Source organism: Neltuma alba, unplaced genomic scaffold, assembly GCF_004799145.2.
Source record: "Neltuma alba isolate B1F8T4 unplaced genomic scaffold, ASM479914v2 tig00012663_pilon, whole genome shotgun sequence".
NCBI lineage: Eukaryota > Viridiplantae > Streptophyta > Magnoliopsida > Fabales > Fabaceae > Neltuma > Neltuma alba.
Genome location: NW_021637096.1, coordinates 19,915 through 92,003, shown reverse-complemented (window position 1 = coordinate 92,003; position 72,089 = coordinate 19,915). Strand labels below are relative to the sequence as shown.

The window sequence follows — 72,089 nt, the reverse complement described above, 5'->3', positions numbered from 1 at the left end:
AATTTTTTAAAGAAAAAGTTGACTTTTAAATTGTGTGTGAAATTTTTTTTCCGTCAATTAATTAATCATCAATAACGGAGTTTCAACCTCGCAGACATTATACCATTTTTAGTAGTTCGCGGCCACATTACACCGCTTGATACTTAACTCTTTAATGTAGGCAAAAAATTAAAAAATCTTATGCAGTTTCTTTTGGGGAACCTCTGCCTTTTTAACGAAACCCCAAGTGAGCATTGATTTTGCTTTAATGACGACAGAAATCAGGTTTCAGAGAGGTCCTAGAATATTCTACTCACTTCCTTGTAATATGAGTAACCTTCATTGCTTTTTTGACGAGCGAGAGCGGGATTCGTTAGACAAGTGGCATTATTATTGATCCTCGAAACTAAGTAAATCTATTGTTAAAAGAGGACATCTGGGGTGATCAGAAATGAGCAGAAGGGAATGAGTGCTATATTATATAACTGCCTTGTCGCCATCTTTGTTGATGCTCCATGGCTGAAGGCCTGACAATCAACTGAAAGTGTAGTGATCGGATTTTCCAAAGTAATCAGAAAAATGTCTTTGTTCGGACAATAATTTCTTTTATTCATATCTCACCATATATTCCATAATTATCCGCTTGCGTGATGATCATAATATGTAGTATTTTCGTAGCCACACGCCTGACAAATTTACATGTTATTAGGCTTTGATCAAATGAATACGACGCTAGATAATAAGCATAAGCCTAACTTCTTCTTTTTCAATTAATGGGGCCAAATCAAGTTATGTCACAAGCCTTTAATAGGCCTCATCGCATCTATTTTCACCCCAAATGATTCGTGCTGGACAGAAACCTAGCTACGAATTATATTTTATATGATTATGATGGTTACTTATTTATCATGATCGTGATTTTAAAACTGGCAATATTCTGTTCACGGCCGCTGTATGGTTGTGATGCTTATCTTTATCTTTTACTTCTATATGTATAATAATTTTTCCGTACAAGATATTTATTTATGATCTTGGTGCTCATCACCTTCATCTATACAAAACTACCTCATATGGATTACGAATATCTAAAGCTTGAATTGATGCTTTTATTAATCATATAGCTTCTTTCCTTGATATATATTGACCCAGTTCCGCCTGCACGGCTCCATCTTCTTCGATTGGTCGAATTCTATGTAGGCTCATGCACACATTACATATACACTGCCAAACACACACATATAAATCTGTTAGTGTCCCATAGATCATAGCTAGAGTAGGATCCTTATATAACTAACAAGATATAATTAATAATTTGATAAAAGAAGGGTAGTCCCAAAGACTCTGGGGAGACACGTTCAAGATTCTAATACTAGAGGATAGGCGAGAATCCTGGCACTAAGAAGGAGCACTTTCAAACTGAAATGGGTCAAGATCCACGACCCGGGATGTGGCTATATAAAGAAGTACGAGTGTGGTGTAAAACTGTAAAAGAGAGTCAAAAGAATAAAATAGCACATATAGAGTGAGACGTTAAGGTAAAAATGCCAGTGCACATTCCCATACCCAACCAAGAGAAACGCGGAGTGGATGAAAGGCTAGTGAGGGAGATATTGAGGGAAGCGGACGTGAACAATGACAACAATCTGAGCTGGTCGGAGTTGCAGAAAGCACTCAAGAAACTGGGGGCGACGTTGCCTCCATACAGGGCCTGGCGTTGTCTCCAAAACGCCGACGACAACAACGATGGACGTATCAGCCCCTCCGAAATGGACAACCTTGTTCGTTATATCATGAATTGGTACAACGGTTAACGCTGATCCATTTCTCCTGTCTCCCTCGGTGTATGTGTTAGTGGGCCTATATATGGTCCGCCAGGGTCAGTATCATATCCAGTTATGTGTACGTAACAGCTTCAGCTGTCTCCCTGTACATATATGTGGCTGCTGCAGCTAGAGCTAGCTGAAGCCATGCCTAGCTAGCTACATATGAAATAAACATAAATCCTGTGTGTGTTTGTTGTATCGTGTGTATGTAAGTCTGCTATATATACAAATAGTTAATATATTAGTATGATAATGTTTTCACTATCACAGAGGTGTTCTCAAACCGTTCTGAATTCATGCATCGTCCTTTCAAGTTTCACAAAACGGTTTGTCTTGCAAAAATTTCAAGATGTACGTTTCTCAAACCAGAGAGAGAGAGAGAGAGAGAGAGAGTAAATTTACTGATAGGACATAATGAGACATGTACATGCATATGGAACATTTAAGGTCGTCTTTCATGATAGAGCATCATTTCAAAGTCAAATCTCTCTCCACCAGCTTTCACTGAAGCAAGACTGCATCAAAATAATGAAAAAGTAAACTTGAAGACATAAACAGTATTACCTCTAATTCTAAGTATAAAAGCCAGATAAAAATTTAATTTGATCTCTCGATCTATTTTTATTCTCATATTTATTTATTTTCCTTCAAAGTAGTTCTTATGTTAATTGTACATGTTAGAGGATTTTTATTCTAATACATATAATTAATAAGAAGATGTTATGCAAGATATTATAAATAACTAATACAATTAATTTTTTAGTATTCGTAAATTAATTATGTAACTTCTATATTAAAGATCGGACATTGGTAAGAAGCAAGAGTAATAAATGTTAGTATACTAACGTTTTGACTATTCGATGATCTTACTCCGGTCTCACATCAGAAAATATTGGGTCGTCTGGGATGGGGCGGATCATAGTATATGAGAATCATTAATCAGTAATATGACTAATATACAACTAAGATTATTTTATTTTTATTTACTGTTTATTTTTGTTTCATGTGTTCTTTAAACCTACAAAATGATCCGATACAAAGGTCAGGATCATAAACTAAATCCACGACGAACCAACTTATGAACTTGTTTTACGCAGCCGTAGAGGTTCTTTTATGCATTGGAAGTTAGAAGAATAAAATGTCTATACACTAACCAACAAAAAATATTGAAGCTTCTCACGGACGCAGTCGTCGCAGCATCCGTTCTACTAATTCAATAATTAGAAGAGATAACTTAATGTAAGAAATAAATTAAAAATATATTAAAATTCCTTTTCTTTTTGAGAGAGAGAGAGAGAGAGAGAGAGACTCCATATTTTTTACGAAGATCCAAAGTGAGTAATGGGGCCTGTAAGCATATATTGCTATAAAGTTCTTCGTCTTTTGATGATATATTTATCTTTTTGACCAACCTAACTTGTAAGCACTCCATTTTGTCCGGTTCCACAGAAATAATAATAAATCTAATAAATAAGAGATATTAATGATAATAAAATAAATATCCGTATTGATTCTTTCCTGGAGACCAAGTAAAAATCTGCCCAAAAAAGAAAAAAAATCAAATAAGAACATTTTTTCACAATAAATGGTAATAAAGCAAAAGATAAAATTAAATGCTAATTGGTCTCTAATTTAGAAAATATGACGCGAACACATTAAAGAGGGAAATAAAAAAATTAGAAAATAAAAATAAAAGTCCCTCATTTAAGTTGATTGGCTCCCCAATTTAGAAACATATTTTGGAGTCATAATAGTAGAAACAATAAAAAATCACAATTTCAGGATGATTGTTGCTTAAATAAGAAGTTACATTATGAGTCATAATGGAGGAAAATTAAACAATAAAAATTAGAGAAAAATTAGAAAAACCCTAAGAAGAGCCTATAAATAAGAGAGTAAGGGTTGGAGAAATGGGATGGAAGAGAATTCTGAAGCAAAAGAGAGGCAAGAGAAAAAGCTTTGTTCTTCATTCTTTTCGTGCGACAAGTCTAAAAGGCACATGCTTCCCCTTATTCTTATTTTCTTCTAATGACACGTGATTTATCTTGTTTTAATTGTTTGATTTTCCCTTTAAGTTTCAAATGTACCTACTGCCTCACTATGCATATTATTTCCACACACACATACTTTTTGCCATCTCTTTTTTGTTTTATTGTGAATGTAGAGGCTCTCAATTTATGGGCAATGTATGTTGATTGTTCCTTGCTTTCACTCATGTTTCTTAAATTTTGATGTAAACATTGTTTTACTAATTGAACTAAGAAAAATATGTTCATCAAAATTAATAAATAAAAATATTTTCTAGAGCCGTGTGAGGCTTTTAGAATCTCTGCAGGTATCTAGATTCATTAGTAAACGTGTGAGACTATGGGAGTCTCCATAGGAATACCAATATGGTTATAAAAATTTCCCTTTTGAAATTAAAAAAGAAAATAATTTTGGCCCCATGTTTATGAATAAATAATATCATAGAAAGTTAATTTTTAAATATGTATATATAATCTAAAAATGTTTTTAGAGCCGTGTGAGGTTTTTAGAACATCCGCAGGTTCGAACGATTATTCTCCCATGTGTGGTTATGGGAATCTCCGCAAGAAGAGTAATCCCAAATTTCTTTCAAAAAAATATTTTCTAAACAAAATCAAAAAAATTGTTTTCATATATTAAAAAATATCAATCCATAAAAAAACCATTTTTTAATTGAATAAATATTTTCTAAAAATATCAACCAAGTAACATGCATTTTTACCCCTGAACTACATGGGTTTTGATCCCTTTAAAGAGTACGCAGGTCCTAGGTTCTTATCCTAGGTCCAGTCCAACTTTATAAATATTTTTTATTTTTGTAAATAAATTTTTTTCGTTGTTTCTATTTTTTGGATAATTAATATATAATTAAAAAGGTCATATTAATTTTAAATAATTGATCTAGGGTAACCGTTCTTTTGAACGGATGTTGTGGGGTGTTTAACACCTTCCTTACACATAATTGACTCCCAAACCCTATAAAAAACCGTACAGAAGATGCCTGAATGGAAGGGACCTAGGGAGTACATTACAAAAGGATATAATAAGAGTATCAGGAATATTGATTATTGAGGAGAACAGGTGATAGTACGTGTTGTAGTCTTCTATTGTATTTTGTATATGTTCCTCCAAGAGTCCGTGCCTTATAGGTTTTTTTTTTTTTTTTTTTTTTTAAGGAGGAAATCATAACGTTCTAATTCGGACAAAAGTTCATTTATCCATATCTTGCCATATATTCTATAACTATATCACCGAATATTTTTAGTTTTATTCTATAATCGTGTAGATCAAGATAGGTAGTTGAATTGAACGATACTGTCATCTGTTATAATTTTTTTAGTATATGTATTAATGTATATATTTCATCCAGGGTGGGATCAATATTTTTATTTGTCCTTAAGGCTTCACCTTTGATCTTGACAAATTTTATACAAATTAAAATAGATTAGTTGGGGAAATTTTTTTTTTTTTTAGTTGGGGAAAGGGTTTGAACCTTGAACATCACAGCTTATCCTTTTTTGTTTTTTTTAACTGGTCTCAAGTTGAGCGGACGGGTTCTTCCTATTGACTCTGACTAATTTTTCATTAATTTGTAGTGTACTGGGACATGAGAGCTGACTATATTGTCTTCACTGCTTCTGTAATGCCTATCTTTCCTTTTCTATAAAATATTTGTTTCCATGCCAGATATTTATTGATGATCTTCTGTTCTTCCGCTATTTTTTCCCCTAATAAATTCCCCTTTTTCATTTTTTAGAATAACGTGTCCACCATTACCCATCATTTATTAGATAATGATTACAAAGAATGTACAAATCGTGAATTGTTGTCTTAATTATTTCAGGGATAAATTAAGCATAGCTTACCTCTTTCTTTTGACCCGATTATGCCGAGAAGAAGAGAGAAGATCCTGCCCGGCTCCACCTCCTTCGATTCCTTGAATTGGATCTATCCGGCGCGGATGTAAAATGACCAGTATCTTTTGCTCGTATATTAGTAGTTTATACCTACCTTCAATCTTTAATATAATCACTGAATAATTAATTTTAAAAAATTTAAAAAAATTAACTAAGTTAGTTATTCGTAATAACCATGCATCATGTTTAATTATTTGTATTAGAGTTACCGATTGGTAAAAACCTCTTACAATTAATCTACAATCAACATGAATACTTTAAAAAAATTATAATTTTCAAAAATAAAGTAGATTAAAATCTTGTATTTAAAATTAAGTTCTGTACTGATCCAGCATTTATATTAAAATCAGAGATAAGATTACCACAAATCACCAATTGGAAGACAAATAATCTTCATAATTAACTGGCACACGAATTGATGAACTTGACATTAATTTTACTTCTAATCCGAAAGCGAGCTCATTTCTTCGCCTAGACCCCAAGGCTGCATAACCAGGTTTGTAACTAAAGCTGGCTATATAGAGAGAGAGATTGGATCTGAATTGAGAATCAGAATAGTCGGTACTCCATATAATACAGTATACTATATGAATATGATGATTCAGGCAAAATATTTTCCCCAGAAATAGCAAGAGCGGGATCCCTCATTAACAAGACATAGCATTATAAAAAGATAATCCCAAAGACTGTCGTCGTTGGATGCCTAATAGCGAGCTAAGATGCTAGTATTATGGGATAGGCGAGAATCCTGGCATTATTAATTTAGCACTCTCAGTAGAAAGAAGAACAAGAAGAAGAAGAACAAGAAGAAGAAGAGCCGCCCGTCACATAGATTTCAGGGTATAAAAGGATGAGAAGCAAGGAAAAGGCAAGAAATTGAGAAGAAAGAAGATAGGCAGGGAGCAAAGGCAAAGAAGATAGTACCGTTGAAGATTGATGCATAATACACTTATTATGGTTTCATCAAATGTTTTAAACGCCGGACCGGATATCAAGCTGGAGAGACTAGTGGTCCACGATTCTTATGGTTGGACCAATAATGTAATAATTAAATAAAAATAATATTATCTATATGATAATATAAATATTGAAATAAACATAAAAATATTACATGACTTAAGAATGAATATAGCCAAACTGACATGTGACAATATTAGTCCCAACTCTCAGCTCTTAAAACAATGAAATTATTAAAATAAATTTTAATACCATAACTGAACACGTATATATACACGTGTTATTAAGTGGGACATCAAAGCTTAACTAAATACTAGCAAGCTCTAATAGAAGGTTAACAAAGTAAATTAATTTGCAGCTGTCAATACCCTTTAAATATATTACTAATATAGTATAAAATATTTATTTTCTTACATTTTAGCATAAAATAGTTAATTTTTTTTCAAAATCATTTTACTGCAACCTATGCGTGTCAAATGGGTTTTTTACCCTCACAAGCAAGGAGTTGGTTTCTTTCCAAGTTCCACTTCCCAAGAGTGCATCGGGTGCTACTCAAAAATCCAAACAAGAGGTGGCCTCTGCAGAACGATGGTTTCGACAACTCTTCTTGAAGGCCTAGTCTTTCTTCTACTTTTCTTTATGTCGGCAAGCATTTGTTTACAGAGTTAGGTTTTAACTTTTATGAGATTTTTTTTCTCATTCTCTTTGATAATGTTGGTTTTGATCCTATTATTAGATTTTTTTTTTCCTTTTGATAAGTTCTTTGTCTTCTTCTTTTCTCTTCTCCGGAGTTCTTCTCTTCTGCACATCAGATACAAATCTTGAGTGGGCATGATGAGTTAGATATTATGGGTGAATATTTTTTTCAAATAACAATGTAAGACAGTTGGGCCGTTTGGTTTTTACAAAACTATCCTGGCTCACGGGTTAATGCCATCTTCCGGTCTAAACAGTGGCTGGAAGCAGCTACAAATGATTCAAATGATAAAATGAGTGAACCAGTTGAATCGAACCATAGTGGTTACTGGTCGACAGTCGAACCGGTCCGGTTTGAGTTTTAAATCATTGGACTTTTGTCACATATATGTTTCCTGTGAGCATCTCAGCTTTGTTTTTCAATGTAGTTGGCACTATGTGTGTGTGTGTGTGATAGTACTCCCTCCATCCCTTTCTATAAATAACAGCTACCATCGCCTTCTTGTCTTTAAATATAAACAATATTTGCAAGTTCTCTTAAATTTTTGTAGTAAATTCTCTATTTTGCCCTCATTAATTATTTATTTTAATGCTCAATATATTTATTATCTTATTTTCCAAATCATGATCTCTTCATCACATATTCTCTCTCTTTCATAATTCTCTTTATTATAATAATTTTCTTATTATCTTTCTTATACTCTCTCTCCCCATAAATAAAGGCATTTTAAAGGAAAAAACTTCTAATTTTTACACATTTATTACCTTTAAACAATTTTAACTAATATTTTGATCTACGTGGTAAGTTTCAATATTACTTATAAAAAGGGATGAAGGGAGTAACTCACTAACTTGGCTATCAGAAAGGAGAAAAATCAACACAAAATATATATGATACTACGTATATAGAGAGAGATGGTGCTAAAATTTCTAGAGGTGAAAAAGGTGAATTTTTCTAAGAGGAAAAAAATTGAAATCTGCTAAATCTTTCTTTCTTTCAATATCAAATTGTTTTTTTACTCCAAATTTATCGCAATAGACTAGACATGATGACTGTCGTAGCTACCGGCCACATATCCTAGCTTACGCAAAGAAAAATATCACAGCAACAAGTTTCACCACGTTTAGCCATTGCCAAAGATTGAGAGTTTGAGACCTTATAGTGAAACAGCTGGTTCATAAATTTCTCCTCCCAGACAAACAGAATAGAGATTAAATTAAGATGAATATATATAGATTGAATGAGTGATTTGATTTAGTGTAAATTAAAGGCACGAACATTCCTTTGGCATATATTGCTAGGTGGTTTTACATATTAGCAGATGAAACTTATGCCTCATATATTTATATCATACGTACTGTGGTGAGATTCCATAAATAATAATTGAGCTAAAGATTCCAAATATTGGCGAGGCAAAAGGCCTGTTTGTTTTTGTTTTTTGTTTTCTTATTCTCAAAAAAATTTTATAAAATTGTTTTTAAGATCAAGTTTTGGAAAAAAAACAAAAAACTTTGTTTGGAAAATAATTTTTAAAAAATCACATTTGAAAAAAATATAAAAAATTATAATTTAACATGTGGTAGTTATCACCGGTAGTAATAAGTAGTAGGTAGTAGAGAAGAATGAGAAAAATATTTCTCTAATTTTTCTAAACAAAAAAAATATGTAAAAGTTGTTTTGGTTTTTCAGTTTTTAAAAACATATTATTGTTTTTTTGTTTTTTAAAACAATCAACTAAAAACATATTACCAAACAAAGTTTTTTGTTTTTCTGTTTTTTTTTTAAAAAAATTGTTCTCAAAACCAGAAACCAAACAAACCTAAAGTGTCTAACATCAGTGACACTTACGTAACAACAATATCGAATGAATGCGCCGTAGTTGGACAGTGCCAACTTCAAAAACTTAGAGAGTACTATATTAAACGAATGGCGTGTAATAAATAAGAATATAATATTTTTCTTTTTGTTGATCAAAAGATAAGAATATAATTTAACAGCTTGTCATTGAAGCCGAGGAAATAAATTTACAGGTTATCAAATCCATGTTATTTAAGCACACAGTTTTGACACAGTCACTTTGTAGTCACTAGCTCCTGTCTTTATTATAAAGCCCTTTCCCATAATCTTTAATATAAGAACTTTTTATCCAACAAATATTAATTTTTTATCTTTAATATTCCTTGCCTTTTTATTCCTTAACTAACAACCGTCGTATCGTAGGGAGAGCAACTTGGCCATCAAAGAGGCAAAAATTAACGTAACCAACACAAATCAATACATACACACATATTTCATAGAGAAGACTTGAAAATTTGCACACCGTATGGTGTGTAAATTAATAATAAAACAAGATATATATATATATATATGCACAAGAAAATGAACAAAATAATACTACTTTACAGCTGATTTTCAATTTTTTTAGCAAGTCCTAATTGTATTGCAGTAAATATTGAACAAATGATTAGTGGATGAACTATTTTCTGTTTTGAGTGCCATATTTCTTATTCATTTTTTTTTAGCTTACGACAAATCAGGCAAACTTGACCCTTCCGTTTTCGATGGAATATTGTTCTTATCTTTAGCTTCTTTTCTTTTCAATTATATGAAACATTCGTTCAGATTTTTATGGTCTTTTTTGAGCCACTTTTTGTTTATCACATCTGCACCAGATACAATGTCTTGAAGATTACGCAGCATATTTTATCCTAATTCCTCACCACCAATGCTCTTTTCACGTCCCCAGGGCTAATTCTATTCTTTATTTTTGGGCAAATATAGTCATTTTCACTAATGAGGGCTGATTATATTATCTGGTTGTTAGAACTCAGAAAAGAAGACACATGATTTATGAAACGGAGTTAGCGTACTAAAAAGTACATTTACTTAGTTGAGCTATAAGTATATGAATGAAGAAACTTATAATTTATCACACTATTTTAATTTATAATTTAACTAATGTGAAAAATATATTCAACTATAAATCTCGAACGCATTAGCTGAGCATTAAGTTTTTTAAAAGGGTGACTTGTGAATTCTGGAGGAATATTTATAAATCATTACAGCACACATTGACCAATTATAAGTAACATATTGTCATGAATTTTTAGAGATTTTTTTTAAAGAAAAAGTTGACTTTTAAATTGTGTGTGAAATTTTTTTTTTCAGTCAATTAATTAATCATCAAAATAACGGAGGTTTAACCTCGCAGTTCGCAGATATCATACCATTTTTAATATTTCGCGGCCACATTACACCGCTTGATACTTAACTCTTTAATGTGGGCAAAAAAGTAAAAAAATCTTATGCAGTTTCTTTTAGAGAATCTCTGCCTTTTTAACGAAACCCCAAGTGAGCATTGATTTTGCTTTAATGACGACAGAAATTAAGTTTCAGAGAGGTACTATAATATTCTACTTACTTCCTTGTAATGTAATCTTCATTGCTTTTTTTGACAAGCGACAGCAAGATTCGTTAGACAAGTGGCATTATTATTGATCCTCGAAACTAAGTAAATCTATTGTCGCCATCTTTGTTGATGCTCCATGGCTGAAGGCCTGAGAATCAACTGAAAGTGTAGTGATCGGATTTTCCAAAGTAATCATAAAAATGTCTTTGTTCGGACAATAATTTCTTTTATTCATAACTCACCATATATTCCATAATTATCCGCTTGCGTGATGATCATAATATGTAGTATTTTCGTGGCCACACACTGACGGATTTACATGTTACGGAAACCTAGCTGCGAATTATATTATATATGATTATGATGGCTACTTATTTATCATGATCATGATTGTAAAACTGGCAATATTCTCTTCACGGCCGCTGGATGTGTGTGATGCTTATTTTTATCTTTTACTTCTATGCATATAATAAATTTTTTCCGTACCAGATATTTATTTATGATCTTTTGGTCCTTATCACCTTCATGTGTACAGAACTATCTGGTATGGATTACGAGTATCTAAAGCGTCAATTGATGCTTTTATTAATCATATAGCTTCTTTCCATGACATGTATTGACCCAATTCCGCCTGCACAGCTCCATCTTCTTCGATTGGTTGAATTCTATGTATAAATCTATTAGTGTCCCATAGATCATAGCTAGAGTAGGATCCTTATATAATTAACAAGATATAATTAATACTCCTTTGGTCATTAATATAGAACCTAATTGTTAAGTTAATTTTGGTCCTACATATAACTACAAAAAAATTGACTTTCAGCGACGACAAAAGTCGCCGCTGAAAATTTGCCGTAGCAGCCGTGGCTGAAAACTTTCAATGGCGACTAAAAGGTCGCCGCTAAAAGATACTTTCAGCAGCGACTTTTAGAAGTTTCGGCGGCGACAAATGTCGCCGCCGAAAGTGTTTTCTGCGGCGACTTTTTTGTCACCGCTGAAAGTAATGCCTAAGAAGAATTGACTTTACCAATGTCACGTCATCACCGTCGACCTCCACGTCATCGCCATCGACGGCCACGTCATTACCGCCGACCGCCACATCATCACTAGCCACCTCCACGTCATTGCCACATCACTCCTCCTCGCCACGTCATCGTCTAAATATTTTCACCTTAAATGTGTCTTCTTCCAGGTTCGAACTCGTGACTGCCTCCTTTCGTGTCCAACCTTCTTGCTGCTGAGCCAATTGAATTTGTTTATTAATATTGTAAAATATATATATATATATTATTATATTATACTTTCAGCGGCGATAAAAAAAGTCGCCGCTGAAAGTCCACTTTCGGCAGCGACAAAAAGTCGCCGCTGAAGGTCCACTTTCGGCGGCGACACTTTTGTCACCGCTGAAAGTCTTGGTTTCAATGGCGAACTTTCAGCAGCGACTAAAAAAGTCGCCGCTAAAAGTCCACTTTCAGCGGCGACATTTTCGTCACCGCTGAAAGTCGTCGCCTAAAGTCTGTTTTTTTGTAGTATAAGTCTCATATACGTATATGAGACTTACTTCTCATATATATTAATTTTTCCTAAATTACTCCTATAGATACTCCTTCAACCATAATCAAATAAGTGAGGGAGGAAGGATATTAAGAAAGATGATTATGGTGTTTTAGGAACAACATGTCATGTTTTTTATATTTAACTAACTTACCTAACTTTCTTAATCTAATCAAATTAATTAAATAGATCTTATATTAAGGACCGAAGGAATAATTTGATAAAAGAAGGGTGGTCCCAAAGACTGTGGGGAGACACGTTCAAGATTCTAATACTAGAGGACAGGCGAGAATCCTGGCATTAAGAATGGGCACTTTCAGACTGAAATGGGTCAAGATCCACGACCCGGGATGTGGCTATATAAAGAAGTACCAGTGTGGCGTAAAACTTAAAAGAGAGTCAAAAGAATATAAAAGCATATATAGGCAGCAAATATAGAGTGAGAAGTTGAGGTAAAAATGCCAGTGTGGATTCCCCAACAATTCTACCCCAAACTCGGGGTGGATGAAAGGCTAGTGAGGGAGATATTGAGAGAAGTCGACGTGAACAATGACAACAATCTGAGCTGGTCGGAGCTGCAGAAAGCATTCAATAAACTGGGGTCGAAGTTCCCTCCATACAGGGCCTGGCGTGGTCTGCAAAACGCCGACGCCAACAACGATGGACTTGTCAGCCCCTCCGAAGTGGACAACCTTGTTCGTTATATCATGAATTGGTACAATGCTTAACGCTGATCCATTTCTCGTATCTCCCTCGGTGTATATGTGTTCGTGGGCCTATGTATGGTCCACCACCACCAGGGTCAGTATCATATCCAGTTATGTGTACGTAACTCTATATATATATATAGCCGCTGCAGCTAGCTAGCTGAAGCCATGCCTAGCTAGCTGCGTAGGAAATAAGCATAAATCCTATGTGTTTGTGTCTCGTGTGTACGCAAGTCTGCTATACATATAAATAGTTAATATATTAGTATGATAATGTTGTCACTATCACAGAGGTGTTCTCGATCCGTTCTAAATTCATGCATCGTCCTTTCAATTTTCACAAAACGGTTTGTCTAGCAAAAATTTCAAGACGTACGTTTCTCAATCCACAGAGAGAAAGAGTAAATAAACTGACACGATGAATGAGACGCGTATATACATATGGAACATTTAAGGTCATCGTTCATGATAGAGCATCATCTCCGAGTCAAATCTCTCTCCACCAGCTTTCATTGAAGCAAGACTGCATCAAAATAATGAAAGGCAAACTGGGAGGCATAAATAGTACTACTTCTAATTCTAAATATAAGAGCCAGATAAAAATTCAATTTGATCTTTCAATCCATTTTGGTTTTCATTTATTTATTTTCTTCCAAAATAGTTCTTGTGTTAATTGTACATGTTAAAGGATTTTTATTGTAGTTTGCATAATTAATAAAAGGATGTTATGAAAGATATTAAAAATAACTAATCCAACTGATTTTTTTATCTTCCACAAATTAATTATATGACTTTTATATTAAAGATGGGAGATTGATAAGAAGCAGGAGTAATAAAAGTTAGTATATACTAACATTGGACTATTTGATGATCTTACTCCAGTCTCACATGAGAAAATATTGGGTCGACTGGGATGGAGTGGATCATAATATAATAAGAATCAGTAATCAGTAATATGACGAATGATACAACTAAAATTATTTGACTTTTACTTCACCGTTTATTTTTGTTTTACGTGTTCTTTAAACCTGACAAAATGATTCGATACAAAGTTCAGGATCATAAACTAAATCCATGATGAACCAACTTATGAACTTGTTTTACGCAGCTGTGGATGTTCTTTTATGCATTGGAAGTTAATTAGAAGAATAAAATGTCTATACACTAACCAACAAAAAATATTGAAGCTTCTCACGGACGCAGTCGCAGCATCCGTTCTAATAATTTAAAAATTAGAAGAGATAACGTAATGTAAGAAATAAATTAAAAATATATAAAAAATCCTTTTCCTTTTTTTTGCCCCGGGGGGGGGGCGAGACTCTAAATTTTTTAGGAAGATCCAAAATGAGTAATGGGGCCTGTAAGTATATAGTGCTATAAAGTTCTTCGTCTTTTGATGAGATATTTATCTTTTTGACCAACCTAACTCGAATCGCGTTCTCAAAAAAATAAGCATGCAGGAAGAAATTAAAACCGATTTTCTTAATAGATGACGACAAAAAGTAAGTTCAAAGGGGTTCATAGAAAAGAAGAATAACTGCTATTAATTATTCCACCTTTCTTCCTTGCCAATCTTATATTGCTTTAGACGACACTCGTCTATTTCTGGTTTCATGTTACAAAATAATAATAGTAAATTGTTCCAAGACATGCGCCACCTCTCCTATATTATTATGAAGTGTTTCCGATATTTTCATGAATAGGGCGTGACATTATTAAATTTATGAAAGAAATCCAAATCTTCCACTTGCAATTTACAAGATCACTAATTAAAATTTTAAGGCGAAAATAGAAAATCATTAGATATTTTCACATAACATCTTATGTATTTTGGACTTAAAAAACCTTACAGAAGATGCCTGAATGGAAGGAACCTAGGGAGTACATTACAAAAGGATATAATAAGCGTATCAGGAAGATTGATTATTGAGGAGAACAGGTGAGAGTTCGTGTTGTATAGCCTTCTCTATTGTATTTTGTTTATGTCCCTCCAAGAGTCCGTGTCTGATATGTTTTTTCCCTTTAAAGGAGGAAATCATAATGTTCTGTTCGGACAAAAGTTCATTTATCCATATCTTGCCATATATTCTATAACTAGATCACCGAATATTTTTAGTTTTATTCTATAATCGTGTAGATCAAGATAGGTAGTTGAACGATACTGTCATCTGTTATAATTTTTTTTAATATGTATATATTTCATCCAGGGTGGGATCAATATTTTTATTTGTCCTTAAGGCTGCACCTTTGAGCTTGACAAAGTTTATACAAATTAAAATAGATTAGCTGAGGATTTTTTTTTTTTTAGTTACATCATAAGGGTTTGAGCCTTGAACATCACATCTTATCCTTTTTTTTTTTTTTAATAGGCCTCAAGTTGAGTGGACGGGTTCTTCCTATTGAGTCTGCCTAATTTTTCATTAATTTGTAGCGTACTGAAACTGGAGAGATGTTATATTGCTTTCATTGCTTCTGTAATGCCTATCTTTCCTTTTTTAATGAAATATTTTTTCCATGCCAGATATTTATTCATCATGATCTTCCGTTCTTACCCTATTTTTTTGGGGAATAAGTTCTCCTTTTTTATTTTTTTAGAATAGCGTGTCCACCATTCCCCATCATTTATTAGGTAATGATTACATAGAATATATAAAGCGTGAATTGATGTCTTAATTACTTTCAGGATAAATGAAGTATGGCTTCCCTCTTTCTTATGACCCGATTATGCCCAGAAAAAGAAAAAAGATCCCGCCCGGCTCCACCTGCTTTGACTCCCCCAGTTCGGATCTATCTAGTGCGAATGAAAAATGGCAATTATCTTTTGCTTGTGTATTAGTAATTTATAACTACCTTCAATCTTCAATACTACCTTCGGTCCTAATTATAAGAGCTAGTTGACTAATTTGAGAAGATTAAGAAAAGAAGTTAAATTAGTTATTTGTAATAAATATGTATTGTCTTTCCTAAATATCCTTGCTAATCAAGTGTACTGGCTAAAACTACCATTGTTAGAATGATTACCTTAAAAAAATGCATAAATATGAGAGACAAAATAGATTTAGGTCTTATATTTAGGACCAAAACAAAAGTCAAACAAGGTCTTATATTAAGAACTGGAGGTAGTACTAATTTAAAATAATTAATTAAATTAGTTGTTTGTAATAAACATATATTTTATTTAATTATTTGTATTGGAGTTATCCATTAGTAAGAACTCCTTACAATCAATCCTCAATTCACAATCGATATGAATACTTTAAAAGAAAATTATAATTTTAAGAAATAAAATAGATTAAAATTTTATATTTAAGATTAAGTCTTAAACCAATCTAGCATTTATATTAAAATCAGAGATAATATTATCACAAATCACATAGGAGAAGGCAAATAATCTTCATAATTAACTGGCACACGCATTGATGAAACTTGACATTAACTTTACTTCTAATCCGAAAGGGAGCTCATTTCTTCGCCTAGACTCTCGAAAAGGAAGGCTGCGTAACCAGGTTTGTAACTAAAGTTGGCTATATAGAGATAGATTTGATATGAATTGAGAATCAGAATAGTCGGTACTCCAGATAATACAGTATATATATGAATATGATGATTCAGGCAAAAAAATTTCCCCAGAGATAGCAAGGGTGGGATCCCTCATTAACAAGACATAGCATTATAAAAGGATAATCCCAAAGACTGTGGTGGGATGCCTAATAGCGAGCTAACATGCTAGGATAATAGGATAGGCAAGAATCCTGGCATTATTAATTTGGCACTCGCAGTAGGAAGAAGAAGAAGAAGAAGAAGAACCGCCCGTCACATAGATTTCAGGGTATAAGAGGATGAGAAGCAAGGAAAATGCAAGAAATTGAGAACAAAGAAGATAGGCAGAGAGTGAAGGCAAAGCAGTGACAATAATGCCACTGTATATACCCGTGCCCGTAGCCCCACTGGTGGTAGCCCGATCAGTAATGACGGAGAAGCAAGTGAGGGAGATCTTAGCAAAAGCTGACAGAAACGGCGACGGTTGTCTCACCAAGGATGAGCTCAAGAAAGCTTTGAAAGAAATCGGCTCACGCTGGCCTTGTTTCAGAGCTTACCTTCTTCTCCGAATCGCCGACTCTGATCGTGACGGTCAAATCTCCGGCAAAGCCGAAACGGACAAGCTCGTCGCTTGTATCCTCAGCTGGTACACCCAGAAATATCTAGTCTTTTCTTGCGTTTGTTCGTAACTATATGTGTGTGTATTGTCAAGTTCTACGGCAGCTTGCAGCTAATGCTTACGGAGGAATCCACGTCAATCCTGCGTTGTGTCATGTGTAACTGTATCATATTGTCTTTTCCTCCTCTCTGGTTAACCTTTTCCGTAATTTTATGTGTCGCCGTCTAGTGCTCTTCATGTACGTACAACATAACTGTCTTTTTTCCCTTTTTCATCAACTTCCTCTGAACTGAACTCTTCTAACCATTCCTCTTCTCAAGCAAAGAATTAAAAAAAAAAAAAAGATTTACATAAATCTTCTTCCTTTTCAAAATGAAGTATTCAACTTAAAGTCTAAATTACCTTTCAGCACTTTAGTTTGAACAATACTAGGCGGCTAGGCGCTATCGTGTTGCGATGGAGTGAGTGCACAGGACCATCTTTGTCCAAGAGAGAACCTGAGACTCGAAAATATTATCAGTAAAAGATCCGCGACCCGCTACCGCTAGCCAGGCCCGAGCTAGGGCTCTATATATTTGTGGGTGGTTGTGTAAGCCAGCTACAGCGATCAGGGAGGGGAAAGCAGAGATTGATATATAGGAGGGAAATAAAGGAAGGAGGGGTGCGATAAACCATAGATATATATTGGATTAAATATGGGGGTGTTTGCTGTACCGAAAGGGGTAGTGACTGAAGTGCGGGTGAGGGAGATATTGAGAGAAGCAGATGTGAACAAGGACAAAAATCTGAGCAAGTCTGAGATTAAGAAAGCCCTCAAGAAACTGGGCTCAAAGTCGCCGCCGTTCAGAGCTTGGCGTTGTCTGCAGGAGGCCGACGGCAACCACGACGGAAAAATGATCCCCTCCGAATTGGACGCCCTAGTTCGTTATCTCATGGATTGGTACAACGCTCACGGTACTCACTAATTATAATCCCGGTCGCTCATATACATTCGGAGGCTCGCTCCTAGCTAGCCCAAGCTCCCGGATCAGCCGAAGATAGTGATCACTATACATATATAGATACATGAATCTTAACTTTGTGTATTGCGTCATATATATGTAACTCTGTACACTGCGTACTACTGTCAAACCGGCCGGCGTTTCCTAATAAATAATAATATCATCTGTTGAGTGATCTTTCTCAGATGGTTCATGCGCTGCTGGACGTACGTAATGTGCAGTAGTACTGTCGAGGTTTGATATATAATACACTTATGGTTTCGTCATGCGTATTTTTCCTGCGCGCGTCTCAGCTCCGTTTTTCAATGTAGTTGGCACCATGTATGTGTGTGATAGTAACTCACTAACTTGGCTATCAAAAAGGAGAAAAATCAACACAAAATATATATGGCATTCCTCCAATTCTAAATATAAGACTCTTTTTATAGTGTAAATATATTACATCACAAAAAAGTCTTACATTTAGGTTTGGAGAAGTACTATGTATGTAGAGAGAGATGGTGCTAAAATTTATAGTGATGGAAAAGGGTAAATTTTTCTAACAGGAAAAACTTGAAATCCACCTGAATCTTTCTTTCTTTCAATATCAACTTTACTGTTTTTTTACGCCAAATTTATCACAATAAACTAAACATGATTACTGTCGTAGCTGCCCGCCGTACATATCCTAGCTTACGTAAAGAAAAATATCACAGCAACAAGTTTCACCACGTTTAGCCATTGCCAAAGATTAATTGAGAGTTTGAGACCTTACAGTGAAATAGCTGGTTCATATATTCCTCCTCCCAAACAAACAGAACAGAGATTAAATTAAGATGAATATTTATGGATTGAATGAGTGATTTGACTTAGTGTAAATTAAAGGTACGAACATTCCTTTGGCATATATGGCTAGGTGGTTTTACATACGTAGCAGATGAAACTTATTCCTCATATATTTATATAATACATACTGTGGTGAGATTCCATAAATAATAATTGAGCTAAAGATTCCAAATATTGGCGAGGCAAAGTGTCTGACACCAGTGACACTTACGTAAAAACAATATCGAATGAATGCGCCGAAGTTGGACACTGCCTACTTCAAAAACTTAAGAGAGTACTCTATTAAACGAATGGTTTGTAATAGATAAGAATATAATGTTTTTCTTTTTGTTGAGCAAAAGATAAGAATATAATTTAACAGCTTGTCATGGAAGCCGAGGAAATAAATTTACAGGTTATCAAATCCGTGTTATTTGAGTACAGTCACTAGCTCCTGTCTTTCTTATAAAGCCCTTTCCCATAATCTTTAATATAAAAATTTTTTATCCTAAAAATATTAACTTTTTATCTTTAATATTCCTTGCCTTTTTATTCCTTAGCTAATAACCGTCGTAATGAGAGCAACTTGGCCATCAAAGAGGCAAAAATTAACGTAACCAACACAAATCAATACATACATACGTGTTTCGTAGAGAAGACTTGAAAATTTTGGTGTGTTTTCTGGTGCAGGGTTTTTTAGTTAATAAATAAGAAGCGATATGTATGAGAAAAACGTATATGGTGTGTAAATTAAGAAAGCCATCAAGGAATCGGGTTCCAAGTTGCCGCCTTACAGAGCTTGGCGTTGCCTGCTAGAAGCCGACGGCAACCGCGACGGAAAAATCAGCCCCTCCGAAATGGGCGACCTCGTTCGTTATCTCATGGATTGGTACTATCGTCGTCATGGCACTCACTAATAATCCTTCTCGCTCGCTCATAACATGTCTAAATTCGGAGGTTCTGGCCCCTGTTCGTTTCACTTTTAGGATCAGCAGGTATATATGTATATATGTATAAAGCTGAGCTTGTGTATTGCGTCATGTGTAGCTCTACACACCAAGTACTTTGTCCGGCCGGCGTTTCTGAATAAATAATAGTATCATCTGAACTGTTGTGTTTCGGCTAGCGTAATGTGAAGTAATGTGTCGAAATTTAATATACACTACCTCTGGTCCTTAATATGACAATTATGGTTTCGTCATGCATGTTTCCTGTGTCTCAACTCTGATCTTTCGAGTTGCTGGAGTTGCCAACATATGTATATATAATAGCAAAACTATCAAAAAGGAGAAAATCATACACACACACACACACACGATGTTATATAGAGATGGCGATAAATTTTATAGAGATGAAAAGGTGAATTTTTCTCACAGAAAAAACTTGAAATCCACCGAAATCTTTCTTTCTTTGAACATTAAGTAACCGTAGTAGTTTTTTTACACCAAATTTATCACGGTAAACTAACCGCTAATTTCCTAGCGGCCACAGGCCCCAGCTCGTCACATAAAGAAAAATATCACAGCAGCAAATTTCAGCACTGCTTCTACTTATTTCCAAAGACTGAGACTTAAATATTTATTAAAAAGATCGAATGAAATAGCTGGTTCGACATACTTGGCCTCCCTAATTAATTAGATGAATATAAATTTGAATGAATGATTTGATTTCCTGTAAAGATATGAACATTAATTCATTCGGCATGTATAGATAGATAGGTGGTTTTAAATAGCAGCAGAAACTTAATTCCTTATATATTTATATAATACTGCTGTGGTGGGATTAAATAAATAATAATTGAGCTAAAGATCCCAAATATTGGCGAGGCATCAAGCGTGTGACATCAGTGACACTTACAAGATAACAATATCATATCGAATGAATCGGCTAAAGCTGAACACAACCTAGCTATGTACTTCAAACTCAGAGAGTACTATTAAACCAATGGTGTGCACTGTGCAATAGTAGTATATCGGTAAGAATATAATCTAACAGCTTGTCATGGAAGCCAAGGAAAACAATTTACTACGGGTATCAAATCCTTGTTATTTAAGAATATAGTTTCGTCCAAGGCACTTTTTGTCCCCAAAAAAATACTAATTTTTTTACCTTTAAATATTCCTTTCCTTTTTATTCATTAGCTAACAACCCTCTTCTCATCGTAATGAGAGCAACTTAGTCATCAAAGGGGCAAAGATTGACGTAACCAGCACAAACCAATACATACATATTTCATAGAGAAGACTTGAAAATTTTGGTGTATTTTCTTATGTGATTTTCTAATTAATAAATAAGATATATAAATGTAGTATACGAGAAAAAATGAATATGCCGTTAAAATAAGTTATGAACAAGAAAATTCATATTAATATTTTACAGCTGACTTTCAATTGTTTTGAGTCCGTTTTTCAATTGTACCGGATTAGTGGAGGAACTATTTTCTGTTTTGCGGGGCATATATTTAGTGTATATATATAACAAATTAGGAAAACATGACACTTCGGTTTTCCCTGGGATATATCCTTATCTTTAATTTCCTTTTTTCAATTATGAAACATTCGTTCAAATTTTTATTGTCTTTTTGTTTTTACATGCAATGTCGTGAAGATTACGGAGCATATTTAAGCGTCATTTTCTTGTTTAATTTTGTCATATTTAAGCATCATGTTCTTTATCTTTGAGCAAATAAATATTAGTCATTTATATCAAGGAGGGATAATTCTATTATGTTGATTAGTTAGAACATATAGAAGAGAACACACATACGATTTAGAATTAAGAGGATAAGGAATCTTCAAAATTCATATCCATATATATAAGAGTCGAGCTGGTGTTAAAAAAAAAAATACATGTACCTATAAAACTTGAACGTACATATCAGTTGAGTTATAAATAAGAAGAAACTTATAGTTTATCGCACTGTGTTAATTTTGTAATTTAATTAGGTAAAAAATACATTCACCTATAAATCTAGGATACACTAGTTGAGCTTTAAATTTTCAAAGTGAGACTTATAAATTTGAGAGGAATATTTATAAATCATCACACATTAACTCATGAGTATCATGTTATACCAGTTGAGTTCTACATTTCAAGAGAATGTATAAATCTTAAAAGTTAACTTGTAAAAGTAATTGGTTAAAATGATATTTTGTATTTTTGCCAACGATATTTTGATATTTTGAAATAATTCAATCCTTTGACTTTATTTACAATTTTTTTGAGCTTATTGATGCTATTTTTTTATAAGGTATTTATTTATAAATTCTGGGATCTTCCCCCCGGGCTTTTCAGTTAAGTAATCGTCAAAATAACGGACGTTTAATAGAAGAAATGTTGCGCTATTTTTAATACTTCACAGGCCACATTATACCCCCTGGTATTTGACTAATCTGGGGAATACAAGAATAACTCCTGCAGTTTTTTTAAGAGAAACTCTGGAATTTTTAAGCGAAACCCCGAGTGAGTGTTAATTTTGCTATCATGCCCGAAATTAACCTCAATGGGTTTAATACTCCTGTGGTGAGAGAAGATATTTTTTGGTATTATTTATAGAATATTGAAAGAAATTTTTTGTATGGATGTATAATTCTACCTTTCATTTAGTATTGTCTTGATTTTATTTACATGAGATATAATGTATGCTGAATAGGATTAAAGTTTAAAAGTTATTAAATCTTAAACGAAAATTAATGAAATTTAATGTTTTTATTGGTCTATATGAAACATATTAAAAGCTACTTATAAATAGGATAAGAGAAGTATTATACTTCCTAATTAATCTTTGTTGCTCTCTTGACAAGTGAGCGAGATCCGTCAGACAAATGGCATACTGGCATTGATCCTCGAAACTAATTTGTTGTTAAAGTGGGGCATTGGTGCAGATCGGGATAAGTCATTAGATTATTCCCATACGCACGTGTATGTGTCTGTGTATAGATGTCTGCACATGCATGCATGGTATATGCAAAAAAAGGGAGGACGATCAACTGGACGTGTCATTATATATTATATATTCAGCCAAAACACTGTAGCGGGATGCGCGCACACTCACACGCGTTACCCAACACAACAACGAAGCATATATCCGTTTTGGAAACGGTTGCGTAGGGTAAGATCAGCGGCCCACTCCCGCTAAGCCAGGGCCGAGCTAAACATGATTACTGTTGTAGCTAGCGGCCACATGTCCTAGCTTGCGCAAAGAAAAATATCACACAAGAAGTTTCACCACGTTTAGCTACTGCCAAAGATTGAGAATTTGAGATCTTATATGACTTCTAGTTCTAATTATAAGACATTATTTATAGTCTACAAATACAGTTTTATAATTAGAACTAGAAATAGTAATAGTTGATTAAAATGATTTAGTGAAATATATGGTTCATATATTTCTCCTCCCAAACAAACAGAATAGAGATTAAATTAAGATGAATACTTATAGATTGAATAAGTGATTTGATTTAGTGCAAATTAAAGGCACGAACATTCCTTTGGCATATATAGCAAGGTGGTTTTACATATGTATAGCAGATGAGATTATTCCTCATATATTTATATAATACATACTGTGGTGAGATTCCATAAATAATAATTGAGCTAAAGATTCCAAACATTGGCGAGGCAAAGTGTCTGACATCAGTGACCCTTACGTAACAACAATATCGAATGAATGCGCCGAAGTTGGACGCTGCCTACTTCAAAAACTTAGAGAGTACTATATTAAACGAATGGTGTGTAATAGATAAGAATATAATATTTTTCTTTTTGTTGAGCAAAAGATAAGAATATAATTTAACAGCTTGTCATGGAAGCCGATGAAATAAATTTGCAGGTTATCAAATCCGTGTTATTTAAGTATACAGTTTTGACACAGTCACTTTGTAGTCACTAGCTCCTGTCTTTCTTATGAAGCCCTTTCCCATAATCTTTAATGTAAAAAAATTTTATCCTAAAAATATTAATTTTTATCTTTAATATTCCTTGCTTTTTTATTCCTTAGCTAACAACCGTCGTATCGTAGTGAGAGCAACTTGGCCATCAAAGAGGCATAAATTAACGCAACCAACACATATCAATACATACATACATATTTCATAGAGAAGACTTGAAAATTTTGGTGTGCTTTCTTGTGCAAGTTTTTTTAGTCAATAAATAAGAGGCGATATGTATGAGAAAAATGTATATGGTGTGTAAATTAATAATAAAATGAGATATACATATATATATGTGTGTGTGCACAAGAAAATGAACAAAATAATATTAGTTTACAGCTGATTTTCATTTTTTTGAGTAGGTTTTAATTGTATTGCAGTAAATATCGAACAAATTATTAGTGGATGAACTATTTTCTGTTTTGAGTGCCCTATTTCCCTTTCTTTTTTTTGTTTTAAGTATACGACAAATTAGGCAAACTTGACCCTTCGGTTTTCCATGGAATACTGTTCTTCTCCTTAGCTTCTTTTCTTTTCAATTATATGAAACATTCGTTCAGATTCCTGTGGTCTTTTTTAAGCCACTTTTTGTTTACCACATCTGCACCAGATACAATGTCTTGAAGGCTACGAAGAGTGTTTTATCCTAATTCCTCACCACCAATGTCACCTCCCCAGGGCTAATTCTATTCTTTATTTTTGGGCAAATATAGTCATTTTCACTACTGAGGGCTGATTCTATTATCTGGTTGTTAGAACTCAGAAAAGAAGACACATGATTTATATATTTACTTGGTTGAGCTATAAGTATATGGACGAAGAAACTTATAATTTATCACACTATTTTAATTTATAATTTAACTAATGTGAAAAATATATTCACCTATAAATCTCGAACACATTAGCTGATGAGCATTAAGTTTTTTAAAAGGGTGACTTATGAATTCTGGAGGAATATTTATAAATCATCACACATTGACTAATTATAAGTAACATATTGTCATGAATTTTTAGAGAGTTTTTTTTTAAAAGAAAATTTTGACTTTTAAATTGTGTGTGAAATTTTTTTTCAGTCAATTAATTAATTATCAAAATAACGGAGGTTTAACGTCGCAGATATTATACCATTTTTAATATTTTCGTGGCCACACACTGACGGATTTACACGTTATTGGGCTTTAATTAAATGAATACGACGCTAGATAATAAGCTGAAGCCTAACTTTTTTTTTTTTCCAAATTAATGGGGCCAAATCATGTTATGTCGCAAGCCTTTAATAGGCCTCATCGCATCTATTCTCACCCCAAATGATTCGTGCTGTACAGAAACCTAGCTACGAATTATATTATATGTGATTATGATGGGTACTTATTTATCATGATCATGATTGTAAAACTGGCAATATTCTCTTCACGGCCGCTGTATGTGTGTGATGCTTATCTTTATCTTTTACTTCTATGTATATAATAAATTTTCTCCGTACAAGATATTTATTTATGATCTTTCGGTGCTTATCACCTTCATCTATTCAAAACTATCTGATATGGATTACGAATATCTAAAGCGTGAATTGATGCCTTTATTAATCATATAGCTTCTTGCCATCATATATATTGACCCAATTCCGCCTGCACGGCTCCATCTTCTTCGATTGGTTGAATTCCCTGTAGGCTTATGCACACATTATATATACACTGCCAAACACAAATATATAAATCTATTAGTGTCCCTTAGATCATAGCTAGAGTAGGATCCTTATGTAATTAACAAGATATAATTAATAGTTTGGTAAAAGAAGGGTAGTCCCATAGACTGTGGGGAGACACGTACAAGATTCCAATACTCTGCAGGATAGGCGAGAATCCTGGCATTAAGAAGGAGGACTTTCAAACTGAAATGGGTCAAGATCCACGACCCGGGATGTGGCTATATAAAGAAGTTCCAGTGTGGCGTAAAACTGTAAAAGAGAGTCAAAAGAATATAAAAGCATATATAGAGTGAGAAGTTAAGGTAAAAATGCCAGTACACATTCCCCTACCCAACCAAGACAGAAACAAGCGCGTGGTGGATGAAAAGGTAGTGAGGGAGATATTGAGAGAAGCGGATGTGAACAATGACAACCATCTGAGCTGGTCGGAGCTGCAGAAAGCACTCAAGAAACTGGGGTCCAAGTTGCCTCCATACAGGGCATGGTGTTGTCTGCAAAACGCAGACGCCAACAACGATGGACGTATCAGCCCCTCCGAAATGGACAACCTCGTTCGTTATATCGTGAATTGGTACAATGCTTAACGCTGATCCATTTCTCTTGTCTCCCTCGGTGAATATGTGTTAGTGGGCCTTATATGGTCCACCAGGGTCATCAGTATCATATCCAGTTATGTGTACGTAACAGCTTCAGCTGTCTCCCTGTACATTTATGTGGCCGCTGCAGCTAGAGCTAGCTGAAGCCGTGCCTAGCTAGCTACATAGGAAATAAACATAAATCCTGTGTGTGTTTGTTGTATCGTGTGTATGTAAGTCTGCTATATATGCAAATAGTTAATATATTAGTATGATGATGTTTTCACTATCACAGAGGTGTTCTCGATCCGTTCTAAACTCATGCATCGTCCTTTCAAGTTCCACAAAACGGTTTGTCTTGCAAAAATTTCAAGATGTACGTTTCTCAACCCACAGAGAGAAAGAGTAAATTAACTGATAGGATGAATGAGACATGTATATACATATGGAACATTTAAGGTCGTCTTTCATGATAGAGCATCATTTCCAAGTCAAATCTCTCTCCACCAGCTTTCACTGAAGCTAGACTGCATCAAAATAATGAAAAAGTAAACTTGAAGACATAAACAGTATTACCTCTAAGTAAACTTGAAGACATAAACAGTATTACCTCTAATTCTAAGTATAAAAGCCAGATAAAAATTTAATTTGATCTCTCAATCTATTTTGATTCTTATATTTATTTATTTTCCTCCAAAGTAGTTCCTATGTTAATTGTACACGTTAAAGGATTTTTTATTCTAATGCATATAATTAATAAGAAGATGTTATGCAAGATATTATAAATAACTAATCCAACTAATATTTTTTAGTATTCGTAAATTAATTAAATAACTTCTATATTAAAGATCGGACATTGGTAAGAAGCAAGAGTAATAAATTTTAGTATATACTAACATTTGACTATTCGATGATCTTACTCTCGTCTCACATTAGAAAATATTGGGTCGTCTGGGATGGGGCGGATCATAATATAATAAGAATCATTAATCAGTAATATGACCAACGATACAACTAAGATTATTTTTATTTTACTGTTTATTTTTGTTTCACGTGTTCTTTAAACCTGACAAAATGATTCGATACAAAGGTCAGGATCACAAACTAAATCCATGATGAACCAACTTATGAACTTGTTTTATGCAGCTGTAGAGGTTCTTTTATGCATTGGGAGTTAGAAGAATAAAATGTCTATACACTAACCAACAAAAAATATTGAAGCTTCTCACGGACGCAGTCGCAGCATCCGTTCTAATAATTAAATAATTAGAAGAGGTAACTTAATGTAAGAAATAAATTAAACATATATTAAAATTCCTTTTCTGTTTTTGAGAGAGAGAGAGAGACTCCATATTTTTTATGAAGATCCAAAGTGAGTAATGGGGCCTGTAAGTATATACTCCTCCGGTTTTAAATATAAGACCTTTATACTAGTGTAAAGGTCCTATACCCGAAAAGTATTGTTATAAAGTTCTTCGTCTTTTGATGAGATATTTATCTTTTTGACCAACCTAACTGGAATCGCGTTCTTAAGAAAATAAGCATGCAGGAAGAAAACCGATTTTCTTAATGGATAACGACACAAAGCAAGTTCAAAGGGGTTCATAGAAAAGAAGAATAACTGCTATTAATCATTCCACCTTTCTTCCTTGCTAATCTTATATTGCTTTGGACGACCCTCGTCTGTCTCTGGTTTCATGTTACAAAATAATAATACTACCTCCAGTCCTAATTATAAGAGCTAGTTGACTAATTTGAGGAGATTAAAAAAATATGTTAAGTTAGTTATTTGTCATAAATAGTGTTTTTTTCTAAAATATCCTTGGTAAACAAGTGTCTTGACTAAAACTATCATTATTAGAAGGACTACTTTGAAAAAAAATGTATAAATATGAGAGACAAAATAGATTGGGATCTTATATTTAAGACCAAAATAGAAGTCAAACAACGTCTTATATTAAGAACCAGAGGTAGTAATAAATTGTTCCAAGACATGCACCACCTCTCCTATGTTATTATGAAGTGTTTCCAATATTTTCATGAATTTATGAAAGCGATCCAAATCTTCCACTTACAATTTACAAGATCACTAATTAAAATTTTAAGGCGAAAATAGAAAATCATTAGATATTTTCACATAACGTCTTATGTATTTTGGACTTAAAAAAACCTTACGGAAGATGCCTGAATGGAAGAGACTTAGGGAGTAAATTACAAAAGGATATAACAAGAGTATCAGAAATATTGATTATTGAGGAGAACAGGTGATAGTACGTGTTGTAGTCTTCTCTATTGTATTTTGTATATGCTCCTCCAAGAGTCCGCGCCTTATAGGTAAGAAGGAAATCATAATGTTCTATTCGGACAAAAGTTCATTTATCCATATCTTGCCATATATTCTATAACTAGATCACCGAATATTTTTAGTTTTATTCTATAATCGTGTAGATCAAGATAGGTAGTTGAATGGTACTGTCATCTGTTATAATTTTTTTAGTATATGTATATATTTCATCCAGGGTGGGATCAATATTTTTATTTGTCCTTAAGGCTTCACCTTTGATCTTGACAAAGTTTATACAAATTAAAATAGATTAATTGAGGAAATTATTATTTTTTAGTTACACTATAAGGGTTTGGACCCTGAACATCACTCTGGTCTCAAGTTGAGCGGACGGGTTCTTCCTATTGACTCTGCCTAATTTTTCATTAATTTGTAGTTACTGGGACTGGAGAGATGATTATATTGTCTTCACTGCTTCTGTCAGGCTTACCTTTCCTTTTCTATAAAATATTTTTTCCATGCCAGATATTTATTGATGATCTTCTGTTCTTCCGCTATTTATTTTGGGAAATAAATTCCCCTTTTTCATTTTTTAGAATAACGTGTCCACCATTACCCATCATCTATTAGGTAATGATTACGAAGAATGTATAAAGCGTGAACTATTGTCTTAATTATTTCAGGGATAAATTAAGTATAGCTTCCCTCTTTCTTTTAACCCGATTATGCCAAGAAGAGAGAAGATCCTGCCCGGCTCCACCTCCTTTGACTCCTTGAATTCGGATCTATCTGGTGCGGATGTAAAATGACGAGTATCTTTTGCCCGTATATTAGCAGTTTAACTAGTGAATTACAACTCTATTGTACCACAATTGGTGCATTGGTCTTTGCAGCCTTAATGCTTTTTGCTGGTTGGTTTCATTATCACAAAACTGCTCCAAAATTGGCTTGGTTCCAAGATGTAGAATCTATGTTGAATCACCATTTAGCGGGGCTACTAGGACTTGGGTCTCTTTCTTGGGCGGGACATCAAGTACATGTATCTTTACCGAACCTTCAATCTTTAATATAATCGCTGAATAATTAATTTATAAAAAATTTAAAAAATTAATTAAATTAGTTATTTGTAATAAATATGTATCATGTTTAATTATTTGTATTAGAGTTACCAATTGGTAAAAACCTCTAACAATTAATCTACAATCAACATGAATACTTAAAAAAAATTATAATTTTTAAAAAATAAAGTAGATTAAAATCTTGTATTTAAAATTAATTCCTGTACTAACCCAGCATTTATATTAAAATCACAGATAATATTATCACAAATCACATAGGAGAAGACAAATAATCTTCATAATTAACTAGCACACGAATTGATGAGTTTGACATTAATTTTACTTCTAATCCGAAAGCGAGCTCATTTCTTCGCCTAGACCCCAAGACTGCATACCCAGCTTTGTAACTAAAGCTGGCTATATAGAGAGAGAGATTTGACCTGAATTGAGAATCAGAATAGTCGCTACTCCAGATAATACGGTATACTATATGAATATGATGATTCAGGCAAAATATTTTCCCCAGAGATAGCAAGAGCGGGATCCCTCATTAACAAGACATAGCATTATAAAAGGATAATCCCAAAGACGGTGGTTGGATGGCTAATAGCGAGCTAAGATGCTAGTATTATGGGATAGGCGAGAATCCTGGCATTATTAATTTAGCACTCTCAGTAGAAAGAAGAAGAAGAATAAGAAGAACAAGAGCCGCCCGTCACATGGATTTCAGGGTATAAAAGGATAAGAAGCAAGGAAAAGGCAAGAAATGGAGAAGAAAGAAGATAGGCAGAAAGCGAAGGCAAAGAAGATAGTACTGTTGAAGATTGATGTATAATACACATATTATGGTTTCATGTTTTAAAAGCCGGACCAGATATTGAGCTGGAGAGACTAGTGGTCCACGATTCTTATGGTTGGACCAGTAATGTAATAATTAAATAAAAAAATAATATTATCTATATGATAATATAAATATAAAAATATTACATGACTTAAGAATGAATATAGCCAAACTGACATGTCACAATATCAGTCCCAACTCTCAACTCTTAAAACAATGATTTTTTTTTAGCACTTAAAACAATGAAATTATTAAAACAAATTTTAATACCATAACTGTGCCCAAAGCAAAAAAGAAATAAGATAATTAAAGAATTTCCTTTTTGCAGAAAGTTGTTACTATTAAAAATAATACTATAACATGTATAGATACACATGTTATTAAGTGGGACATCTAAGCTTAACTAAATCCTAGAAAGCTCTAACAGAAGGTTAACAAACTAAATTTGCGGCTGTCAATACCCTTTAAATATATTATTAATATAGTATAAAATTTTATTTTCCTATATTTTAGCATAAAATAGTTAATTTTTTTTAAAATCATTTTACTGCAACCTATGCGTGTCAGATGGGTTTTTTACCCTCACAAGCAAGGAGTTGGTTTCTTTCCAAGTTCCACTTCCCAAGAGTGCATCGGGTGCTACTCAAAAATCAAAACAGGAGGTGGCCTCCGTAGAACGATAGTTTCGACAACTCTCTTGAAGGCCCAATCTTTCTTCTACTTTTTTTTGCGTTGACAAGTAGTTTTGATCCTATTGTTAGATTTTCTTTTTTCTTTTTAACTTTTGATAAGTTCTTATCTTCTTCTTTTCTCTTCTCTGGTGTTCTTCTCTTCTGCATGTCAAACACAAATCTTGAGTGGATGTGATGAGTTAGATATTACGGACGATTATTTTTTTTTCAAACACTAGTGTAAGACAGTTGGGTTGTTCAGTTTTTACAAAACTATCCCGGCTCACGGGTTAATGTCGGCTTTCGGTCTAAACAGCGTCTGGAAGCAGCTAGAAACAATTCAAATGATAAAACGAGCGAACCAGTTGAAACGAACCACAATGATTACTAGTCGATAGTTGGACCAATTCGACTGTCCGGTCCGATTTGAGTTTTAAATCATTGGACTTTCATCACGCATATGTTTCCTGCGAGCATCTCAGCTTTGTTTTTCAATGTAGAATTGGCACCATATGTGTGTGTGTGACAATACTCCCTCCATCCCTTTCTATAAGTAACAGCTACCATCTCCCTCTTATCTCTAAATATAAGCAACATTTGCAGGTTGTCTTAAATTTTTGTAGTAAATTCTCTATTTTTTCCTCATTAATTATTTATTTTAATGTTCAATATATTTATTATCTTATTTCTCAAATCATGATCTCTCCATCACACATTTTCTTTTTTTTTCATAACTCTCTTTATTATAATAGTTTCTTATTCTCTTTCTTATACTCTGTCTCCCTATAAATAAGGATATTTTAGAGAAAAAACTTTTAATTTTTACACATTTATTGTCTTTAAAGGGATGAAGGGAGTAACTCACTAACTGGGCTATCAGAAAGGAGAAAAATCAACACAAAATATATATGATACTACGTATATAGAGAGAGACGGTGCTAAATTTCTAGAGATGAAAAAGGTGGATTTTTCTAAGAGAAAAAAATTGAAATCCGCCTAAATCTTTCTTTCTTTCAATATTAACTGTACTGTTTTTTTACACCAAATTTATCACAATAAACTAGACATGATTACTGTCGTACCTACCGGCCGCATATCATAGCTTACGTAAAGAAAAATGTCACGGCAACGAGTTTCACCACGTTTAGCCATTGCCAAAGATTAATTGAGAGTTTGAGACCTTATAGTGAAATAGCTGGTTCATATATTTCTCCTCCCAAACAAACAGAATAGAGATTAAATTAAGTTGGATATTTATAGATTGAATGAGTGATAATTTGATTTAGCGTAAACTGAAGGTACGGACATTCCTTTGGCATATATAGCTAGGTGGTTTTACTTACGTAGCAGATGAAACTTATGCCTCATATATTTATATAATACATACTGTGGTGAGACTCCATAAATAATAATTGAGCTAAAGATTCCAAATATTGGTGAGGCAAAGTGTCTGACATCAGTGACACTTACGTAAGAACACTATCGAATAAATGCTCCGAAGTTGGACACTGCCTGCTTCAAAAACTTATACACTATTAAACGAATGGTGTGTAACAGATAGGAATTTTTTTTTTTTTGAGCAAAAGACAAGAATATAATTTAACAGCTTGTCATGGAAGCCGAGGAAATAAATTTACAGGTCATCAAATCCATGTTATTTAAGTATACAGTTTTGACAGAGTCACTTTGTAGCCACTAGCTCCTGTCTTCATTATAAAGCCCTTTGCCATAATCTTTAATATAAAAACTTTTTATCCAAAAAATATTAATTTTTTATCTTTAATATTCCTTGCCTTTTTATTCCTTAACTAACGACCGTCGTATCGTAATGAGAGCAACTTGGCCATCAAAGAGGCAAAAATTAACGTAACCAACACAGATTAATACATACATACATATTTCATAGAGAAGACTTGAAAATTTTGGTGTGTTTTCTTGTGCAAGTTTTTTTAGTTAATAAATAAGAGGCGATATGTATGAGAAAAATATATATGGTGTGCAAGTTAATAATAAAATAAGATATATATGTATATATATGCACAAGAAAACGAACAAAATAATACTACTTTACAGCTGATTTTCAATTTTTTGAGTAAGTTTTAATTGTATTGCAGTAAATATTGAACAAATGATCAGTGGATGAACTATTTTCTGTTTTGAGTGCCATATATTTCTTTGTTTTTTGTAGTATACAACAAATTAGGCGAACTTGAGCCTTCGGTTTTCCATGGAATATTGTTCTTATCTTTAGCTTCTTTTCTTTTCAATTATATATGGAACATTCGTTCAGATTTTTATGGTCTTTTTTTCAGCCACTTTTTGTTTACCACATCTGCACCAGAGACAATGTCTTGAAGATTACGAAGCATATTTTATCCTAATTCCTCACCACCAATGCTCTTTTCACGTCCCCAGGGCTAATTCTATTCCTTATTTTTGGGCAAATATAGTCATTTTCACCAATGAGGGCTGATTCTATTATCCGGTTGTTAGAACTCAGAAAAGAAGACACACGATTTATGAAACGGGGCTAGCGCGCGTACTAAAAAATACATTTACTTAGTTGAGCTATAAGTTTATGAACGAAGAAGCTTATAATTTATCACACTATTTTAATTTGTAATTTAACTAATGTGAAAAATATATTCACCTATAAATCTCGAACACATCAAGCTGAGCATTAAGTTTTTTAAAAGGGTAACTTATGAATTCTGGAGGAATATTTATAAATCATCACACATTGACTAATTATAAGCAACATATTGTCATGAATTTTTAGAGAATTTTTTTAAAGAAAAAGTTTACTTTTAAATTGTTTGTGAATTTTTTGGTCAGTCAATTAATTAATCATCAAAGCAGATATTATACCATTTTTAATACTTTGGGGCCACATTACACCACTTGATACTTAACTCCTTAATGTAGGCAAAAAATTAAAAAAAATCTATTGCCGTTTCTTTTAGAGAACCTCTGCCTTTTTAACGAAGCCCCAGGTGAGTATTGCTTTTGCTTTAATGGCGACAGAAATCAAGTTTCAGGGAGGCACTATAATATTCTACTTACTTCCTTGTAATATAATCTTCATTGCTTTTTTTGACGAGCGATAGCGAGAGTCGTTAGGCAAGTGGCATTATTATTGATCCTCGAAACTACGTAAATCTATTATTATATAATTGTCTTGTCGCCATCTTTGTTGATGCTCCATGGCTGGAGGCCTGGGAATCATGGTCATGATTGTAAAACTGGCAATATTCTCTTGACGTACGGCCGCTGCATGTGTGTGATGCTTAATTATCTATTATCTTTTACTTCTATACATAAAATGAATTTTTCCGCACAAGATATTTATTTATGATCTTTTGCTGCTCATCACCTTCATCTATTCAAAACTATCTGGTATGGATTGCGAATATCTAAAGCGTGAATTGATGCCTCTATTAATCACATAGCTTCTTTCCATGATATATACTGACCCAGTTCCGCCTGCACGGCTCCATCTTCTTCGATTGGTTGAATTCCCCGTAGGCTTAAGCACACATTATATATACACTGCCAAACACAAATATACAAATCTATTAGTGTCTCATAGATCATAGCTAGAGTAGGATCCTCATATAATTAACAAGATATAATTAATATTCCTTCGGTCCTTAATATAGGACCTAATTATTAAGTTAATTTTGATCCTAAAGAGAAGATCTATTTCTTATATTTATTAATTTTTTTCCTAAATTACTCCTGTGAATACTTCTTCAACCATAATCAAATAAGTGAGGGAGGAAGGATATTAAGAAACATGATTATGGTGTTTTAGGAAAAACATGTCATATTTCTTATAATTAACTAACTTACCTAATTTCTTTAATCTAATCAAATTAGTTAAATAGATCTTATATTAAAGACCGAAAGAGTAATTTGATAAAAGAAGGGTAGTCCCAAAGGCTGTGGGGAGACACGTTCAAGATTCTAATACTACAGGATAGGCGAGAATCCTGGCATTAAGAATGAGCACTTTCAGACTGAAATGGGTCAAGATCCACAACCCGGGATGTGGCTATATAAAGAAGTGCGAGTGTGGCGTAAAACTTAGAAGAGAGTCACAAGAATATAAAAGCATATAGAGGCAGCATATATAGAGTGAGAAGTTGAGGTAAAAATGCCAGTGTGCGTTCCCAAACAACAAGTCAACCCCAAACCCGGGGTGGATGAAAGGCTAGTGAGGGAGATATTGAGAGAAGTCGACGTGAACAATGACAACAATCTGAGCTGGTCGGAGCTGCAGAAAGCATTCAATAAACTGGGGTCGAAGTTCCCTCCATACAGGGCCTGGCGTGGTCTGCGAAACGCCGACGCCAACAACGATGGCCTTGTCAGCCCCTCCGAAGTGGACAACCTCGTTCGTTATATCATGAATTGGTACAATGCTTAACGCTGATCCATTTATCGTATCTCCCTCGGTGTATATGTGCTCGCGGCCCTATGTATGGTCCGCCACCACCAGGGTCAGTATCATATCCAGTTATGTGTAGGTAACTCTCTACATATATATAGCCGCTGCAGCTAGAGCTAGCTGAAGCCGTGCCTAGCTAGCTACATAGGAAATAAACATAAATCCTGTGGGTTTGTGTCTCGTGCGTACGCAAGTCTATTACATATATAAATAGTTAATATATTAGAATGATAATTTTGTCACTATCACAGAGGTGTTCTCGATCCGTTCTAAATTCACGCATCGTCCTTTCAAGTTTCACAAAACGGTTTGTCTTGCAAAAATTTCAAGACGTACGTTTCTCAATCCACAGAGAGAAAGAGTAAATAAACTGATAGGATGAATGAGACGTATATATACATATGGAACATTTAAGGTCGTCTTTCATGATAGAGCATCATCTCCGAGTCAAATCTCTCTCCACCAGCTTTCACTGAAGCAATACTGCATCAAAATAATGAAAAAGTAAACTGAGAGGCATAAATAGCACTACTTCTAATTCTAAGTATAAGAGCCCGTTAAAAATTCAATTTGATCTTTCAATCCATTTTGGTTTTCATTTATTTATTTTCTTCCAAAATAGGTCCTGTGTTAATTATACATGTTAAAGGATTTTTATTATAGTTCGCATAATTAATAAAAGGATGTTAAGCAAAATATTATAAATAACTAATCCAACTAATTTTTTTTAGCCTTCACAAATTAATTATATGACTTTTATATTAAAGATGGGAGATTGATAAGAAGCAGGAGTAATAAATGTTAGTAGTATACTAACATTGGACTATTTGATGATCTTACTCCAGTCTGACATTAGAAAATATTGGGTCGACTAGGATGGGGCGGATCATAATATAATAGGAATCATTAATCAGTAATATGACGAATGATACAACTAAAATTATTTTATTTTTACTTTACTGTTTATTTTTGTTTCACGTGTTCTTTAAACCTGACAAAATGATTCGATACAATGGTCAGGATCATAAAATAAATCCATGATGAACCAACTTATGAACTTGTTTAATGCAGCCGTAGAGGTTCTTTTTATGCATTGGAAGTTAATTAGAAGAATAAAATGTCTATACAGTGACCAACCAAAAATATTGAAGCTTCTCACGGACGCAGTCGCAGCATCCGTTCTAATAATTTAATAATTAGAAGAGATAACGTAATGTAAGGAATAAATTAAAAATATATTAAAATTCCTTTCTTTTTCACAGAGAGAGAGAGAGAGAGAGAGAGAGAGATTCCATATTTTTTACGAAGATCCAAAGTGAGTAATGGGGCATGTCAGTATATATTGCTATAAAGTTCTTCGTCTTTTGATGAGATATTTATCTTTTTGACAATATAACTCGAATCGCGTTCTTAATAAAATAAGCATGCAGGAAGAAAACCGATTTTAATTTCTTAATAGATAACGACACAAAAGTAAGTTCAAAGGGGTTCATAGAAAAGAAGAATAACTGCTATTAATTATTCCACCTTTCTTCCTTGCTAATCTTATATTGCTTAAGACGACACTCGTCTGTTTCTGGTTTCATTTTACAAAATAATAATAGTAAATTGTTCCAAGACGTGCGCCACCTCCTATATTACTATGAAGTGTTTCCAATATTTTCATAAATAGGATGTCACATTATTAAATTTATGAAAGAAATACAAATCTTCCACTTACAATTTATAAGATCACTAATTAAAATTTTAAGGCGAAAATAGAAAATCATTAGATATTTTCACATAACATCTTATGTATTTTGGACTTAAAAAACCTTACAGAAGATGCCTGAATGGAAGGAACCTAGGGAGTACTTTACAAAAGCATATAATAAGCGTATCAGGAAGATTGATTATTGAGGAGAACAGGTGATAGTACGTGTTGTATAGCCTTCTCTATTGTATTTTGTATATGTTCCTCCAAGAGTCCGTGCCTGATATGTTTTTTTCCTTTAAAGGAGGAAATCATAATGTTCTGTTCGGACAAAAGTTCATTTATCCATATCTTGCCATATATTCTATAACTAGATCACCGAATATTTTTAGTTTTATTCTATAATCGTGTAGATCAAGATAGGTAGTTGAACGATACTGTCATCTGTTATAATTTTTTTAATATATGTATAAATTTCATCCAGGGTGGGATCAATATTTTTATTTGTCCTTAAGGCTCCACCTTTGATCTTGACAAAGTTTATACAAATTAAAATAGATTAGCTGAGGATTTTTTTTTTAGTTACATCATAAGGGTTTGAGCCTTGAACATCACATCTTATCCTTTTTTTTTTTAATAGGCCTCAAGTTGAGTGGACGGGTCTTCCTATTGAGTCTGCCTAATTTTTCATTAATTTGTAGCGTACTGGAACTGGAGAGATGATTATATGGTTTTCATTGCTTCTGTAATGCCTATCTTTCCCTTTTTATGAAATATTTTTTCCATGCCACATATTTGTTCATCATGGTCTTCCGTTCTTACCCTATTTTTTTGGGGAATAAATTCCCCTTTTTTATTTTTTTACAATAACGTGTCCACCATTCCCCATCATTTATTAGGTAATGATTACATAGAATATATAAAGCGTGAATTGATGTCTTAATTACTTTCAGGGATAAATCAAGTATGGCTTCCTTCTTTCTTATGACCCGATTATGCCCAGAAAAAGAAAAAAGATCCCGCCCGGCTCCACCTGCTTTGACTCCCCCAGTTCGGATCTATCTAGTGCGAATGAAAAGTGGCAATTATCTTTTGCTTGTGTATTAGTAATTTATAACTACCTTTCAATCTTCAATACTACCCTCAGTTCTAATTATAAGAGCTAGTTGACTAATTTGAGGAGATTAAGAAAAGAAGTTAAGTTAGTTATTTGTTAGAAGGACTACTTTGAAAAAAAAATGCATAAATATAAAGACAAAGTGAATTGGAGTCTTATATTTAAGACCAAAATAAAAGTCAAACAAGGTCTTATATTAAGGACCGGAGGTAGTACTAATTTAAAATAATTAAAAAATTAATTAAATTAGTTGTTTGAACATATATTTTATTTAATTACTTGTATTGGAGTTATCCATTAGTAAGAACTCCTTACAATCAATCCTCAATTCACAATCAATATGAATACTTTAAAAGAAAATTATAATTTTACAAAATAAAATAGATTAAAATTTTATATTTAAGATTAAGTCTTAAACCAATCTAGCATTTATATTAAAATCACAGATAATATTATCACAAATCACATAGGAGAAGACAAATAATCTTCATAATTAACTGGCACACGCATTGATGAACTTGACATTAACTTTACTTCTAATCCAAAAGCGAGCCCATTTCTTCGCCTAGACTCTCGAAAAGAAAGGCTGCATAACCGGGTTTGTAACTAACGTTGGCTATATAGAGATAGATTTGATATGAATTGAGAATCAGAATAGTCCGTACTCCAGATAATACAGTATACTATATGAATATGATGATTCAGGCAAAAAATTTTCCCCAGAGATAGCAAGGGTGGGATCCCTCATTAACAAAACGAAGCATTATAAAAGGATAATCCCAAAGACTGTGGTGGGATGCCTAATAGCGAGCTAACATGCTAGGATTATAGGATAGGCAAGAATCCTGGCATTATTAATTTAGCACTCGCAGTAGAAAGAAGAAGAAGAAGAACCGCCCGTCACATAGATTTCAGGGTATAAAAGGATGAGAAGCAAGGAAAATGCAAGAAATTGAGAAGAAAGAAGATAGGAAGAGAGCGAAGGCAAAGCAGTGACTATAATGCCAGTGTATATACCCGTGCACGTAGCCCCACTGGTGGTAGCCCGATCAGTAATGACGGAGAAGCACGTGAGGGAGATCTTAGCAAAAGCGGACACAAACGGCGACGGGTGTCTCACCAAGGATGAGCTCAAGAAAGCTTTGAAAGAAATCGGCTCACGCTGGCCCTGTTTCAGAGCTTACCTTCTTCTCCGAATCGCCGACTCTGATCGCGACAGTCAAATCTCCGGCAAAGCCGAAACGGACAAGCTCGTCGCTTGTATCCTCAGCTGGTACACCCAGAAATACTGATACGCACATCTAGTCTTTTCTTGCGTTTGTTCGTAACTATATGTGTGTGTATTGTCAAGTTCTACGGCAGCTTGCAGCTAACGCTTACGCAGGAATCCACGTAAATCCTGCGTTGTGTCATGTGTGACTGTATCATATTGTCTTTTCCTCCTCTCTGGTTAACCTCTTCTGTAGTTTTATGTGTCGCCGTCTGGTGCTCTTCATGTACATACAACATAACTGTCTTTTGCCCGTTTTTCATCAACTTCCTCTGAACTGAACTCTTTTAACCATTCCTCTTCTCAAGCAAAGGGGGGAAAAAAAAAACAGATTTACATCAATCTTCTTCCTTTTCAAAATGAAGTACTCAACTTAAAGTCTAAATTACCTTTCAGCACTTTAGTTTGAACAATACTAGGCGGCTAGGCGCTAGTATTGATATGTGGGTGTGTGTGTAAGCCAGCTACAGCGATCAGGGAGGGGAAGGCAGAGATTGATATATAGAAGGGAAATAAAGGAAGGAGGGGTGCGATAAACCATAGATATATATTGGATTAAAAATGGGGGTGTTTGCTGTACCGAAAGGGGTAGAGACTGAAGGGCGGGTGAGGGAGATATTGAGAGAAGCAGATGTGAACAAGGACAACAATCTGAGCAAGTATGAGATTAAGAAAGCCCTCAAGAAACTGGGCTCAAAGTCGCCGCCGTTCAGAGCTTGGCGTTGTCTGCAGGAGGCCGACGTCAACCACGACGGAAAAATCAGCCCCTCCGAATTGGACGCCCTAGTTCGTTATCTCATGGATTGGTACAACGCTCACGGTACTCACTAATTACCATCCCGGTCGCTCATATATATTCGGAGGCTCGCTCCTAGCTAGCCCAAGCTCCAGGATCAGCAGAAGAGAGTGATCACTATACATATATACCTATATGAATCTTAGCTTTGTGTATTGCGTCATATATATGCAACTCTGTACACTACGTACTACTGTCAAACCGGCCGGCGTTTCCTAATAAATAATAATATCATCTGTTCAGTGATCTTTCTCAGATGGTTCATGCGCCGCTGGACGTACGTAATGTGCAGTAGTACTGTCGAAGTTTGATATATAATACACTTATGGTTTCGTCATGCATATGTTTCCTGCGTGCGTCTCAGCTCTGTTTTTCAATGTAGTTGGCACCATGCGTGTGTGTGTGATAGTAACTCACTAACTTGGCTATCAAAAAGGAGAAAAATCAACACAAAATATATATGACATTCCTCTAATTCTAAATATAAGACTCTTTTTATAGTGTAAATATATTATATTACCAAAAAAATTTTATATTTAGGTCCGGAGGAGTATATATAGAGAGAGATGGTGCTAAAATTTCGGTAAATTTTCTAACAGGAAACTTGAAATCCACCTAAATCTTTCTTTCTTTCAATATCAACTTTACTATTTTTTTACACCAAATTTATCACAATAAACTAAACACGATTACTGTCGTAGCTACGGGCCACATATCCTAACTTACGTAAAGAAAAATATCACAGCAACAAGTTTCACCACGTTTAGCCATTGCCAAAGATTAATTGAGAGTTTGAGACCTTATAGTGAAATGGCTGGTTCATATATTTCTCCTCCCAAACAAACAGAATAGAGATTAAATTAAGATGAATAGTTATAGATTGAATGAGTGATTTGATTTAGTGTAAATTAAAGGTACGAACATTCCTTTGGCATATATAGCTAGGTGGTTTTACACACGTAGCAGATGAAACTTATTCCTCATATATATATACTGTGGTGAGATTCCATAAATAATAATTGAGCTAAAGATTCCAAATATTGGTCAGGCAAAGTGTCTGACATGAGTGACACTTACGTAACAACAATATCGAATGAATGCGCCGAAGTTGGACACTGCCTACTTCAAAAACTTAGAGAGTACTATATTAAACGAATGGTGTGTAATAGATAAGAATATAATATTTTTCTTTTTGTTGAGCAAAAGATAAGAATATAATTTAACAGCTTGTCATGGAAGCCGATGAAATAAATTTGCAGGTTATCAAATCCGTGTTATTTAAGTATACAGTTTTGACACAGTCACTTTGTAGTCACTAGCTCCTGTCTTTCTTATGAAGCCCTTTCCCATAATCTTTAATGTAAAAAAATTTTATCCTAAAAATATTAATTTTTATCTTTAATATTCCTTGCTTTTTTATTCCTTAGCTAACAACCGTCGTATCGTAGTGAGAGCAACTTGGCCATCAAAGAGGCAAAAATTAACGTAACCAACACAAATCAATATACACATAATATACATATTTCGTAGAGAATACTTGAAAATTTTGGTGTGTTTTCTGGTGCAAGTTTTTTTAGTTAATAAATAAGAAGCGATATGTGTGACTGTGTGAGAAAAACGTATGTGGTGTGTAAATTAATAACAAAGTAGCGTAAGAGGGGTGTGTGTGTGTGCAAGAAAATGAACAAAATTATTTTACAGCTGATTTTCAATTTTTTGAGTCAGTTTTAATTGTGTTGCAGTAAATGCTGAACAAATGATTAGTGGATGAACTATTTTCTGTTTTAAGCCCCATATTTCTTATTCATTTTTCTAGCGTACGACAAATTAGGCAAACTTGACTCTTCGGTTTTCCGTGGGATATTGTTCTTATCTTTAGCTTCCTTTCTTTTCAATTATATGAAACATTCGTTTAGATTTTTATGGTCTTTTGTGAGCCACTTTTTGTTTACCGCATCTGCACCCGGTACAATGTCGTGAAGATTACGAAACATTTTAAGCCTCCTTTTCTTGTTTGATCCTAATTCCTCACCACCAATGCTCTGTTCACGACCCCAGGGCTAATTCTAGTCCTTTTTTTTGGGGCAAATATAGTCATTTTCACTGATGAGGGCTAATTCTATTATTCGGTTGTCAGAAATCAGAAAAGAAGACACGATTTATGAAATGGGGCTAGCGTACTAAAAGATACATTTACTCAATTGAGCTATAAGTTTATGAACGAAGACACTTATAATTTATCACACTATTTTATTTCTAACTTAACTAATGTGAAAAATATACTCACCTATAAATCTCGAACACAAATGCTTTTTAAAAGGGTGACTTATGAATTCTGGAGGAATATTTATAAATCATCACACATTGACTAATTATAAGCAACATATTGTCATAAATTTTTGGAGAATTTTTTTAAAGAAAAAGTTGACTTTTAAATTGTGTGTGTGAATTTTTTTCAGTCAATTAATTAATCATCAAAATAACGGAGGTTTAACCTGGCAGATATTACACCATTTTTAATACTTGGCGGCCACATTACACCACCTGATACTTAACTCTTTAATGTAGGCAAAAAATTAAAAAATATATTGCATGCAGTTTCTTTTAGAGAATCTCTGCCTTTTTAACGAAACCCCAAGCGAGTATTGATTTTGCTTTTTAATGACGACAGAAATTAAGTTTCAGAGAGGTACTATAATATTTTACTTACTTCCTTGTAATATAATCTTCATTGCTTTTTTGACGACCAAGAGCGAGATTCGTTAGACAAGTGGCATTATTATTGATCCTCGAAACTAAGTAAATCTATTGTTCAAAGAGGATGGCCGGTGGTGATCAGAAATGAGTAGAAGAGAATGAATGCTATACTATATAAATGTCTCGTCGCCATCTTTGTTGATGTTCCATGGCTGAAGTCCTGAGAATCAACTGGAAGTGTAGTGATCGGATTTTCCAAAGTAATCATAAAAATGTCTTTGTGCGGACAAATAATTTCTTTTATTCATATCTCACCATATATTCCATAACTGTCCGCTTGGGTGATGATCATAATATTTAGTATTTTCGTAGCCACACACTCACGGATTACATGTTATTAGGCTTAAGCCTAACTTTTTTTTTTCCCCAATTAATGGGGCCAATCAAGTTATGTCGCAAGCCTTTAATAGGTCTCATCGCATCTATTTTCACCCCAAATGATTCGTGCTGTACAGAAACCTAGCTACGAATTATATTATATATGATTATGATGGCTACTTATTTATCATGATCATGATTGTAAAACTGGCAATATTCTCTTCACGGCCACTGTATGTGTGTGATGCTTGTCTTTATCTTTTACTTCTATGTATATAATAAATTTTCTCCGTACAAGATATTTATTTATGATCTTTCGGTGCTCATCACCTTCATCTACTCAAAACTATCTGATATGGATTACGAATATCTAAAGCGTGAATTGATGCCTTTATTAATCATATAGCTTCTTTCCATGATATATATTGACCCAATTCCGTCTGCACGGCTCCATCTTCTTCGATTGGTTGAATTCCATGTAGGCTCATGCACATATTACATATACACTGCCAAACACACATATATAAATCTATTAGTGTCCCATAGATCATAGCTAGAGTAGGATCCTTATATAATTAACAAGATATAACAAATAATTTGATAAAAGAAGGGTTGTCCCAAAGACTGTGGGGAGACACGTACAAGATTCTAATACTACAGGATAGGCGAGAATCCTGGCATTAAGAATGAGCACTTTCAAACTGAAATGGGTCAAGATCCACGACCCGGGATGTGGCTATATAAAGAAGTACCAGTGTGGCGTAAAACTGTAAAAGAGAGTTAAAAGAATATAAAAGCATATATAGAGTGAGAACCTAAGGTAAAAATGCCAGTGCACATTCCCATACCCAAACCCGTGGTGGATGAAAAGCAAGTGAGGAAGATATTGAGAGAAGCGGACGTGAACAATGACAACCATCTGAGCTGGTCGGAGCTGCAGAAAGCACTCAAGAAACTGGGGGCGAGGTTGCCTCCATACAGGGCCTGGCGTTGTCTGCGAAACGCCGACGCCAACAACGATGGACGTATCAGCCCCTCCGAAATGGACAACCTTGTTCGTTATATCATGAATTGGTACAATGCTTAACGCTGATCCATTTCTCGTGTCTCCCTCGGTGTACCTGTGTTCGTGGGCCTACGTATGGTGCACCAGGGTCAGTATCATATCCGGTTATGTGTACGTAACAGCTTCAGCTGTCTCTCTGTACATATATATGGCCGCTGCAGCTAGAGCTAGCTGAAGCCGTGCCTAGCTAGCTACGTAGGAAATAAACATAAATCCTGTGTGTGTTTGTTGTCTCGTGTGTACACAAGTCTACTGTATATATAAATAGTTACTCCTCTCGTACTAAATATAAAACCCTTATACACACTGGTATAAAGGTCTTTTATTTAGGATCGGATGAGTAATATATTAGTATGATAATGTTGTCACTATCACAGAGGTGTCCTCGATCCGTTCCAAATTCATGCATCGTCCTTTCAAGTCTCATAAAACGGTTTGTCTTGCAAAAATTTCAAGACGTATTTCTCAACCCACAGAGAGAAATAGTGAATAAACTGATAGGATGAATTAGACATATATTTACGTATGGAACATTTAAGGTCGTCTTTCACGACAGAGCATCATTTCCAAGTCAAATCTCCCTCCACCAGCTTTCACTGAAGCAAGACTGCATCAAAATCATGAAAAAGTAGACTGGGATATTACCTCTAATCTTGAGCATAAGAGTCAGTTAAAAATTCAATTTAGTCTCTCAATTCATTTTAATTCTGATATTTATTTATTTTCCTCAAAAGTAGTTCCCATATTAATTGTACATGTTAAATATTTTTTACTTTAATACACATAATTAATAAGAGGATGTTATGCAAGATATTATAAATAACTAATCCAATTAATTTTTTTTAGTATTCATTAATTAATTATATAACTTCTATATTAAAGATCGGATAAGAAGCAAGAGTAATAAATGTTAGTATATACTCTTCTGGTCCTTAATATAACACCCATTTAATTAATTTAATTTGATTAAATTAACAAAATTAGGTAAGTTAGTTAATTATAAGAAATGTAACACATTTTTTCTAACATATCATAATCATCTTTCTTAATACCCTATCTTCCTCTTCTACTTGATTACGGTTGAGGGAGTATCCATAGGGGTAATTTAAAAAAAATTAATAAATATGAAAAATGGGTCTTATATTTAGGACCAAAACTAATTTAACAATTAGGTTCTATATTAAGGACCGGAGGAGTACTAACATTTGACTATCTGATGATCTTGCTCCGGTCTCACATTAGAAAATATTGGGTCGTCTGGGATGGGCCGGATCATAATATCATAAGAATCATTATTCAGTAATATGACTAAAATTATTTTATTTTTACTTTACTGTTTATTTTTGTTTCACGTGTTCTTTAAACCTGACAAAATGATTCGATACAATGGTCAGGATCATAAACTAAATCCATGATGAACCAACCTATGAACTTGTTTTATGCAGCCGTAGAGGTTCTTTTCACGCATTGGAAGTTAGAAGAATAAAATGTCTATACACTAACCAGCAAAAAATATTGAAGCTTCTCACGGACGCAGTCGCAGCATCCGTTGTAATAATTTAATAATTAGAAGAGATAACGTAATGTAAGGAATAAATTAAAAATATATTAAAATTCCTTTCTTTTTGAGAGAGAGAGAGAGAGAGAGAGAGAGAGACTCCGTATTTTTTACGAAGATCCAAAGTGAGTAATGGGGCCTGTAAGTATATATTGCTATAAAGTTCTTCGTCTTTTGATGAGATATTTATCTTTTTGACCGATCTAACTCGAATCGCGTTCTTAATAAAATAAGCATGCAGGAAGAAAACCGATTTTCTTAATAGATAACGACACAAAGTAAGTTCAAAGGGGTTCATATAAAAGAGGAATAACTGCTGTTAATTATTCCACCCTTCTTCCTTGTTAATCTTATATTGCTTTAGACGACACTCGTCTGTTTCTGGTTACAAAATAAAAATAGTAAATTGTTCCAAGACGTGCGCCACCTCCTATGTTACTATGAAGTGTTCCAATATATTCATGAATAGGTTGTCACATTATTAAATTTATGAAAGAAATCCAAATCTTCCACTTACGATTTACAAGATCACTAATTAAAATTTTAAGGCGAAAATAGAAAATCATTAGATATTTTCACATAACATCTTATGTATTTTGGACTCAAAAAACCATACAGAAGATGCCTGAATGGAAGGAACCGAGGGAGTACATTACAAAAGGATATAATAAGCGTATCAGGAAGATTGATTATTGAGGAGAACAGTTGATAGTACGTGTTGTATAGCCTTCTCTATTGTATTTTGTATATGTTCCTCCAAGAGTCCGTGCCTGATATGTTTTTTTACTCTAAAGGAGGAAATCATAATGTTCTGTTCGGACAAAAGTTCATTTATCCATATCTTGCCATATATTCTATAACTAGATCACCGAATATTTTAGTTTTATTCTATAATCGTGTAGATCAAGATAGGTAGTTGAACGATACTGTCATCTGTTATAATTTTTTTAATATATGTATATATTTCATCCAGGGTGGGATCAATATTTTTATTTGTCCTTAAGGCTCCACCTTTGATCTTGACAAAGTTTATACAAATTAAAATAGATTAGCTGAGGAAATTTTTTTTTTAGTTACATCATAAGGGTTTGAGCCTTGAACATCACATCTTATCCTTTTTTTTTTTTTTAATAGGCCTCAAGTTGAGTGGACGGGTCCTTCCTATTGAGTCTGCCTAATTTTTCATTAATTTGTAGCGTACTGGAACTGGAGAGATGATTATATGGTTTTCATTGCTTCTGTAATGCCTATCTTTCCCTTTTTATGAAATATTTTTTCCATGCCACATATTTGTTCATCATGGTCTTCCGTTCTTACCCTATTTTTTTGGGGAATAAATTCCCCTTTTTTATTTTTTTACAATAACGTGTCCACCATTCCCCATCATTTATTAGGTAATGATTACATAGAATATATAAAGCGTGAATTGATGTCTTAATTACTTTCAGGGATAAATCAAGTATGGCTTCCTTCTTTCTTATGACCCGATTATGCCCAGAAAAGGCAAAAAGATCCCGCCCGGCTCCACCTGCTTTGACTCCCCCCGTTCGGATCTATCTAGTGCGAATGAAAAATGGCAATTATCTTTTGCTTGTGTATTAGTAATTTATAACTACCTTCAATCTTTAATACTAATTTAAAATAATTAAAAAAATTAATTAAATTAGTTGTTTGTAATAAATATATATCTTATTTAATTATTTGTATTGGAGTTACTCATTAGTAAGAACTCCTTAAAATCAATCCAGATATGAATACTTTAAAAGAAAATTACTAGAATTTTAAAAAATAAAATAGATTAAAATTTTATATTTAAGATTAAGTCTTAAACCAATCTAGCATCTATATTAAAATCAGAGATAATATTATCACTAATAACATGAGAAGACAAATAATCTTCATAATCAACTGACACACGAATTGATGAACTTGACATTAACTTTACTTCTAATCCGAAAGCGAGCTCATTTCTTCGCCTAGACTCTCGAAAAGAAAGGCTGCATAACCAGGTTTGTAACTACAGTTGGCTATATAGAGATAGATTTGATATGAATTGAGAATCAGAATAGTCGGTACTCCAGATAATACAGTATACATGAATATGATGATTCAGGCGAACAATTTTCGCAAGAGATAGCAAGAGTGGGATCCCTCATTAACAAGACATAGCATTATAAAAGGATAATACCAAAGACTGTGGTGGGATGCCCAATAGCGAGCTAACATGCTAGTATTATAGGATAGGCAAGAATCCTGGCATTATTAATTTAGCACTCGCAGTAGAAAGAAGAAGAAGAAGAAGAACCGCCCGTCACATAGATTTCAGGGTATAAAAGGATGAGAAGCAAGGAAAATGCAAGAAATTGAGAAGAAAGAAGATAGCCAGAGAGCGAAGGCAAAGCAGTGACAACAATGCCAGTGTATATACCCGTGCCCGTAGCCCGATCAGTAATGACGGACAAGCAAGTGAGGGAGATCTTAGCAAAAGCTGACAGAAACGGCGACGGTTGTCTCACCAAGGATGAGCTCAAGAAAGCTTTGAAAGCAATCGGCTCACGCTGGCCTTGTTTCAGAGCTTACCTTCTTCTCCGAATCGCCGACTCTGATCGTGACGGTCAAATCTCCGGCAAAGCCGAAACGGACAAGCTCGTCGCTTGTATCCTCAGCTGGTACACCCAGAAATACTGATACGCATATCTAGCCTTTTCTTGCGTTTGTTTGTAACTATATATGTGTGTATTGTCAAGTTCTACGGCAGCTTGCAGCTAATGCTTACGGAGGAATCCACGTAAACCCCGTGTTGTGTCATGTGTAACTGTATCATATTGTCTTTTCCTCCTCTCGGGTTAACCTTTTCCGTAGTTTTATGTGTCGCCGTCTAGTGCTCTTCATGTACATACAACATAACTGTCTTTGGCCCGTTTTTCATCAACTTCCTCTGAACTGAACTCTTTTAACCATTCCTCTTCTCACGGAAAGAATAAAAAAACAAACAAAACAGATTTACATAAATCTTCTTCCTTTTCAAAATGAAGTATTCAACTTGAAGTCTAAATTACCTTTCAGCACTTTAGTTTGAACAATACTAGGCGGCTAGGTGCTATTGTGCTGCGATGGAGTGAGTGCACGGGACCATCTTTGTCCAAAAGAGAACCTGAGACTCGAAAATATTATCAATAAAACATCCATAAAAAATATTTAATACCGCAAGCAAATAAAAATTGAGGCAAATAAAATGGAGAAATATATTGAATGTTTTTCCATATATTACTATCGAGTCATCCAATTTACATACACTCTTGCAGTTTTACAAGCAAATATTCAGGTAGAAGAATCATTCAAATTTACAAATATGTGTGGCGGATTTAGCTTCTTTTCCGGTATATTGGTGCCGGCTTATTTGCTTGGAGGGAAACCAGGCCCTTGCTTTGCACGGAGGCACTTAACGGTTTGTGGTCGGGATCACCAGATTACACTATTCTTCCTTTTAACTCTTTCAAGGGATCACTAAACTATACATGGACACCCAGCCCCTACATGGCATTAGAGGAATATTACGAGTTTTGTGGTCACATGATCACTAGATTACACTATAAATCCCGTAAGTGTTCCATTGGATCACTAAACTATACTATACATGGAAAAAGAACGAGAGCAAAGCCGATATTCACAGCATCAATGAGATAAAAAGTTTATCTCAGTTGGTCAGAGCGGGAAGAAGTGCTCTTCTTTCATAAATTTCCGAGTGACGTAGCATGTTAACAACCCAATAAAGTTGCCACTAGAACTACCTGCGTAACACACCAAAAACAGTATGAATGTGCACACCATTGCAAAATAAGCACTAATGTAACAGAGAAGTAAACGATAATGTTTTACACCAAGCATATCCTTAGACTGGTGAAATGGTCTACAATTAGTTGTGGGCCATTGTGCTTTGTATGAAGTTTCAGTGGTAAATTGCACTGCTGATAACTTATAAATAACATGCCTTTATGTAAATTTCATATTATATATTGGTTATTGATATTGGTTTGATTCTAATTTTGTTGAATCACTCCTTCAAGATAAAGTCACATCAAGCCATCAAGGATATCTTCTTCAAACTTAAGAAAAGCCTCAAACCTTCCATAGTGAAAAAAAAATTTTAAATTGTTTCTCTAAAAAAATTTCTGATCAAAGCATCTGCCGCACACTTGTTGAAAACCAATGAAGAATGTGTGTGTGTGTGTGTGTGTTTAATATAACTAAAATTTCAGACCAAAGATTTAAACAATATATGGGGAACTGAGATTGAAATTTACCCATGTAATTCTACAAGCAATGCAGTCTGTACCTATCGCTAAGCATACAAGATGGTCAAGCAATAAATGCCAGACTGCCCTATCATATATCTACAGCAACAGGAGGCAGCTTCCAGAAATTCCATGAATTGAAGTCCTCCTGTAACCCATGTTCAGCAATAATTGCAACAGAGAATGTGTGAGAAAGAAGTTCACAGTGGAAAAAATCACCTTATTTGCATCTCAAAACTATTAAAAGTAAGAACAGAAAAGTTCTTTCAGAACTAAACCTCCTCAGATAAGCTCGTAGCGGGGAACATTCCATTTACAAGAGCATGAAGTGAAGTATATGATTTTGTATCAAGACGACGGTTTACAGCAACCTCTCCCTGCAAATTTAGACATGAAAGCGAGCTTGACAAACTCAAATACTGCAGGAAGCTTAATATCTCCAAAGCATATGAAACATTTATTTACCTTTGGATTAATGATGAAGATTTTTCCTTTTGGTATTCCAACCTTAAGGTAGCTGATTTCATCAGTGTCCCTATTTCCAAAACCAGCATAAAACGGATTGCCATTTGAAGGGAAAAGTGCCTTGATATCCTGTAGGCATTAAATTGAACTCATCATTAATAACAAGATGACCATACTGAAAATATCAAAACCTCATCATTTTAACGTGTGAAAGCGGCAAACTAACCTCTAAGCATGCAATTTTGAATTCATGTGGAGCCCTTCTGATAACTGGATATGGAAAAGCAGGATCTTAGTCCAAATATTGTACAAGTGAGATCAAGGCATTTTATACGAGGCTTCAAGGAATTTTATTAAGACTACATTGGCTAATACTTTGCATAAGAAAACTCTTAAAACAACTAGTATGAGGTGCAAATCAATGTTCTGAACAACAAAGGAGCCTTCATCACAATTTATAAATGGGGTGTGTGAAAAATGCATGCATCACATGAAAACTAGAATTTTCAAAGATTTGTTTTAATTCCCTAATTCGGAAGAATTAGGTAAAGAAAAGAGAGCACAATTTTTCATATAATCGTGTACTTTTTTTTGTTTTTTTTCTTTGGTTTGGTTGATGTCATCTTTTCAACCCATTCATACTGTTCTCGTACGTTCCTAGTGGCTCTGCAACCTGGTAAAGTACAAAAGTAATATGTCATTTTAGGAAAAACTAAGGCAAGAGAGCCAAAATCCGGATTCTTGTTTTAGGCCTTGCTGACTGCTCCAGACTTACCACTTGAATTCCATCAATGACTTTATGCACATTCCTAGCTTTCCCCCTTCCATAAGAGAGGCCCAAGATACCAAGATATTATTGTGTCTTTTTAGCGCGAGCAATTGTGGTCCTAAAAGAATAAGCAGACTATATACCACGGGGTAACATCTTTCCCATTAAAAAAATAATGGAAGACAAAGCAAAATGTTTAGTTGTTCGGGCATAAATTATAACTCCTAAGGAAATTCAGCCACTTCTTTCCCTTTTCTTCTTCAGGTTTAAATTTCAAGTCTATAGACAAACAAAGAAATTTTTTTACCTACGTAAGAATCTACTAATGATTACACATTAAAAACATGGTCCTCCAACAAGTGATGTGGGAAGATTGTTGTAGACATTATGTGAAAAGAACCCACATAAAAGTAATAACAAAGGCAAACAGAAGTAGAAATGGAAGAATAGCAGATCAGTCACCTTCTCGATATAGGGAGGGAAAAAGCCCATCTGGGGAAATAAGAACAGGACCATCGGGTAAGACTTTTCCATTCTGCATATTGAAAAATAATAGAAAAATTACAAAATTTCAATCATTTAATACTATTTTTAGATTTAGAACTAATCTCTCAATTTTATCATCACCTGCTTGAGGTTGAATAGGAATTGTCTGGTGTGATAGGCCTGAGAAATTGCACGAGCACTAAGAAATAGCAGTTGGTAATCATTTTCCTGAAAATTTGAAACATAGGGGGAAAGCTCAGAAAAAGTGAAAAAAAACATGATCAAAGCATGGTTGTTATGGCCTTGTATGCAGGGTACAGAGATTGCCTCCATCCTAAAACTCACTTTGGTCTATATCTATGTATCAAATAAAACTTATTAGAAGCCATACTACTTGTGAATCATAAACAATGTGGCTTCCCTCTGTACAAAGCATGACACCCAAATTTTAGTCAACTACAAGTGGCGTAAGCATATTTTAAGACCTAATTACACATTATTATCACGCTGTGCAAATATCAAAACACTGACATAGGGACAAGACAAACCAACCTTGATAGCCGAGTATAAATGTGCAACCCCAGTTTGTGACCAATCTACTCCGACCAAAGGCATGAACTGTCCTAGAACATCCGACCTGTAAAATATGAAAAAGCATAGGATATTGGTCCATTATCACATGACGAAGCCGCAGATCGGGTAGCCACCAGTAATTCATGTGGTACATAACCATTATGGTTTTCCCCCAAGACAAGCACGTTTTGAGGATAGCCCCCTTTCATATCAGAGAGAGGGAGGGAGGGAGGGAGGGAGCGATAGGCACCCCTTCCCTGGGCCTAAATCAACTGTTATTGGAACTAAAACCACTTTCATAAATGGGCAACCACTCGGTGGCCAGAATATGTGCCATAAAGTATAGCCGAGAACACCAACTCTTTAAGGGCAGTGCTAAGCCAGAATCTCACATTGGTTGCCATAAGTTCTTGGGGTACTTATGTGGCATGATAATTCCTCCATGCAAGTCAGTTCTCAAGACTGGAGTTTCCATACTTACATAGGTCTCCATCATCACACCATATAGCAGTGTTGAAAACTCCATCACATAAAATGAAAAGAGAAGCAGAAGACCACAATAGACCAAAAAAAAGAAATCCATCTATATTTAAAGTTCTATAACTGCAGTTTCAGGTCATCATAATTCATAACTTCTGCCTTAAACAATTCAGTTATATTTCAAAAGAAAAAAAAAGACACATTTGAATATGATATGAGAACCCTTCATAAGCTTGTCTGCAACTCAAACTTGACCAAGATATTACTCCATAAATATACCATAATGTCATCATATATTGTCATTGAATGACCTATAATGATTATGAAACTGTAGGGTTGCTATTATCAGTCCACTTCTCTATAATTTCTCAAAAACTTCATACAAAAAAGACCCCAAATCTCCTTATAAAAAAGACATATTCTCACCTTGTAATTGTCCCATCCACATCTGAGATCACTATACGGGTGTTCCATTTCCACAAATATATTTGAGCATCAACCTGTAAGTCAAGCATATAAAATCAAATATAAAAGAAATACCAGTAAACGATTTCAAGTAAGGGAAAAAATAAACTACTAAGAGTTAAGATCAATGGAGAAATTGCAACTACTGACCTGTTGCTTCCCCAGCATAGCCGTAGAGAATGTGAAGGTTACTGTATTCCTCCCTTTCTTAAGATTCAAGGATGCCAGCTGTTCAGATGTTGGAGTCTTTGTCTTAACCTTTTTTCTTCTTGGCTTGAGCTCATTATTTTCTGCTTCAGTACCCATTGTACTCTCTGAGGCATTGCCCGAAATAGTGTTTTTGGCATCACTTGGAGCAAGCTGCTCAGCCTTTCCAGATTTTGATCTCCTGAAGGAGAAAGGCCAAAGTCCCCAGTTTCCACCAGGAGAAGGGTTGAGTCTCGATGGATCTCCTGCATGAATTTTCTCAATTTGGTCAACAGGGGTTGCTCCTTTTCATTTCAAACATTTAATAGATTCCCAAAAATATCACCCAAAAAAAAAAAAAAACAATAGTAGCAGCTGTCTCCCATGGATAATAATGACAGCCAATACTGACAGCAAGCCTATTATTGCCTCACAATTTCAAGGCAGAGAGAACAGGAAGTAAACTTGTTAATACCCAATTTTACAGCATCTAACGCTTTGGAAACAGCGTTAGCACTACAGTTGTTTGGAATGAGCTATATGCAAAAAAGGGGCACCAGAATAGGGGCTTCGGGGCCCCTGATGTGACTACTGACAAGTAATTGTTCAAGAAGCATTTTAAAACACAGCAAAAAATGACAAAATCCGTTTACAAGATATACAGTTATTTCCATTTTAAAAGACAGCAGCATGATTTCTACCAAGCTAGAACACTTAAATGTTAGTTATAGGGATGAAATGATTTACTAAATAGGGAGACACAATGGAGCTCTTGCAATGGTAATTTTTACAGGTTCTTGTTCAAGTTGCCTTACCAATGGGAGGATTCAGAACGGTACTCTTGAAGTCTGTAAAGCTTTGGTTCTCCTTGTCACCGAACTCCTCATCCAATAACTGGTTTTCTTTGTCTCCGTCTGATTTTAGACGTTTCAAGTAATTCTTGGGAGGAGATGTCCACTTCAACGATTGGGACTTTGAGTCAAGTGATTGACTTAAAGGATGAGAAACATCATGTTTATTGAGACTGTCACTATGAGAAGACATCTTGGGCAAGGATCCTGTCAGCAGGCTAACTTCCTCCCTAGCATCCTTATTTCTAGGGATAACTATGGGACATGTTTGCCTAAACTCTTGAAGGTCATCTACATGACTTTTTGTGGTTGAGCTTCCCGGAGATAAGTGTGAATCAAAACTTGTATCAACTACCCGGTTCACTTTTTCAATGCTATCCACATATGAAACAGGATGTTTACTTACAAAGTCAGGGGCGTTTGACCCATTACACTGATTGGAGTGTGTATGTCCTTCCTTAGGTGGAGATCTACTTGTGGCATTGCCAATGACATCATTGCCAATAGGAACCTGGGGAGAAGATAACATGCTCGAATCATCATTTTCCTTTTTATTCTCACCCAAGGCTTGGTTATCCAGGCAGCTGTAACAGGAACTTGCTGCAACACAATTTGACTGAACCTCCTCAAGTGAACAAAGTTCTGGATCCAAATTGAAAATCTGAGGATTTGGCATCATTACTGGGTCTTTAGCATTTGCCACACCATTATCACTGAGGCCGGAACGGAAAAAATCTGTGTCTTGAGAATGAAAGTCAGAAGCTTCCGCTGGCATCCCGAAATCAACATTTTTAACGTCTTCCTCACTTGCTGTGACCTATAGAAGAATTTTAACACGTCAGTGTCAACCACATTAGAACATATGAGTTCAACTTTATTATTCCAGTTGATTTATAAAGCTCAATGAAGTTTACTAAAATAAATTTGATTCACTTTTTCTTTTGTTCCGAACTAAAATCTTTGTTGCTATGTTATCTGGCATTAGCTTACCTCAGGAAGGAGGACCGCCGCGGCATGTAAGATTTCAGCCTGCACACAGACTTGTTGACATTCACATCCTCTACTAGCAAGGTAAAACACCTCGTGAGTTTGACCAGTGGAACAATCTGTGCCCATCATCGATCTCTCTGATGTTTTGCAATAAACAAAAGACCCGTCACCATTTGCCGAAAATTCCTCCCCAGAAATTCCAGAAAGTTCTTCTCCACCCAGTTGCTTTTCAAAGTGTGTTTCGGGCTTTAGACATGCAACTTGTAAATCAGAACTTGTGCTATCACATGCAACTTCGTTCTCATGTGGGTTAACTTCAGTATCCTTATCAGCATCAATTATTGTTGATACTTCCGCACTCACCTTGGTTTTCCCTTCTATAAAGCTTTCACCTACAACAAAATTTTCAACTATTTGTCTTGGATGCTTACATATGACTGCTTTATCCTCTCCTCCTCGCCAATTCCTTCAAATTCAGATTTGGAACAATCGATGCCTTCTTGCTCAGAGCAGCAGCAAGCTTCCTCGTTTAATTTACATTGGCCCAACACATTGTCAGTGTTATCGTGCAAAGGCGAGCTCTGCCGAGTTTTTATGCTATTTTTACTAGCTGGTTTACTGCCTGCAAGATTAGTCGACCATTTTAACTCCAACAGGTTAGCTGCAATCTCGGCACGCTCCAATGAATCTACTCTGTTTAGTTCTATTTCCCTGCGAATCCCACTATCGCCCTTCATCGACCTTCGATTAAATACAAAACCAAGCAGCCGTGATCGACGAGAATTAGTCCTGGCCAATAGTTTACCGTTGTTTATATCAACATGAGCAACAGCAATTGACTTGTCAGTCTCGAAATTACAACTTTCAGACTTCAAAGGGCGCTTATTATCCTGCTGTCGACTATCTGTCTCATCGCTTGAAGATGATGGATGTAATATAGATTCTCCATCTTCGGCATCTATTTCGCTGATCAAGAATGCTTCTCCTTTGTGATCCAAATACATGTGAAAATCAGCTTCCGCTCCATTAACGGTAATGTTGACCATTCTCTCCTTTGCCTTTAAAACACCTTGAAATTTCCCAAATCGGACGTACCACGGCGACGATTTGAAGCTCCCATCTTGCTGCTCAACTACAACAATATCCACAGCGCCGCCAAAAGGATGAAAAGGGCCGGAAACGGTGTTCACGCTCCGACTAATGTAGCTGCCCAGCCTCCCCATTGCTTGCATCCTCTTTTAAATTACTCTAATCTGGAGAACTCAATTTAGGATAATCTTAATTGCGCTCCACTAAATCGTCTTCGCTTAAGACGATTGATTACATTCGAAACAGCCCAGTCAGAAAACTCAAAACATCAAAGCAGATAACCCATAATTTTAAGACCCCATCTATGAGAATGAAAGTACAACTCGTCCATTCTTTATGCCGAAATATCAGAGGCACAAATAGGAAGAAATCGTCAGTTATATCAATAGATTGCCTCAAGACGTCGATCGAGGAATGTCTGGTTACTCAGATGAAGAAAAATCCAGAAAGAAAGATAATACTATCAGAATATATAGTGCAAGAGATAAAAACCGCAATTAGATGCTCTCGGTTGCGGCTGGCAGAGACAGAGTGACAGAAAAATTGGTTAAGGAATCACCCACCCACGGTTAACAGTGAATGACGCAAATTGGAAGCATATTCGCTGCGGACCAAATGGAAGGTGCCAAACCAACCATCATCATTAAATTAAAATCAATAATCAATAATTCATTTAAACGGTCAAGCCACTGCGCAATCGAACACGAAAATCGAATTTGGCGACGGACGCGAAATCGATGATTTCAAGGAAGTAAGGAAACCGACATGAAGAAGATCAGGGCCCGGTCAGAAGATGCCAGATTGGATAGCTGGGGCCCATCTAAGAGAAAGCTTAGCGGAAAGCCATACGGCTCTTCCTGCAAGTGCAAGTAGTGCAATTTTCGCTTGATATTACAAAATTCAATGGGAATTTGTACAGAGCGTGGTTTCCGTGGATTCAAAGCTCAAACCCGCCAGTTCCTGCCTTCCTTGGCAGAAGCACAGATTGCTTCTAGATGTTTTCCTTTCTCTGAGAACTTTTCTAAAATAAATAAATTAATTTGACAACAGGATCAAATAACATTGGACAATTCTGTTATTGAAAGATGAATATAGTACTATAAATCAATACGCGATATATGCTGAACAACTCAATTGTTTCATAAAATTGGACGGAGCCCCGTCTAATCAGTAATCATTAGCAGTGACTAGTGAAATCCGAGCTAGTTTGCGTAACTTAGGAGCGCGGATCGTGTTGTCGTCTGGTGTGAGCGACAGGGACATTGAAAGTGTTCCGACTCGAAATTCACTCCAATTAATTTTTATCATGGCTAATTGTCTCCTTCTAAAAAATCATTTGAGTCCTCAAGGGTGCGATTTGACGAAGAATTGATACGCTGAAATTGACCCCTACATGTCATATGATGGCAATGACTCTAGCGTTAAAATTGGCCCAAAATGACTACAGTGTTGGACATTTTTAAAGTTCCTTGTTTAATGTAAAAATGAAAATAAAACTGGAATTTTGATTTTTTTTTAATTATAAAGCTCAAGGAATTAAAACTTACAAATTATTTTTAAATTTTATAAATAATAATAATTATTTATATTTTTTGTACAAATTTATACTGCCTCCGGTCCTAATTATAAGAATTAGTTGACTAATTTGAGGAGATTAAAGATATAAGTTAAGTTAGTTATTTGTAATGAATGGGTGTTGTGTTTCCTAAAATATTCTTGCTAATCAAATGTATTAACTAGAACTATCATTATTAGAAGGATTTCTTTAGGAAAAATGTATAAATATGATAGACAAATGGATTAAATGTTATATTTATGACTAAAATAAAAATTAAACAAGATTTTATATTTAAAACCGGAAGTAATATTTTAAAATAAGGAATAGAAAATACAACTGTTAGATCATCGAAGTGTGATTATGATTGGGCCAATCAAAGAACAAGAGCGTGGCCACCTGTTCGCATAGGAGCCTAACACAACCCATCAGACACGCGTCGGATCTGTGGGGTGGCCCCACTTTACACCCCCATGTTGATGATAATTTTACTTGCTCTTTTTTGGCCAACAATTTTTCTTCCTCATGGACTCTAGTCTCCATGAGCAATGAATTCTGAATAATTCATTCCACCTCCGTAATTAAACAGGCTGGTCACGACGAGGAATCAGTCCTACTCGGTCCTTTTGAGTCGGTTCAAGTCTTTTTTCTTTTTCCAAAAAAAGAGAGTCATGTCAGGTCAGGGCAGATCCTGGAATATTTTAAGGGAATTGTTTCAGACTATGGTGATTATTTTTTTATCAACAAAGGAAATGAATTTTTAATATTTTCATTTTTTTTTTCACCAGACTAAACTATGTCCTTTGTAGTTCGGGCTGACCTGATAGATGTTTTGGTTGGACACCAGGCAGGGTAAAACCTAGCCTTCACTGGGAACATCTCTATTCGAAGAAAAGATCGGTGTGAGTTGTAACCCAGAGTTTTTAGTGCCGATTAGAGCTGGAAATCAGGGCCGGTTCGGTCCTTCAAGGGCTGATGGGTTTAAAAGGACCGGCCCTCCAGGGCTGAAGTTTTTAAAAATACCCTAATTTGCTAGGCCTAACTCTTAAGCCACAGAGCTCAAGACCGACCTGTGGACTTTTGGCCCTTTTGAGAAAAAAAAAACTACTTTTTATATTTATCATAACTTTTATAAAAAAAATAAAAATAAACCAATAAATTATTAAAAAAAGACATAAATATGAATAAAATTAAGTCACAAATATAAAATATCATCATATATAAATATCCATCAACATCCAAGAATATCTAAAACATTTATTAACAAAATAACAACATCCAAAAGTTTTATCTATAGTGCAATTGTGCAATAAATAAACACTATCATTAATCTTTTGAAACTTTATCATCACTATAATTAATTATTCTTCTTCATGAGTATGCTTTTCTTTCGTAACAAAAATATTAAGTTTTTTTCTTATATAGGAATTTTACTTTTAAATTGTACAATCTAGCTATTATTTTACTTTAATGTGAGAAATATTGTTGTTGAAACTCATGAATTTCTAATTCAAATTATAGAATCACAGTTATATAAGTATAAAAATACTTTATTATCAAATATATATAGTTAAAAATATCAACAGCATATAAATAACAAATCATTATTAAAGTCCAAATTAATACGTTTTTTAAAAATTTAATTGGATAAATTATTGTCTAACACTAAATTTAATTTTAAAATGATAATAATAACTAAATATTTGAAATATTATTAACAATGTAAACAATTAATAATATTGGAATTATATAAAATTTAAAAAACAAAAAAATTATAAAAAGGCTTAAAAGGGCCAGCCGCTGCGGGCCGACCCTTTTAAGCTCTCGCGCCCTCCAGGGTCAGTCCTCCAGAACTTATTTTCCATTTGAAGAGAAAAATATCAAGCCTGACCCTCATAATTTCAGAGGGCCTAAACGGGCCAGCCCGACGGGCTCGGCCTTTTCTCGGCTCTAGTGCCGATTTGGCTTTTAGTAATAGGAATTATCTTGAACTTGATTATTATGAGAAGAACATGGAGGTCTTGAAAAGAATAAATTGTTGGTTTTCCTCTAATTTGTTTTATTGAAATTCTTATAAAAAAAAAAAAAAGTTGAGTGAAACTACATAAATTTTATACTTCTCCGATCCTTAATATAAGATACATTTAACTAATTTGATTAGATTAAGGAAGTTAGGTAAGTTAGTTAATTATAAGAAATGTGACACGTTTTTCCTAAAATACCATAATCATCTTTCTTAATACCCTCTCTTCCTCTTCTACTTGATTATGGTTGAGGGAGTATCCATAAGGGTAATTTAAAAAAAATTGATAAATATGAGAAATGAGTCTTATATTTAGACTAAAACCAACTTAATAATTGGGTCCTATATTAAAGATCGAAAGAGTAAGTAATTTTTTAATTGATTTTCTGTATCATTTGCTTCACGTGCATGCGTGTAGAACTGGGGTTTCTCTTCTGGTCAAAAGGAACGAAGAGGGGAAAATTTTACCATTGGATTTAGGCCTATTTGGAATAAATGCAGCGGCATCCTTGACATTTCTGGCATCTCCTAGGGCCCATTTAGAATTATTAATAAGTAATTTTTTTACTCATAATTTACAAAATACAAAGCAAACATATGAGATGAGTTTTGTCTCGATTTAGATAAAATATATTTATAAATAATTTTAAATATGATGGCAAATAATACCATAGTTGGTGCACTTTCGACTTCCCTTCGTCTTTTCTTCCATGGTAAAAAAAAAAAGAGAATTACAATGAGTCTAAAAAAAATAATTATACATAAATATCAATGACAAATTAGCAGTTTTTATTTACTACTCTAAAATTTGTTATTGCAAATAATTTTGTTGTTATTGAGTTTTTCAGTAATTATGTTCCTTACCTAGGAGTCTAGGACTATATTGCAATTCTCTTAAAAAAAAAAAAAGCTTCTGCCTGCTTTCACGTTCCTTCTTCATCACCACCACGTGTGGGGGCTCCATCTCAAATTATTTGATCATTTTTCTACTTCACTTCTCCTCGTTTGGAATCATCTGTAAAGGTTTGGGGGGGGGGTGGGGAAGGGGAATCATCTATCAAGAGTTTGATCCCCTGTGATTTTACAGATCAAGCCATTTTTTCAATTAAAGAAGAAGTTTTTAATTGACAAAAAAAGCATCAATGACATGAGATTACAAATAAAATTGAAACTATGATATTTCATTTACTGAACGCCTTTACTCCACTAGATTTTGGTATTACGTACAAATGCGTTTGGTTATCCTAAAAACACTTTGCAGAAATGTTTTTATACAAATCAAAACAAAATTTTTCTCACATATTTATTTCGAAGATATTTAGATGAATGAAAAACATTTTTTAAAAATATTTTTATATAAATTAAAAATAAAATTTTTCTCATATATTTATTTTATATATTATAAATAAAATCATGTTTCTGTTTAAACAGCCTACTCTGCTGTAAAATCACTTCTAACAATCTATGGTTTCGTTTTGACGCAACATGTGGCATGATGAACATGGTCAAGCCCTTTACATTTCACTGACAGTTGTAGCCTTGCCCTTAAGGCCATGATGGATCTTATAATTCTGACACGATTGTGACAGGAGAGAACCCATCATTTTTCGCAAACCAAATCCATCGTATCTGCTTCCAATGTGTTCGATAGGGTTTCAATGACAGAAAAACAGCCCCACGAGGAAAATAGTAGTATGATGAAAATCAAATTAAAAAATTAGCCTAACCCAAAAGATGTACTGAATTTGCAGGAGAATACCAGAGCTATCTTGGGCTTAATTCCTGACGCATGTCTGACTGCCATATGTTCGTTCAATCTTATGTCAGAATTTCCTGGTATCAGTACGGTAAGGGTGGAAAAATAGAAAACTCTGCCTTATCAAAGAAAGTAATTAGTGCAAACCGAATGGACAAAAAAGAGATACTGTTATTGCAGGGCTGGAAAAGGCAAATTATAATTCTTGGTTATCCGAGTACCCCAGTTGCTGATTAAGGGCATGAGTCCAACAGAACAAGTTTTTTTGTCCTTAATTACTATCTCCTCTCTTAATTATAAGATTTTATTTATAAACAATCAAGGAGTGATATTGGCTGATTGTGAAGATGTGAAAACAATAATATAAAAAGTAAATACAAGTACGACATCTTCGTCCCTCAGCATTTGAGTTTCTCTTCTTTTGCAATTGAGTTTTTGCAGTGAGCAATTGCAGCTTGAATGGCAGCCTGCAACTCTTCCATGGTACTATCATTAGCAGGAGGAAGAGTCATAGTAGGAAGGAGGAGGCCACTATTACTTGGAGATGTCCTTATTGATGCTGGTGCTGAATATTCTCCTCTTCTTCCTCTTAATTCTGCCTTATTTCTGACGCTAAAATTTTCTGAATACGAATAACTCTGTCGACGGACTCTAATTCTCTGTCTTCTCCCTGTAAAACTCGACATTAATGGTTGCACCATTCTTAAGTACCTTTTCAACACATGGACAACCTGAAACTTCTGTTTCTTTTTCTGCTTCTCTGTATCTTCTTCCTTTTCTCTGACTTCACACCCTTTTCGCCCTCTTAACCGGAACAATGAGAAAGACTTGGACTTGCCTCTTCCTTCTTCTTCCTTTGTTCTTCCATTGTTGTCACTGTTGACTTCTTCATAGTTGTCCAGGGCCATGTTGCTTCCACAGAGATCTTCCTTGCTGGGTATTTCATCCTGTATTAATTCTGTGATGGGGAGGGTGAAACTGTCCATGGAATTGGTGGAAGAACGAGGAGAAACAGAGAGGTGGGAAAGGAAGTGAAGAGGAAGCAAGTGGCCATGGAAGAAAATGTCATCAGCAGGAGATAAATCAAGTGCAGATGAATTAGGTGAAGTTGTAGATTTATGAGTACTAGTAGGGTTTGTAGTTGAGGAAGACGAGTATAGAGAGACAGAGAAGGAAAATTCGTGAGAAGGAGAGGAGGATGCAGAAACAGGAGATTCTGTAGATGATGATTGCTTTGCTGATTGGCCTTCAATTATCTTTTCCACATCGTTTTCTGTGTAATTTTGTTGCTGATGCTTTTCCATGACAAAAATTTTCCCTCCTAACACAAACAAGATTTGATGCAGTGCCTGAACTCCTCGCTCTACAATCTTTCCTGTTTTTCTTTTTGGTAGGAGAGATTCTCTTTTTCTTGATGTATGGAGACTAACCAAGCTTTGGGAGGGATAAAGGGATTGGAAAAGCAGAGGAAGAGAGAGAGAGAGAGAACAAACAAGAGAGTCTTTGTCAAACCAGAAGCGGACTTGGAATGTCTCGCTTGAATATCTTCATTCAGAAGAAAACTTACCTGCGTACATTATTTTAGATTTTAGGAAGCATTATCGTCGAGTTGTTTTTTCATACTTTGTTACTACCACCACTATCCACACGGATGATTGGTGGTGACCCTAAAGCTAGAGTAAAATAAATACACAACACTTTGGTGTGTCAAAAAGAGTTGTTGCTTTGGTAGGTCCAGGTCAAGTCGTACACAGCAAATGCCGGTACTGATTTTGGAAATGAGGTAAGAAAAATCCAAACTTGGCCACCAAAGGAAGATGGGATTGGCACGGCGGACTGCACTTTAGAAAATGTGTCTTTATTTTGGAGTAGTTTATGCAAAAGGGAGGGGTCCCCAGTGAAAGAATTAAGCTGCCACGAGCATAATGATGGGAGAAAAAAAAATTGGAATCTTTGAATTCATATACAGCTGCGGAGAAATTATCTGCTTCTTTCGTTGTCATTGGGTTCGTTCCTCGTGTGCATTCAAAAAGCAAAATGATCGGCCAACGTTGCTACTTAGTGATTAATTAATTAATTAATCAGTTTAAGACAAAGTTGGGTTTTACGTCAACCAGAAAAAAGGCCTTCGACTTTTGGCGTTGAAAATGATGCCACTAATTAACTTTTTTGAGTTGGATGAGATGGATGATCATATCTTAAATGTCAATCTAATGGAACGCCACATTCAAAGCAAGTTGCGATGCGATTATTGGTCCAGCAGGTTCTCGTGAATGATAGGGCTCGTAGGAAGACAAACTACTTATTTATTTATAAATGCAACTAAGGATGATAGAAGAAGAATCCAATCCTAAGAGACTAACCTAGAACTCATATAAATCATACTCTTCCAATTTTAAATATAAGATCCTTATACACACTAATATAAATGTTTTATATTTAGGGCCGGAAAAGTATCACATTTGTAAGATTTCTCAATATAAAACTCATGACAGATCATGAGCGTTTAGATTGTTACAGTGGTAGAATTGATTAATGAAGAAGAAAAGTGGAATGAAGGAGGAGGAGAGAGGACAGGGGGGTGAGTCCAAAAGCAAAGATTGATCGGAATCGATGCGCAGAGAGAGGAGACCCACACGCACGTGTATAAGCTTAAGGTGGTCCATCCAACGTATAAAGGAATTTTGCAGTGTTGGTTAGCCTCTCCATTTCTGCATCAATCATCATGCATGCATTATGTGGTTGGATTCACTGCCTCATCTTCATCCATCCTCGTTTTGTTCTTTTCTTTCTCAATCAACGCCCGCTGATTTCAATGTTTATTGGGTTTTTTATTTTTCCCTTATAGGAGGATATCGAACTCACAATCTTGTCTACGAGAAGAAATATGAGGTGTCATGTGAACTATAAGTTACTAATATACGTAAATAATTTCATGAATAATCTATCACTAAAAACGTGTCTGTGTAATATAATACGTAACAATTGTTGTGCTATATGATACTCCTCCTCCGGTCCTTAATGTAAGACCCATTTAACTAATTTGATTAGATTAAGAAAGTTAGGTAAGTTAGTTAATTATAAGAAATGAAACACATTTTTCCTAAAACACCATAATCATCTTTCTTAATACCCTATTTCCTTCTTCTACTTGGTTATGGTTGAGGAGTATCTATAGGGGTAATTTAGAGAAAATTGATAAATATAAAAAATGGGTCCTATATTTAGGACGAAAACTAACTCAACAATTGGATCCTATATTAAGGACCGGAGGAGTATGATATATTTTGAACCATATATATCCACCTCACAGTTACAGTTGTCTATATCAAATATCAGATATCTGAAGATTAAAAAGAATTACTAAATGTCACATGTGCCTGCTTCAATAAATACCACGGCATTAAAAACGATTTTTTTTAAAAAAATTAATTTGTCTTAATGGTAAAATTCTTAGAAAATAAAATTATATATTCATTATTTATAATATTAAGGAATATATATAGGTGAAAATAACCAGAGTTAGAAGGGGAAAATCGGAGCAAGACTTTACAATTCTTCGTTTTCAGTACATTTTTAAAAATACTCAACCATAAAAATACAGGGAAAAATTAATTTAGATAATCATATGATATTTTTGCGAGTTATTAAGTATACGTAAATACTCTGGTCAAAAAGGTATACGTAAATACAAAACAAGATGTCAAAAGGAGACATTTCAAAAGTGATGATGGATTATGAATATTTCAAAAAAGATGGCACACGGCATCATATTGTCATATCGGCCATTGGCACTGTAAAGTGTAAAGTCACATGGCAACCCGCTTTTTTTCCTTTTTAATATTAGACGAATGCACATTATATAGAATATAAGAAATCATTTGTATATCTATAATTAATAAATAGTAATTTCTTAATGTTTTTATGTTTTATATATTTTATATTAACATCGATTATTGATGTGTGGGTTCATGCTCTCATCATTTTCCCTAGCATGGTAAATAAAAAGAGAAAAAGCTGGTAAAATAAAAAATAAAAAGAGAAGAAAAGGGGCAAGTTAGAGTTCCGTGTATAGAGAAAAGATTCACTATAGGAGAGTTTGGCAATACTTAAAGTTAAAATCATTTGGAAAAATTATATTTGAAGTACCTATTTTTTCTCAAATTTTAATTTGGTATCTTCGTGTTTTTTCTCTTAATTAAATTATGTAATTTTACCTTTTTAGTAATATTAATTTTTGCATTTTTGTTCTATTAACATTTTTAATTTCTATGAAAGGATAAATGACGCTAATAGAACAAAATTAAAAATTTAATTAAGAAAAAAAAACACATACTTACATAGATATCAAATTAAAAAGAAAAAAAACAACTACCTCCAATATGGTTTTTTTTCAAAGTATATTCACAAAACCCTTCTCACGTACTTATTTAGTACATGATAAAATTATTTCTAAAAAACTAATATAAATACATAGGAACCTATGATCCGGAACATGTCCTTGTCCTATAACCCCTTGTAGTTATATGTCTCGGTATTTACATGTGCAAACACACCGCTGGGCGGGGCCATGTATTTTTTCCTTCTTTTTTATTTTTTTTTGTTTTGAACCTTTTTGCCAGCGGGGCCATGAATCTAATGCCCCACCCGACTCATACCCGTCCTCTTGGGGCCGACTTGATTAAATTACATGGCCTGACAACGCCAAACAAATCAAATTGATCAACACCCCGAATTATTTTATTGGTGCACACACGCAAATACATGAAATGGTTGTAGACACCATCGAAGATCTTTGTCCCCTTCGCATGCATCAAATAAACGTAAAATCAAGAACATTTCTATTACAAGGGTGAAGGGGAGAAAAATCCAATCTGGCTAAATCGGGGGGGGGGGGGGAATGTAATGGATAACATTTCTATTACTGGACTGGGGTTAATGTTCGTTCAGTAATAACCAAAATCTAATGCCACAACAACAAATCATTTAAACGGCTCAATACACTTCTAACCTAACGGGGGATTGAATTCCCGACAGCACATTTTACAACAAAAGCCCCTTCTTTTAAGGTCCATACCGTGATTCCAAAGGACCCATATACAAATGAACGGATTCGGCGCAGAATAATTATAGAAAAGAATCAATGGCCACCAACATCCTATTTTCTTATTGTACACTGCGGTTAATACAGCCTTCCACAGCACTTGGGCGGTTGCTATTCCACTTCTCCAAGTCAGAAATCACATAACATGCAATTGGCGTTCTGACTCTGAAGCACTGGGAAAAGGACAAATCCATATCAATTTTGACGTGTAATTTCAAACAGATCCAAAATCTCGAGAAGCTCCATGACAATGGAGGGAAGTCACTGTTCGGAAGTTAAATCCTCCCACTAAGAATCATTAGCTCTCTCAAAATGCAAATACACACGCGAATTCGTTAGTCACTCCCGCTGCCACGTCTATCTGAAAGCAAAAGATCAAAGAATAATTTACTATAAGCCTATTACCTGTGTATCATTGCAAGGCAGAAAATAGAAGTGTGCGCGTGTGCGTGGTGGAAAGGGTCAGGGTTACCAAATCACCTAATTTTCTCTTCCCTTCCATGGCTTCTTTCTTGTCTTGGCAACTTCGGCAAAGGAATGGACCGTCCCAGGGACGCAATTTCCCCAGGTTGGATGCCCCTTCGTGTACTGATATACCCTCCCCAGGCTTCATCTCAACTTGACAGACTGCACAGGTAAACAACTTGAACATGTTGCAGAGTGGATATTTCGTATCTAACCTGGATTACAGATGAAAAGGTTTTAGCGTTAGGAGACACAACACAGAGCATGCAGCTAACTTCAATGCTTTTTACGCAACCAAACCTTTCTGAAAGCATAGCAGATCCTTCCTCGTACATCTCCATTACCACATCAGGCTCCATATAATCTTTCTCATTATAAGAAGATGATTCCGCAGATTTTCTCCGAAACATGGATTTAAACATTCCTTTCATTGGTCTTTTAACTTGTGTCAAAGGAGGAGCAGGTGGTTTCTCTTGGGGCAGAATATCAATAACAACGCAGGTTGTGTCATCTCTAAGCCCCTTTGCTTGTACCGCCTCCTAGAGTTGAAAAGAGAAATGGAATAAAGGGTAATAATAGGCAATTAGTGCAACAAAATGACAAATTAAAGCAGATGGTGTTGAAATCACAATCAAATTAAGCAACCAACATGAAAACAAACGAACTATTTAGAATTAGAGAGACAGGTACACAAAGCATACTTTAACTATATGCGGTGCTGCAACTTCTGGTGGCATCCCACGACAACAATCAAGGGCTGTTTCTGCAGATAGAGCATCCCAAACACCATCACTGCAGATAATAAGTCTGCCTCCAGATGTGGACAGCTGCAAGAGCAGATAGAGCAATTATATAAACTAGAGCGACCTAATGAAGAGAGGCAAGTGAAAATTAACAAATAAAAAAAAACAAAAATATAATGGGCGAAAGAAGTTAGTGACAACCTTCACTTGCTTAACGTAAGGTACAGGAACAATGAATTGTCCAACATCCATATCACCAATAGATCTGGAAAGACACAAGCCACCAGGCCAACATCTCAAAGGACCAATCTACAACATAATTGTGCTAGTTAGGCATAAAATGTCATTTATGCAAATGCAGAAGCCTTTGAAGAATAAATATTGGTAAAATTAAAAAGCAATAAATAAATATATGGTCAGTATGATTTTGAAATGTGAAGGACAGATTTTTCAAAGCTCAAAAGATTGTAAAACATTAGTGATCTGTCAAATAAGTATTGTTTGGTTGAAAATGTGTTCGATATCATCAAGCGTCTTCCGTTCTAATCAACGAGAGTATACTTGAATTTTTATGTAGTACACTACGAGCTGTTGCTTCTTAATTTCTCATAGCAAGTTTAACCGAACAAGATTAATTATGCCCAAAAGAGCATCAGCTAGAAGCCCCGGATCAATGCATTAGCAGTCCCACAGCTGGTGAGTGGGCCTTCTTTTTTTTTAAAAAAAAAAAATTTGTAGCCTGTTGACGCAGCCAAAATATCAGGGGAAAGAAAGGATCATAGTCAAAGGAGATGTACCTCTGCACCTCCACCAGTATTGAGCCGACCAACCTCACCTCCACTGCTCGTTATACGTGCCACCCTAACCAAAGGAAAACTAGGGATGAGGCTAAGCTGTAATGAAGTAAATCCAAAAAATGGTTCAACAAAAGCACGGCATTCATAACTTACTCCTCTTCATTGGTGTCTAGCCTATGATCCGCTGATAGGTAATAAAGCCCACCTTCAGAAGGTTCAAGTATGCATCGGGAATCACCAACAGATGCAACTGTGACAATCCAACCTTCTATAATCACAAATGTCACAGTTGTTCCTGATGTTTGAGCTGCACAAATGAAATAAGTATAAGAACCATACATCGCTGAACCTAAAATAGCTTAATAATTCTCATCAATGGCTACAAATCAAAGCCTCTTCATGGACACCAACTTATGATGCTTTACATGAGGAATATTTCATAAATCTACAAGCATGACCTATTAAACAGCCCACTAAAAAAAATATAAGAAAAATATAACCTTACATACGCAGAATCCCTAATGGATCTACTATCTACATACGCAGAATCCCACGTGGAACCTAAGCTTAAGTCTCAGGTCTTGTTGTTAATTGAAAGAAGAACTTCTCATAAAAGTCAAAATCATGCTCGCAACATAGAATGCTGCCCACATACTGGCTTCAACCCAGGAAGTATGGATCTCTAACCTGGCACAGGATTTTTTAAAGAGAAGTTTTCTCCGAATGTGAAAATGTAGAAATCTAATTATCTTGATCAATTCGCTTATTCAGGACACGGTAGCATCAAAAAGTTATAGTTGGATCTGCTGCCTGCAATAAGCACAGGTCCATATCCAGTGGGCTAATTCTAGCATTAACACACAAAGACAAAGAAACAATTCCTGTTTCTTACTGCAACTTTCTCATTCATAAACATTGGCAATCAACATCTTCAAATAAATATCAGTAGAAAAGCGTATTAGTGATGAATTGAACACAGGTAGCCACTCCTATCAGACAGAAGTTCAGTGATATTTCAAAGATTTTACAAATTTGTTAGGAAGCATCTCCATCAGAATTATTCTTTCTTCAGTGTTAACATTTTAACCTTCAGGAGCTCCATGTGATCAGCAATCACAAATACATTAGGTGATAACATAGATGGGAGCAATGAATACAATGACAGTTGTACCTGTCTCTTGAAAATCTTTATCAGTTTTTACAAAGCCCGCAACTAACGCCCTAGGCAAAGCTGCTATCCACTCATCTCTGTTAAGATCCGAAGGAATCACACTTAAAATATTATTTAGTAGATTCTCCTTGGCATAAATAGCAGCAGCAGATCCTTTGTGTCCATCAAATAGCTGCAAAACTTCGGGATTAGAAGTGGGAGGAAAACAGCCAACAAGAGAAGAATAAAACAACAGGTGCTAGGAAATAAGAGAGTGTATTGAGACCCAAAAAAAAAAAAAGAAACATTCGATGCACTGGTAGCTAAAGATTCTTATGGCGATACCAAGTTAACTAATGTGAAGCTTGAACAATAAGAAATGAAAGCATAATTGATTTCATAGGTACAAATGAAAGCTTGATGATAACGATAACTGCCTAATGAAGATTATAACAGATGAAGACATCATATGCAACTCTCTAACCTTTAATCCTCTGTCTAAGTGGGTTCCAAAGCACGCAGCAAGTAAAGCAAAGTATCAAATATAGACCCAAAAATGAACAAAAGAAAAGATAGCAAAATGAGTCAAACAAAACTACTTAGTCAAGCCGCTCAAGTCACATAGTTAAGTAAATTTCGTTGTCAGTTGCGATTATTAGCATTTATCTTCGTATATAAGTTACGTAAAAGAATACATCACAAAGTGAATTAATACATCGCAAGGAAATCTATCCATTAATAAAAGCCATGCTTTTACTTTTAGCCAACAGGATGAAGGTAACATACCGCGAAAACAGAATATGTCGACACCCCGTCCCCCACCACCCTCTGGCATTCCGTTTTTAGTAGCGTGAAGTCCTCTCCCTTTTTGCTCTGGCTTGCTTGACCATGGTGAATTTCTGGTTTTTCAATTTTCTCGCTTGCTGATTCACGCTTCAGGAGCACCGAAAGGGGGACCGTATGGTGTTCGCCCTTGGTTGACATTGTCGACGCCCCTCAAGCTCAAATGCCAATATGACCAATTGCAGAAAAATGGTATAGTTCTAGTACTCCATGCTTTATTGTAACGAAATCCTGAACACAGAAACAAATACGCATTACTCAAAACATCTATTTCCACTTACTCCCAATTTAAATTCTGATCGAGCTTTTATTCCTCGAAATACGTACGGAATCAACAAAATCTCCAAACAGTGACAGGAAATTCGACTTGTATCGGCAAGTGTTGTGAATGATGAAATCAAAACACATTATCAACACAAATTGCCCAAAATAAAAACATCGTTGATCGATCAGAATTCAGAACACAAATTGCGAGAAATACGAGAATGTGGAGTAATATACAAAAATCTAAGTCAGACAAACAGGATATTAACACTTGGGATTAAAGCGTTAAACCGAAATCCTAATCAATGGATTCCCCCGTTCGGGAAGGGGATTAAAAAGTCATGGAAGTCAAAAAAGAGGAGGAGGAGAGAACAGTAAAGGAAAGGGAGATTCAGAGAAAGAGGAGGCGAAAAGGTGAGAACATCAATCGTGCAGTGAAGTATGGAGAAATATTGAATTACATTGCTGGGTGTGATCGAAAAACTCGGATCCCGACGTCCTGCAAAAATTCCATTGTTGATAGAGGAAGAGGTTGATAAGAGAGAGAAGGAATATAGCTCCAAATAGAGCAATTTCTGGGGTGCCTTTTCCTCACTTTTTTTCTGTCTTCTCA

At 34.8% G+C, this 72,089-nt stretch overlaps 5 protein-coding genes across 5 annotated transcripts; 2 read left to right on the top strand and 3 right to left on the bottom strand.

The window, feature by feature from the left end:
- Positions 1-25,943: 25,943 nt before the first annotated feature.
- On the top strand, positions 25,944-44,834 carry LOC114729689 (uncharacterized). Its single transcript, XM_028916727.1, has 2 exons — positions 25,944-26,041; positions 44,375-44,834. Exons 1-2 carry the CDS (start codon positions 25,982-25,984, stop codon positions 44,588-44,590), a joined length of 276 nt encoding a protein of 91 aa, XP_028772560.1. The 5' UTR covers positions 25,944-25,981; the 3' UTR covers positions 44,591-44,834.
- On the top strand, positions 35,198-35,563 carry LOC114729690 (uncharacterized). The gene has a single exon (XM_028916728.1). The coding sequence runs from the start codon at positions 35,259-35,261 to the stop codon at positions 35,529-35,531; it is 273 nt and encodes a 90-aa protein (XP_028772561.1). The 5' UTR covers positions 35,198-35,258; the 3' UTR covers positions 35,532-35,563.
- A 4,524-nt stretch (positions 44,835-49,358) lies between the features above and the next one.
- LOC114729686 (uncharacterized) lies at positions 49,359-57,328 on the bottom strand. The gene is made up of 13 exons (XM_028916724.1): positions 56,106-57,328; positions 55,688-56,079; positions 54,662-55,514; positions 53,811-54,112; positions 53,622-53,695; positions 52,695-52,779; positions 52,284-52,370; positions 52,119-52,191; positions 51,114-51,157; positions 50,888-51,016; positions 50,701-50,799; positions 50,432-50,570; positions 49,359-49,918 (listed from the first exon to the last, which is right to left on the bottom strand). The coding sequence occupies exons 1-12, from the start codon at positions 56,917-56,919 to the stop codon at positions 50,514-50,516; spliced, it is 3,009 nt and encodes a 1,002-aa protein (XP_028772557.1). The 5' UTR covers positions 56,920-57,328; the 3' UTR covers positions 49,359-49,918; positions 50,432-50,513.
- Positions 57,329-62,230: 4,902 nt separating this feature from the next.
- LOC114729677 (BRI1 kinase inhibitor 1-like) lies at positions 62,231-63,587 on the bottom strand. Its single transcript, XM_028916715.1, has one exon. The coding sequence runs from the start codon at positions 63,412-63,414 to the stop codon at positions 62,509-62,511; it is 906 nt and encodes a 301-aa protein (XP_028772548.1). The 5' UTR covers positions 63,415-63,587; the 3' UTR covers positions 62,231-62,508.
- A 3,776-nt stretch (positions 63,588-67,363) lies between these two features.
- Positions 67,364-72,030, bottom strand: LOC114729674 (probable protein phosphatase 2C 12). The gene is made up of 10 exons (XM_028916712.1): positions 71,938-72,030; positions 71,156-71,443; positions 70,391-70,562; positions 69,373-69,526; positions 69,220-69,283; positions 68,624-68,731; positions 68,381-68,506; positions 67,980-68,218; positions 67,695-67,894; positions 67,364-67,575 (listed from the first exon to the last, which is right to left on the bottom strand). The coding sequence occupies exons 2-10, from the start codon at positions 71,351-71,353 to the stop codon at positions 67,550-67,552; spliced, it is 1,287 nt and encodes a 428-aa protein (XP_028772545.1). The 5' UTR covers positions 71,354-71,443; positions 71,938-72,030; the 3' UTR covers positions 67,364-67,549.
- Positions 72,031-72,089: the final 59 nt, after the last annotated feature.

What these genes read in the sequence shown, in the direction of transcription:
- LOC114729689 (XM_028916727.1), top strand. Translation starts at nt 25,982, where the DNA reads ATGCCAGTACACATTCCCCTACCCAACCAAGACAGAAACAAGCGCGTG. An exon ending in AGCGCGTGGTGGATGAAAAG is followed by an intron (nt 26,042 to 44,374) that starts GTAGTGAGGGAG and finishes GTGGATGAAAAG; the next exon opens with CAAGTGAGGAAGATATTGAG.
- LOC114729690 (XM_028916728.1), top strand. Translation starts at nt 35,259, where the DNA reads ATGCCAGTGTGCGTTCCCAAACAACAAGTCAACCCCAAACCCGGGGTG.
- LOC114729686 (XM_028916724.1), bottom strand. Translation starts at nt 56,919, where the DNA reads ATGCAAGCAATGGGGAGGCTGGGCAGCTACATTAGTCGGAGCGTGAAC. An exon ending in GTCATATGTAAGCATCCAAG is followed by an intron (nt 56,080 to 56,105) that starts ACAAATAGTTGA and finishes ATTTTGTTGTAG; the next exon opens with GTGAAAGCTTTATAGAAGGG. An exon ending in CGGCGGTCCTCCTTCCTGAG is followed by an intron (nt 55,515 to 55,687) that starts GTAAGCTAATGC and finishes ATTCTTCTATAG; the next exon opens with GTCACAGCAAGTGAGGAAGA.
- LOC114729677 (XM_028916715.1), bottom strand. Translation starts at nt 63,414, where the DNA reads ATGGAAAAGCATCAGCAACAAAATTACACAGAAAACGATGTGGAAAAG.
- LOC114729674 (XM_028916712.1), bottom strand. Translation starts at nt 71,353, where the DNA reads ATGTCAACCAAGGGCGAACACCATACGGTCCCCCTTTCGGTGCTCCTG. An exon ending in TCTGCTATGCTTTCAGAAAG is followed by an intron (nt 67,895 to 67,979) that starts GTTTGGTTGCGT and finishes TCTGTAATCCAG; the next exon opens with GTTAGATACGAAATATCCAC. An exon ending in GGAAGGGAAGAGAAAATTAG is followed by an intron (nt 67,576 to 67,694) that starts GTGATTTGGTAA and finishes TTTTGCTTTCAG; the next exon opens with ATAGACGTGGCAGCGGGAGT.